At 43.2% G+C, this 72089-nt stretch overlaps 3 protein-coding genes and 1 pseudogene across 3 annotated transcripts in view; 2 read left to right on the top strand and 2 right to left on the bottom strand.

Moving 5' to 3' along the window:
* rrh (retinal pigment epithelium-derived rhodopsin homolog) overlaps window positions 1–6992 on the top strand; it is a 19560-nt gene extending 12568 nt beyond the window's left edge. The window contains exons 4-7 of the mRNA XM_085343262.1: window positions 133–286; window positions 5942–6110; window positions 6512–6690; window positions 6887–6992. Coding sequence (XP_085199388.1) covers window positions 133–286; window positions 5942–6110; window positions 6512–6690; window positions 6887–6992 — 608 coding nt within the window. The remainder of the gene's footprint in view (window positions 1–132; window positions 287–5941; window positions 6111–6511; window positions 6691–6886) is intronic.
* Window positions 6993–9810: 2818 nt separating this feature from the next.
* Window positions 9811–13458, top strand: LOC146611538 (uncharacterized). Its single transcript, XM_085343211.1, has 6 exons — window positions 9811–10265; window positions 10560–10739; window positions 11108–11248; window positions 11857–11911; window positions 12075–12228; window positions 13311–13458. Exons 1-6 carry the CDS (start codon window positions 9828–9830, stop codon window positions 13456–13458), a joined length of 1116 nt encoding a protein of 371 aa, XP_085199337.1. The 5' UTR covers window positions 9811–9827.
* Window positions 13459–36407: 22949 nt separating this feature from the next.
* On the bottom strand, window positions 36408–37101 carry LOC146611537 (oxygen-dependent coproporphyrinogen-III oxidase, mitochondrial pseudogene; annotated as a pseudogene).
* A 958-nt stretch (window positions 37102–38059) lies between these two features.
* On the bottom strand, window positions 38060–71396 carry enpep (glutamyl aminopeptidase). The gene is made up of 20 exons (XM_085342835.1): window positions 70759–71396; window positions 69440–69581; window positions 68399–68533; window positions 68168–68288; window positions 64073–64227; window positions 61810–61923; window positions 61580–61714; window positions 60658–60723; window positions 60469–60534; window positions 57483–57643; window positions 53657–53739; window positions 52376–52512; window positions 52133–52188; window positions 51882–52032; window positions 47465–47538; window positions 40473–40577; window positions 39720–39893; window positions 39293–39433; window positions 38636–38717; window positions 38060–38477 (listed from the first exon to the last, which is right to left on the bottom strand). The coding sequence occupies exons 1-20, from the start codon at window positions 71394–71396 to the stop codon at window positions 38331–38333; spliced, it is 2883 nt and encodes a 960-aa protein (XP_085198961.1). The 3' UTR covers window positions 38060–38330.
* Window positions 71397–72089: the final 693 nt, after the last annotated feature.

The raw sequence follows: 72089 nt of genomic DNA, 5'->3' as shown, positions 1-72089 counted from the left end.
CTAAAAAAGTGCTTACTTTCTTAGTTATGGAGCGATTGTAGCGCTAACTACAATCGCTCATTAAATTCAAAATGACTTTATTGTCGCACTTTCCTGACCTTCATTTTTTCTATACATCATTTCTCTCTCCAGGTGAGAAAATGACGGTACGATCATACAGTCTTCTTATTCTGGCAGCATGGCTGAATGCTGTGTTCTGGTGCTCCATGCCAATTGTTGGCTGGGCTGGCTATGCCCCTGACCCCACTGGAGCTACATGTACCATCAACTGGAGACAGAATGATGCGTGAGTCTTTAAGGGATAATGTACTTGATATTTTGGATAAAAAGCTACTAAAAAAGAGTTTGAACAGATATTTGCCTCTCCATTAGCTCAGGTTTTTTTTCAATAGCCCAAACAGTCCACCCAATTAAAGCCATTGGTGTTTCTACTATCACAAGATGCAAAGGTAATGTTTTGGTGATTTGACACTATATAGCGGTTTTGCACATAACATCATGCACACGTTGCTCAACAACTGTCTGCCATATTGGATAAGTGGTAGCGGTCACGTAAATTCACTGATACATAGTATACATAGAAATTATCACTATTTCCCCCCTCATAATGCCTATATTCTGCTGCATGATTGGGTGCAGCAATGATCAAGGACAGAAATCCCAGGTCAGGCTTGCAGGCAGGTGCATCATCTTTAGCCTCAAATTCTGGAGGCTTAAACTGCACTCTGTTGGGTCAAGCATTGTCATCTTGTAGACTACAGTTTTGTCCTAGACTGTGGAGATATGGGATTGTCACTGGTTGCAGAATCTTATTTTAAGATCTCACTCCACTGAAATGGCCTCCAGTAACGACAAAAGCTTTCAGCCTTTTGGTTAAGCAATTACCATAGCATTTTCTGTGTCCTCTCCACAATTTGACCCTACAGTCCAGACGCAGTAGGCCAAAACTGTACCACTGAACATGATGTTTCTCCACATGTTCAGCTTACAGTACACATGTTGTCAGCACCAGCATAAACAGGTCTGATTGTGAAGGGCCTCCTGGGCGTCACATGAGACTGGAGATTGACTGTATGCTGTCTTTTAAGTGGTGACAGGTTAAGGAAACTGTCTTTTTTGGTCTCATCTTCTTGGGATGCCCACTTTGTGGCCTGTCTGACATTTCCCTTTAAATGGAACTTGACCTTTAATTTGGAGATGGTGCTAGGGCTCACTCCTAAATAATGCTCCAGCTTGGTTTTCCGGCATTCCAACTTGGCCTGGCACATGGCCTATCCAGATCAGTCAAATATGGTTATGTTTGGAACAGACACTAACTATATGCTGACAGCGAAACAACTAGTAACTCAGTGTTCCAACATTCGGAAGAAGGGACTACTCTCACGAGGTACAACACACATGCTATGGCAAGGGGGAGCCAGGACGACAGGTCAGGGAGGAGATGTCATCATCATCACCCACACCAGAGATTGGGTACCAAGAGGAAGGATCTTTGAGTGCGAGAAGAACTGACCTGAAAGATAGGATCATGGTAAAGCTTGAAACCTGGATCCTCCGTAGCCGGTTACCAAGATTAAGTGAAGTACCCTCAGAAGAGCTACTAGATGATGCAAATGCAGCACTACGGAAGATACTTACCGCCACCATTACCAAGAGTAACCAGATGATCTATACTACGGCAGCAGTGCTCAGTGAGAAGCTTGGCTACAAGTTAAAAGTACCCTTCATGGGGAAGGAGACTAGAGGCCAAGATCAAAGCTGCAGAAAGGTGCAACAAAGAAGGTGCCGAAGAAGTACAGCAAGCTGTACATACCTGAGGCCTTGGAAAATGCCGGCGAAAAAACTCACAGCCTTGGCCAGCTACTTGAAGAGATACTCCAGGGAGATCGAAGGCAGGAGAATAAACCTGCTGTTCTCCACAGAACCAGCCAAGGTGTACTCACAGTGGCAGAGGAACAATATGAGAACATCACCACCAAGACTGGAGATGGAGCAATACTGCAAGAGCATATGGGAGAAGGACACAACCCATAACGGCAATGCTCAGTAGCTAGTGGATCTGAGGGCAGACTACAGCTACCTCCGGTGAACAGGGTCCAGTAACCATCACAGTAGCAGACATCCAAGACAGGGTCTCCAGTATGAAGAGTTGGACAGCACCAGGCCCCGACATGGTTCACGCCTACTGGCTGAAGAAACTGACTGCACTCCACAAGCGCCTGGCAGCACAAATGAACCAGCTGCTAGTTGACGAAAGACACCCAGAATGGCTAACAGAAGGCCTGACAGTCCTGATCCTCAAGGACCCCCGGAAGGGACCGGTTCCGTCCAACCACCGGCCAATAACCGCAAGACAGCTCGTGTCAGGTGTCATAGTGGCTAAGATGAATAAGTACATGGCTCAATACACGAGTGGGGCACAGAAAGGCGTTGGAAACAATACCAGAGGAGCGAAACCCCAGCCACTGGTAGACAGAGCAGTCGCCTGAGAGTGCAAGACTAGGCTGACCAACCTGGATTGATTACAAGAAGGCCTTTGACTGGATGCCCCACACCTGGATCCTTAAGTGCCCAGAATTGTACAAGATCACCAGGACCCTAAGAGCCTTGATCAGCAACTCAATGGGGATGTGACACACAACACTAGAGGCCAACTACAAGTCCATAGCACAGGTCGCCATCAAGTGCGGGATGTACCAAGGAGATGCTCTGTCCTGTTAAATATCGACACTTCACCAAGTTCTTGTGATTCCTCAAAGCCATCTGATGGAAGACAACACACTGCTCAATAGACCATTTTACACTTCCGGAAGGGAGATGCGTCCTGCATGACATGCTGCCGCGAATCTCGAAATGCCTAACAATTTTATTACAGGCTGTCCCACTCTAGTCTAAACAACAGTGTTACACAAGCATTAAGTAGTCACGTTGCATAGCGTACTCAGAGGTTTTTGTCCATTAGCTGCAAAACATCTTTTCTCAGCTCCGGCGAGGCTGTGACCTTGCCTTACTCCCTTCTAGTAAATTTCCACTAGCAGATGGTTCCATGTTATCAGCTTCTGCAGACAAACGTGGGTGAGAGTCTCCAACATTCTACCACTAAAGGACATGTAGTCTAATGCCTTTATTATCAGGGCCATGCCCATTCAATACTACACTATATAATTATATGACACTTATTAATATAAGCATTGAGACACTTCAGATATTTTCTTCTTAACAGTCCCCACTGCTGTTCTACCTAGGCCTGAATCTTCTCAGTGAAATCAGTGACAGGACTGACTATGGATACCAACTACAGAATGGAGCAATTGTCAGCCACCTCCTCTACATGCATGACATCAAGCTGTATGCCAAGAGTGAACTAGACATTGATTCACTGATCCACACCACCAGGATATACAGCAATGATATCGGAATGTCATTCGGACTGGAGAAGTATAGTCGGATGATAACAAAGAGAGGAAAGGTACCTGATCAAGTACCTTGCTGGGATAATAAGCCAGCCAAAGAAGGAGATAGTAGCCCCTGACATCAAGACCAGGAAGCCCTGACCATGAATGGTTCCAGTCCAGCACCCTGAGGCTGTACACTAAGCGGAAAGAAGGAAGCCAGAGACTGTGAGTGTCAGCACCACAGTCCAGGATGAGATAACAAACATCCATGAATCCAGTAAGATGGCCCCAACCAACCGCATGTTCAGTGAATACCTCAGGCAGCAGAAACCCAAGAAAGAGGAGGAAGAGGAGGAATGATCATGGAAGAATAGGCCCCTGCACGGTATGTACCGCCGGCAGATAGAGGAGACATTGAGAAGTTGACAAAGCTGGATTGAAAGACAGTGCAGTGGCACTAATCATGGAAGCACAGGAACAAGTTCTGAGCACAAGATCTATAGAGGCTGGGGTCTACCACACCAGGCAAGACTCCAGGTGCAGGCTGTGTAAAGATGCCCCTGAGACATAACAGCAGGGTACAAGATGCCAGCAGGCAGGGCATACATGGAACGCCATAACCAAGTGGCCAACATAGTGTACAGAAACATCTGTGTTGAGTATGGCCTGGAAGTCCCGAGGTCTAAATGGCAGATGCCCCCTAGAGTGGTTGAGAATGACCGAGCTAAAATCCTGTGGGACTTCTTGATACAGATGGGCAAAATGGTGATGGCTAACCAACCAGACATAGTAGTGGTGGACAAGCAGAGGAAGACGGCGTAGTGATAGAAGTAGCAATACCGAATGACACCAACATCAGGAAGAAGAAACACGAGAAGCTGGAGAAGCACCAAGGGCTCAGAGAAGAGCTCGTGAAGATGCGGAAGGTGAAGGGGACAGTGGTCCCAGTGGTAATCAGAGTGCTCGGTGCAGTGACCCCCAAGCTAGGCAAGTGGCTCCAGCAGATCCTAGAAACAACTACCAACATCTCCCTCCAGAAGAGCGCAGTTCTAGGAACAGCAACACTGCGCAAGACCCTCAAGCTCCAGGCCTCTGGTAGAGGACGTGAGCTTGAATGATAGACAGCCCAACACAGACAGAATTTAAATGCATTTCACAGCTCTGTTGAAGAAGCTGTCTCTCAGTCTGGTGGTGCATGTTTGTATGTTTCTGTACTGCTTTCCAGAGAAGAAAGCAGTATACATAGTCCTTTGCCAAGGTGGCAAGAAGGCCAGATGTATCGCTGCAGACACCACCGTCTGCAGCGATACATCTGGCCTTCTTCTGGATTCATCCAGCATATACCAAGTCCAGATGTGGGAGTGGACTTTCCACAATCCCCTGTGCTGTTTTCACCTCCCAGGCCAGTTTTTCTGTCTTGTGCTGTGCTACTGCCATACCATACAGTTATACTAAGATAGAAGGTGCTTTCTATTGTGGCTCTGTAGAAATTCACAAGCAGCCAAGAAGAGCGTGTGATCCATTTTAGCTCCCCGAGGAAGAAGTACCTTTGTTGGGCTTTCTTCACCAGGTGTGATGTGTTCAGCGACCAGCTCAGGTTAGATGTTATGTGGAGACCCAGGACCTTGATGCTGTTGTTATCTAAGAACCACTGTGTCAGGTGTTGGATCTCCTCTCTATAGTGAGTCTCATCATTGTCTGATATGAGACCCACCACAGTGGTATCATCCAAAAAGTTAATGACTATGTTAGTGAAATTAATGGCAGAACAATCGTGAGAGAACAGAATGAATAAGGCTGGACTGAGCACACAACCCTGTGGTGTGCCTCTGTTCAAGACCAGTGTGGAAGATGTCCAGCTCTCTATTCTCATCATCTGAGGCCTGTTCGAGAGGAAGTCCCTGATCCAGTGGCACAGCGATGTTGGCACACCCAGGTTATAAGACTTCAGAACCAACATCGTAGTATAAGAGCTGGAATGTTCGAAGTGGGTCAGGGCTCAGTACAGTGCTAATGCGACGGCATCCTCTGATGCATCCTTTTCAGGAAAATCCTGTCAGTTGGTCAGTGCATGCTTTCAAAGTCCTGCCTTCCTCCTTATCTGGTCCTGTAGCTCTGTTGGTGTTAATCCTCCTCAGGGTGGAACTCACTTGGTTTAGATGAGGGATGATGCTCGTTAGCTCCCTTATATAGCAAAAAGTTCTTTACACCGTGCATCATGATCATCATGCAGCCTGCTGTACCATTTGCTCTCGTCACCTGTAGGCTGCCCTACCTTTTTCACCTTTTGCATCAACAGGTGACCTTACTGAACTGAACCATGACACAAAAAATAATCAGGAAGGGGGCAAATAGTTTTTCTCTGAACTGTTTATTTTTTTCACTTACATTGTAAGCATGTTTGCATTCAATATAACGGAATTTGAATATTATGATTTAAAACCCTGTTTAAAATGTTAATATGTCATTGCTTAGCTGAGATAAAACAAATCTAGCATGTCTTGGTATGAGAATGCTTTATAACTATCTGTGTTTTTCTTTCCCAGGTCTTTTATTTCTTATACTATGGCAGTGATTGCTGTGAACTTTGTGGTTCCTCTGTGTGTCATGTTTTACTGCTACTACAGTGTGACAGTCACTGTCAGGAGATACAAAGCAAGCAACTGCCTGGACTGCATTAACATGGAGTGGTCTGATCAAATGGATGTCACCAAGGTGAAACTGGGCCACAGTTTTAGGCTTTGTTTGTTAATGCCACATGCATCTGTATTTATCAAATGCATGTTTAAACAGAGAAGAATACTTCTGGTCGAAATTAGTTTTTTTTTTTAAACAAATATCCAATCTATGTTGTTCAATATGACAACATTACCGTTGACACTTTTTCCGAGTTTGGTAGGCTAACCATTTTGTTTTACCATGGTTATTTATAGCTTTAGTTCAGACCACAGTGTTCTACAAAATTGGAAAGTAATTTAGTTCTATATAATAAACATGAAATTCAGGAAAAATATAGACTCCCGTGTGGTTTGTGGTCCACATGGGATACATAATTTATACTACATGGAGTAAATTTGCATGTTTTATATAATGTTGTTGTTGTTTGTTGCTGACAGATGTCAATTGTAATGATTGTCATGTTCCTGGTTGCCTGGTCTCCATACTCCATGGTGTGTCTGTGGGCATCGTTTAGTGACCCAAAGACTATCCCTGCCCCAATGGCTATTATTGCTCCACTCTTTGCCAAGTCCTCCACCTTTTATAATCCCTGTATTTACGTCATTGCCAACAAAAAGTGAGTGTTCTCTCTTAAGTATGCTATGACAATAGTTAATATTTCTGTGCCAATAAACTTTTGCATAAGAAACCAATATGTGGGATAAAGTGGGATATTTCTGTGTCACATTAACATTTTTATATACTGTGTACTTCTGTCTGTAGTGTGTAGTGATGGTGGTGTGTAGAAGGACTTAAATCGCCTTTTCTTGCAGGTTCAGAAGAGCCATTACAGGCATGATTCGGTGTCAAACAAGACAGCGAGTCACCATCAATACCCAAGTTCCCATGACAATTTCCCAACAACCTCTGACCCAGTGAGATGATATTGCATTCAGCATGATGTCACATTAATATTAAAATAACTTGGCATTAAAACGCTGTGTAGAAAAATGCAATAATGACACCAATGAGTGACGGTGCTTCCACTGTCACCTCAGCAAATATTTTGTCTCCCTTAGTTTCACAAAATGTAACCTACAAAGTCTTTAGAAGGGTGAGAGCCATAGATGAGCTGCTTAGGCTGGGCCCTTAAAAGCACATGGGTCTAATGGGCTAAGCCATTTTTTTAAAGATTGCAGCTTCCACTATCAAACACCCATGCTGATGTTTTTCTGATAGCTTGATTGAAAAGCAGCTGTAGTGTTTCCTTCTTCTCCTTTATTGGGACTGTTATAGGGCCATCGGTCTCTACTGTCCCTTCTATCAAAAGTCTTAAGAAACCTGTGAATAAACACTTAAAAAATAAAGAAAAAACAACGTTTGTATTGTATTCATGCCTTATTTTTTTGTCTGGTCTCTCATATGTTTGCAGGTACACTTTGCTTGACTACATGGCCCATATTATTTTTTATGCTACACTGTTAAAAAAATCCGTAAATTTAGGGGTCCCTTTACCGTGGATTTGCTACGGATTCGCTCCGTTTTGCGAAATACGGAAAGTTTGCTGTTGCGCGAGGCAGAATTTTCTCCCCCAGCCAGAATATTCCGACGCCATTACTTTCAGTGCGGTCAGTGCCTACCTAAACTTCTGCAAGTCACAAGGAAAGTTGGAAACAGGTTGGTTGTGTGGAATGAGAATGAGAATGGAGTGCCACCTTGTTCCCCCTCGTACATTAAATTGGTCTCGATAGGCAGTTGGTAGTGGTGTGTATGTGAGTGGACGTTTGCTGCTAGCTGCGTTAGCATTAGCCAGCCGCCTGCGCTTCGTAAGTACGTCAAAAACCATTTTTTCCCTCCCTCTTACATGAAATTTGGTCTCGATAGTCAGTTGGTAGCCGTGTGTGTTTCATGGTAACATTTGAATGTGTGGGTTTTGCGTTATTTTGAAGCGTGGTTTGCCCAACTAAAGTTAACGTTAGCCCATAAGTTGGATGCGCGCGCTTGTGTGTGTGTAAATTAGCCACATGTGTGTATTGTTATAGCTCACTGTGTTACGTTAGCATGCAACTGAACATGGTAATAATTAAAAGGGGTGATAGTTAAGTAGAATCAGATTTCATTGCAGAAAACATTGCAGCCCAAAGAGAGTGGCCCATGCAGCCCAACGCAGATTACTTATTTGAAGGTACCTGAAAAGTGAATGTGCTTCACTGTGCTGATATAAATTTATTGTTTTCATATTGATTCTGTTCTGATTCTGGCTATCCGTCAATTGGCAAATTCAATCTCTTAAAAATGTTGACTTGTAACATTTGTGGCTTTAACGCTCGGTCTTCGACTGTTACTTGAAACACTGCCGAACACACAGAAATAATAATAATGTATCTTTTTTATGTGGCCATAGGGATTGCAGAAGGAAGTTTAACACATACAGTAGCCTTGCTGTGCATATGTCACGAGCTCATGTAGACAGAAGGAGCACACAAACATGGAACCGTAATGTGTCTGTACAGTTAAGGTGCTTGTTTAATTTTTGCAGCAGTGAATATGATGATCTTAAAACTTTAAAGTGTCATTTGAGTGGTCACATAGATGAGGGTTTGACTGTAACGTGTCCCTTTGATGGATGTTCTAAGACATTCAATGTAAAGTCATCATTTTTAACGCATATTTCCAGATACCATAAAGGGTGGGATGTTACCAAGATAGCCCCAGTTCATATATGTGAACTAACAGAACGGTCTTTCCAAGGTGAAGGATCACATGTAGAACCTGAAGAACCTGAAAGTTTTAACATTGATGCAGAACAAAGTGATAATTTCTGCAGTGATCAAGTGAAAGACAACTTCACAGAGAGTCTTGCTCAGTTTTACTTGGGTTTACAGGCAAAATATTTGGTTCCAGCCTCCACAATAACAGAAATAGCAAATGAAATGAGAACTATAAGTGATATTCAACAGGAATATACTGTGGATGCACTAGCCTGTGAACTGGGGCAGTATGGTGTTCCAAGGGAGACTGTAACATCTCTTGGGAATAGTATATACGAGCCGAGCCCTATGCACAAGGCATTACATTCTTATTTTAAAAGGTGCATTAGGGCAAGTAAGAACTTCATAAATGTAACCAAGTCTCTGGCTGAACGGCACCAGTTGCTTCAGGCTTATCAGTCTTGTGGTACCTTGTTTCGTTCCCAGGTTCATGTCTCAGACTCAACACGGTTCTATCCAGAGCTCTATGACCAGAACATAAAGACAGTGGTTGGAGAATTTGATTTGAACTCAAGTAACTCAGTTGTCACAGAGAGTGTGCAGGTTAAAGGCACTACATATGCAAATTGAATGCTGGTCTTACTGAGCTACGCAAAAGGACTACTGCAGTTAGGACAAATAGCAAGCATTTTTGTAAAAAATGAAACTACTGTCCTACTTTTGCTTCGAGGGAAAAATAAAAGTTGCCATCAGCTGTACATGGCAATAATTACTCTATAATTGGTTTTCATAATTAGGTCCATTTGTATTCCTGGTTGACCCAAACTGGACATTGAGGACCAATGTATTAATTGATTTGCAACAATTGTGATGTGTTTAATTTATGGAGATGTTTGTCATGTCATCCATAGATTCACAAACTCCACCGCAGTTCACCCGGCCTGGCCCCTCATCAACACCTGAACCACAGAGGTTTCAGCTGCCCTCAACACCACCTGAGACAGCCGACTCCCCATCCCAAGACGCATATTCAGTACCATGGCACAAATTTCCCTCAAAAGTCATGGATGAGTTGCGTGAAAAAAAGTACATAATGGGGAAAGACAGACGAGAGATGGTTCGGATCGTCGCTGAAGATTACCTCCATAAACACCCAGGAAGACCTGGTAGACAAAAGCTGAGGGAACTCGCCAGTATGATTGTAGGACAATATCCTGCCTCCTTCAAGCTGACAGAGCCGTTTGGAAACAAACCTTTTGCAAAAGATGGTTCTGAAACTCTCTTTCGTCAGCTGGAACACAGAATTGAAAATATGAAGAGGCCACAAAGCTCACTGAAGAGGCAAGCAGGGGGTGAAAATTCAACAAAGAAAAGGCCCAGGAATTCAGATCTGTATGGATGTGTGGCGTGGGATCCAATCATTGAGGGGGCCGTGTGTAGAGAAGACCTGCTGTCTAAACGAGATGAGTTGAAACGTGCCTTTCAAACCCAGGATCTTCAGGTGGGTCTGCAATCATCCATTACAGATACAGAAAGCTTTATTAATCCTCGAAGGGCAATTCGGTTCCTACAGTCCACCATCTAGACATACAACCATTCACACAGCAATAGTATATAGCAGGAGTAATGCGATAAGGTCTGGGTCCAAGTACAATTTAGGACACATTGTGAAATTGTAGATCGTCTGTAGATCACTATGCCCATAGTCAATTGAAATTGATACCCTGTTTTATTATTTTAATTGGTTAGTTTGACTAACTGTTCGACTGTTTGTCTAACTGCCTCATATCTTTAGGAGTCATCTGTTCGAAAATTGATGACTGAAACATATCCCATTCAGCGTGAAATCCTCAACGATGATGATACCACTATTGCCGTTGTAAAGGACGAGTGGCCGTTCCTGTTTGAAGTTCCTCACCTGTTTGATCATGCATCTAAACTCCTTGGCTTCTCTGTACAAAACAAGCTGGCACAGGTGTGTTGTTATTGTTATTATTATGATTGTGCTGTGCTGCTCCATATGGAGAGAATTTTGTCTTTATTAATCAATCAGAAAAAGATTTGCAACCAAAAAGAGAGTTGAGACCAAAAAAGATAAACTGGCAACCAATCAAATAGAATAACTTGGATGAACAATCAAATGGAATAGATTTGAGACCAAAAATCAGGAAGTGACAACCAAAAAAGCAGGACATTTGAGATCAAAACAGAACAGGTTGCAAATGAAAATGAAATAATTCATTTTTATTTTTATTTTTTTCAAAATTCTCTCCATAGCTCCAAACGAAAATGAGTGTTAGTCTTATGTACTTGTACAAAATTAACACCTTGAACCTTGAACAGGAACTTTCCAAAAAAGAAAAGGGGATCAATGACTTCCTTGACTCCAAAGGGATGAAGATGGGCGAAGGTCCAATACAGCTCATCTGTGGCATTTCAAAATACTTCAAGGAAGACTCTTATAAACTCTTCCACAAAAAAGAGGTAGATGTTGTAGATTTTAAACTGTGTGCAAGATAATTATTTGCATCCAGTGGTGAACCAAGTAACCAACCACAGTAGGAAGTATAGATTCCCCTAATTGTGCTGCTGATATTCTCTATAAACTCTCTATCTATAAACTATTTACATTAATGTTTTTGCATAATGGCTACCTCTGTCTGATGAAGACACTAAATGGTAAATGGTAAATGGCCTGTATTTATATAGCGCTTTACTAGTCCCTAAGGACCCCAAAGCGCTTTACATATCCAGTCATCCACACATTCACACACACATTCACACACTGGTGATGGCAAGCTACATTGTAGCCACAGCCACCCTGGGGCGCACTGACAGAGGCGAGGCTGCCGGACACTGGCGCCACCGGGCCCTCTGACCACCACCAGTAGGCAACGGGTGAAGTGTCTTGCCCAAGGACACAACGACCGAGACTGTCCAAGCCGGGGCTCGAACCGGCAACCTTCCGATTACAAGGTGAACTCCTAACTCTTGAGCCACGATCGCCCCCACACTAGCAGATAGTCAATTTGCCAGCAGGTTTGTGTGCACTGGAAACATTAATTCATGTATCATGTCTGTCACCAAAACAGATCTCTGCAGATCCTGAAGTCGAACTCCCAGTGACCCCATGCATCCTAATCAGAGGTTTGTAGTTAAATCTTTTTTTGTATCCCAGCAAGCTGTTGTTAGCTGTTGTTATAAGCTGTTGTTGTGTCATATTTATTAAAGAAATGTTTTGCTTGCCTTAAAATATAGGATTTTTTTTTTTTTTTTTGTAAATGGTACATGGTTTTTATCTGTGTTTAAGGTGACCAGCAATTCAAGATTGCTGTTGATGGGTTACTTGTCAATGACCACATCACCTCTCCCATTGTGGCCTTGAGCTACGTCTTCTCCATGTTTTATGTCTGGAACGTCCAATACCCACCGGAGATGGCTTTTACTCTCGAATTCATGCAAAGGTAAGCACTCATTGTTTGGAAATACTTTGTAAATGTGACTTTGCCGTGCCTTTCTGCACCTGACCTGCTTTTTGTCAATCTACACTAAACCCGTTTGTCTGAGATGTACAAGCTCAAAATGTGTCGTCACATGCTGTGAGCTTTTAGATCAGCTGTTATTGGCTTATGATCCCCCTGAATATGGATTTGTTCAGAGATTTTGTAGCTCCCTGTTGAAGACTATTGTTGGAATAAATGTGTCATATCTTTTTAAAGGGCAGGTAACATGCTTTTTGCTTTAAATAGTGTCCTAAGTCAATCAATAACAAAACAAACATAACATGATTCCAGTTGGGAAATGGAGCAAAAACATATTTTTCTCAGAATGGTTTGTTGACACAAAATTCGTTTGAGCTATCTCTTTAAAACCATTAGCACCTGAGACCAGGTTATGTCAGTGGTGGTCAAACCTTTTCATGTCAAAGACACACAAACTGAAATTTATTTGGCTGCAGACCCCAAACTCAAAATATGTTGTTCCAGGGACCCCCCCCCGAAGGAAAGACTAAACATATTAATTTAAAAAATACTACATAGTGGATTCATGCCCAAATGTTAATACTTGTACTGATGTGTAACGTGCACTGAATGTCACAGTTTCTCCACTCCATGTTTGAATAACCCCCAGGACAGTCCGTGTTCAAATGTGCTGTTACACCTTTTGATAGGACAATGTCAACTGTGTTTTCTATCCCCTTCTGTGTTCTGTGCATTTATAATATCCCTGCATACACATTGAGGATGCATGCTGTCATGTGTTGGTGATAAGCAGACTTCTCACCCTTGCAAACATTTCTGTATATGCACAGTGTGAATGCATGTGTCTTGAAAAGACAAAGGAAGAGAGCTTAGCCACTGGCACCAGCACCACAACAACATTGGGTTCTAGACAGATGGTCAACTAGAATGATAGAGAGGTTCACACATAGGGGCATATTGAAGAAAACAAATGTAGGATTTTATTGAACTGCTCCACTCCTGTCAAGCCACACTACATGTGCAAACTTTGTCTGCATATCACTATTGTTTTTTTTTTCCCTCAGAGTTTTCTTTGGGGTCAATCCTGAGCGCGGCTCCAAGGCAGAGAAGAAGGGGAAGAAACGGCACTTCATTCCTCCACAGGTGTGCAAGCTGGTTTCTCAGCTGAAGGAATTTGAATGCAAGCAGAAGGAATCTGAATGGGCCATTTGAGCTGTTCTCAGAGCTCAGAAAATACCTTTTTGGACTGAATGTACACACACACACACACACACACACACACACACACACAAAGGCAAATCCAAAAACATGGGGCTTGGGAGTAGAAATACAGATTTTTACAGTATTAGGTGAGTTCAGATGTTTTAACTAGATGCCCACAACACACATGCTGCAGTTTCAAATCCCCCATGTTAAGGGGGAGGGAAGGTGGGCGATATTTGTCATTCCAGTTAAGCTTTTCCTGTCATTGTGGAGTTGGAGGTGTAAGTTTTAATTTTTTTTTAGTTTTAAGTTGTTTTAAGAGTTTTAAAAATCTCTTTATGGCATGTTGCACAGTCATCCTTCTAAGGTCATGGTTGTTATTGCTGCACTGATGTTTTATAGAAAAGTTGTATAATGTAATACTTCTAATGTTCTATTTGTTTTTTGTAGAAAGGTCAGCCACTGGTTGCAGAGCTCTGCCTGTCGGTGTGATATGTGGAGTTGGAGGTGTAGGTTTCTGCATCCTCCTGGAGGGGGCTCCTCATTTTGCACTGGCAATGCTGGCAGTTTTATTGTCTTATTTTGTCATTGTCTTTAACAAATCAATTTGTTATTAATGCCTGTCAGCCTGTGGATGCTAAAAAGTTGCTAGATTTGGCATCTCCCTGTTAAAGGACATGGCTGTACTTCTTTGAGAAAACAGCTGGTTTATGTATGTAAAATTTCTCTGAATGTGAAGGTGATGTTCTAAATGTTTTAATGGTTGTAGTGTAAATATTGCAAATCATTCACCACAAAAAGTGAAATCACTTTAAAGCACTGGCAGCTGTTAAAGGAAATAAATAATTGCTGTGATTCTACATTTGTGCTTTATTGATGGTAAACGGTATAGAGAATGGTACAGAATTAAACATTTTAGGATGACTGAAGTGTCCGTAAATGGTATGGATTGAGTACTTAAATAATACGAAATATTCCATTTTAGGTTTGATGGAACTGTCCGTAAATGGTAAAGAAAAAGTCAGGTAAATCTACGGAAATATCTGTTATAGGGTTTACGGAATTGTCTGTGCAATAACGCCGAAATTTATGGAAAATACGGAATTTTCCATTTTAGGTTTGACGGAAATGTCCGTCAATGGTACAGAAAAACTCGGGTAAATCTACAGAAATATCCGTTTTAAGGTTTACGGAAGTGCCCGTACAATAACGGAAAAAGTGCTGGTAATTAATTACCAGCACTTTTTCCGTTTTATAACGGAATTTTTTTTAACAGTGTATATATAAATTACATGAATATGAAAAAAAATCATGTTTTTCTTAACAATGTAGGTCTTTATTCTTATGATGAAGTACTTCTTGGGTGCATCTCTGGAGTACACCAAGTCTTTTCTACTCTTTCATATACATGACGATGCCCCCCTCCCCATTTCTCCCACATTCTTACTCTGTCCTGGTGTGAATATGTGTGATGGGGTACAACCTACCCTCCTGTGGATGGTGTGACTTAATGTAAACATAATGTGCACTTTATTAATCCCCATAGGAAAATTAAAATGGCCTTTACTAGTCCCTAAGGACCCCAAAGCGCTTTACACTACATCCAGTCATCCACACATTCACACACTGGTGATGGCAGCTACATTGTAGCCACAGCCACCCTGGGGCGCACTGACAGAGGCGAGGCCACCGGGCCCTCTGACCACCACCAGTAGGCAACGGGTGAAGTGTCTTGCCCAAGGATACAACAACCGAGACTGTCCAAGCCGGGGATCGAACCGGCAACCTTCCGATTACAAGGCAAACTCCCAACTCTTGAGCCACGATCACTTTGATTACTCCTCTGCATTTAACCCATTCACTCAGAGGGCAGGCAGGCAGCCACCAATCCAGTGCCCGGGGTGCAGGACCTTACTCAGGGTGGGCGTTCAGTGGATTCGAACCACAGACTTTCCAATCATGGTTTGGCCACTATACCTACTGAGCTTGGGGCAGGGATACCTTGTAATTAAACCCAGTGGTATTCCAGCAGATCCCTCAGGTCAGATTCAGGTCACCTGAAAAAGAGGATTGTTGTTCCTTCAGCGGTCGATTACCAAGACCATGTGAAGTACCCTCTGAAAGTGAATACAGCATTATTGTCCCTGCAACACCACAGCAACAGTTATCCTTGAGACGCTTGGCAACAAGTTAAAATGCCACAGGGAGATGTACCCTCCATGGGGAACGACGTTACAGGCCAAGATCAAGGCACCATGGAGTTTGCTCCTTATTGGAACTGCAGAAAGGTATGAAAATGGAGAAAGGGGTTCAAGTAACAAGTAACAAAAAGATTCCTTAGAAACTGCCACGCAAAGACTCACAGCCTTCGCTAACCGCTTGAGGAGGTATACCAGAGAGATAAAGCCCAGAGAACAAACCAGTTGTTTTTTCACTGAGCCATTCAAGATATACTCTCAGTAGTAGGTGAGCAATATGAGAAGAGGCCTAGAGGAACTGAAGAAGCTTCTCGGATGAGAGGTGAAACGTCTTCAAGCAACTTAAAGAAGTCCAGACGCTTTTCTTTGCAAGCTCCTTTGACTACGATGACCTGGATGACTGAGAACCTTCACAGACGTATTGTTCTACAGTAGTGTAAAGTCTACAGTGACTGTAGACAGTTACGTCTTTTCACGATGGCCTATGGGCCAATAGGAGCGCTGAATCCCACTGTAGACCAAGAGCACCTGGCTGCAGACACTGTGGAGCTCCACAGAAACCGGAAACACTCCACCTCCACACTAGGTGGAAACACATGACTTCAAATTTGAACAGAGTTACATTGCACCAGCTGTGCCTCAATACACAGTGTACACAGTGCATATAAAAAGTTTGAAATATAACTCTTTTGGGGTCACAAAATACACTTTTAAGATATTTTCAGGCGAGAATGTTGCTGCAGCCACTGTGGAGCTCCACAGTGGGCAGAAACACTTGACCTGCACAGTAACCAGAAACGTGTGACTTCAAACTGGAACACAGTTATGTTGCACGACCCATTTCTCAATATGCGTGCTTTTTGTTTTCAAACCCCCGCGGTCTTACACTACTCAGGTTAAACATGATATATAAGACATTTAGATAACTTAAAAATGTTTGTTTTATTTGTTCCTTAGCAAATCGGTTTGGCTGAGATCAGTGGCGGAGCGGGTGGCTTACTGGGCTTAAGCCTGGGTTGTTTTGTCAGAAGCCCGGGGTCTTTTGGAGTGTAATTTTTTCATAGTTAGATGCCTGGCTGACAACTGTATAAAACAAAAACTACACACAATATTCGAAGCACATAGTGCACACTGTGGGAATTTACGACTGTGCGTGAATCCCCCCTAATATTGGTATGATCCGAGCTCAGACACTAAGTGACTGAGCGAGGGGGCGGGGCAGCTGCTGCCTGCGAGTGCGCTGTTGGAGAAACGCAGCCAGGCAGACAGAGGAGAACTGAAGTTCGACCAGGTACCAAAGCAAATCATTCGTACTGTACAAATAATGTAAATATGACGGTGAATCACGAAAGATATCAAAGTGATCACTTGACCCATGTTACGTTACTTGCTCTTCAAGTGAATCAACAAATGAAAAGCCGAACAACAACAATGCTGTTTCTTTAGAGAGTCTTAGCTTACACGTGTGTTTATTTCATATTTTCAGTTGTTTCCCTCCACGGCTAAATAAATCGGTTTCAGTAATGCACTGATATACAAGAATGGACATAAGGAGCTTCTTTCAAAGAAAAAACTCTGGTAGATGTTATTTTATATATTATGCTTTGTATGTTGTTCAGTATATTTCTATGCAAAACAAGAGGAACTTCAATACACAGCAGTATATTCACAGCTGAAACCAGATATTTACACTTTATGGAAAACACAAGAACATTTTTTTACTGCACAACATCAATTTAGAGTAAACTTGTTTTGTTTTGGATAAATAAATATTGAAATATCTTTTGAATTAGTTAAATGTCAGAATACAGAGAGACAGTGTATATGTGCTCCTAAATTTGATGAAAGTGATAAAAATAGAAGCTCTAAGTTTATTGTTAATTAATAAGAAACTGCAGAAGATTCCATTCTGAGCTGAAGAAGCTTCTGATAGGTTAGTAGAGTCCATGTGAGTAAACTGGTGGCACAGCTGTGGATGCATATAAGGCAAAACACAGAGCCTGTTTCTGTGACATGGGAACATCAAGAGATGTCAACCAAAACACCAGGAAAAGAACTGTGGAGCTCCATAAGTGTGGCTCAAGTTTGAATACAATTTGGTGCCATTTGCAATTAAGAAATACAGACAGTTTCTCTCTTTACTCTTAAAGTTAACAAATATGTTTTTTATATTTATCTAAAAAATAAACATTTAGTCTGATTTGATGTTACAATTAAAAAAGTGTTTTTATCTGAAGAGTCTGTAAATATCTGGTTTCAACTGTATATTTGATGATTGTCAGCACAGAGAGAGAGATGAACAAGAGCAGGTGAGACACACATGTTAGTCAAATGGTTGTTTACCAAAAGTATCATCGTATCATAGGTCCTCATGTATCTCGTACCTAGTGTTTCTTTTTAGGTTTGTTATTTTTCAACTTCTATATTTATTAAGTTCTGCAGCTTGTTTGCACAACAAGGCTGAATAATTATATAAACTTTTCTCAATCTAAATATTGGACTTTGGTAGAATTAAAAAAATAAGTGTAGTGCAGGTCTATGATGATTTTTAGTGCTACTATCATCTAGTTCTGATTCTGGTTCTGTCTTGGTTAAGTCCTCAGTAGTCCTGGGCCCTGTTTCAGGAAGCCGGTTTGGAAAACTCAGAGTGAAAAACGACACTCACGGTTGAGTAACCCCGAACTGTCCAACTCGGAATATTCCGTTTCAGAAAGGCTGATAACAATTAGTTCAGTCAACGCGGAGTTGCTTTAACCCCAAGTGAAGCGCGCGGACGAGGATACATAAAGCCCTGATAAGCGGAGCACAGATTAAGCGAGTCACCATGGAGACGGAGGGAAAGAAGGCGCGGTCAATGTATTTCACAGCGCTTGAGGCCGAAATTCTGATGGCAGCATATGCCGATAACATGCAAATTCCGCGGAAAAAAGTAACACAGCCACAGCTGCAAAAGCATGCATGGCAAAACATAGCCGACAGAGTCAATGCGTGAGTGTTAATTTAAACATTGATCGAGGGATTTCCACCCATTTAACACGTTATTTTATCATATGTTATTTTATTTGTTATTTTATACATTTTATTTTGTGATGTGATGTGAGCGCAGGTGCAACCCAACAGGCCCCAAACGTGCCTGGCAGCAAGTAAAAATGAAATATAAAAATATAGTCCAAACAGGTAAGGTGTAATTGTATTATGAGCCATAGTGCTTGGTCTGTTTGTCCCATGTAAATCAATTGCAGTTAGAGGCTACATTAATTTTCTTTCTGTAAGCACTTATTGAAATTATCTGAGCACATTACAAGTACATATTTGCTTACTCTGTATGCTCAAATGTGGCCCGTTATAGCCAACAGAAAAAAAGCGGAGGCCCGAAAAACAGGTGGGGGTCCTCCACCACCACCACCCACAGAGGCTGAGCAGTTGGCCCTCAGCCAAAACAGTGGGCGCCCTGTGGCTGAAGGCATCTCTGCGGGGACATCCTCTGTGGCAACAACCCCACAAGACACAAGTGCCTACATAAGGGGTAAATTCAAAATAATACATGATGTGCATACATCCTTTCTTCACAGTCACCTTTGCAGTGCGACACATTCATTTGATAAACTCTTTACCATAATGGATTATTTTGTAGTGAAGTTATTTTCCTACTGATCTTGCCTTCCCTCAGTCTTGGTTGTCTTTGAGAGCATAATGACAATGAAGTGTAAGGTGCTTGGTATGTTTGTTAATTGCCATTTGGTCCCTTGTAAGTTATAAGTGACCTGTATAAACCTCATATTCTATCAGTTGATGGTGATGGTGTACTGCATCTGGTGCAGCCTCCTGTTGAGCCAGACCAACATGCAGTTGTGAGTAATACTCCACAGATTATATGAGTTTACAGTAGAACAGCAATGTTGTCTATTTCTTTACTACAGGAAAATAATGAAGAAACATTGACAGCTGTTACAGAGGAGGAAGCAACAGAGACACTTTATGAGGTTTACATCTTTTAATACTTTGTGTACAGGAAACACAGGCGACCAATAAAGCCAGTTGAACAAAAAATCTGTTTATTCTTCTTTCAACATGTTGAGGTGATGGGTCAAAAGAAATGATTGTGACATATGGTGTCTCTGACTGCGCTTCCATCTTGTATGTCCGTGGGAGGGTCAGGATGTTCATGGTTTGGATCACTGCTGATGTTTGGTTCAGAAGGACAGTGTTCTCCTCTAATTGTGGCAATGTTGTGAAGAATCACACATGCCACAATAATGTCACATGCCCTTTCTGGGGTGACCCTGAGTCTTTGCAGGCACTGGAACCGGGCCTTAAGCATTCCGATAGTCATTTCAATTCTGGCTCTTGTCCTGCAATTAGCCAGATTATATCGCTGCTGTGGGCCCGGTTCAGGGTCAGGGTAAGGGGTAAGCAAATAGGGTAAACATGGATACCCCCTATCACCAAGCAAGTAGCCAGTGAACTCTCCTAAGACAGAAGGATACACTTCAGTTCAAATGTCCCTGAAGCAATTGGTCTTTATATATTTTAAAGTATTCTCAACTCACCATGTCCAAATTTTGTGCTCAGTGTACATTCACGGAATATTTGTGAGTCATGGACAGAGCCTGGCCACTTGGCTTCCACATTTGTGATAATGTTGGCAGCATCACATATGATCTTCACAGTGCAGAGAACACAAATTAGCATCCATTACTATGATGAAATAATTTGTTAGTTTGAAATGCTACAGGGAGCTATGTACCTGCACATTAATGCTGTGGAAAGACTTCCTGTTCACATAGTCTCCTTCATTTACTGAAGGAGCAATGATTGGAATGTGAGTGCCATCTGTACAGCCAATCACGCCTGGGAACCCTGAAAATAAATGTGCAATTTAAGTAGTAGTTCAAGTATCACCACATCATAAATTAAGTTTTGGTCATCCTGATACCTGCAATTTTGTGGAATCCCTCTTTGATAAATCTTGTGGGTCTGTGACCGGGGAACACCACAAACGAGTGCAGGAGACGTTTCAGTGCAACTGTAACATTCCTGACTGCCCGACAGACGGTAGCCTTGGAAACGTGCTCAGCGTCACCAATATTATACAGAAAGCTCCCGTTTGCAAGAAACCGAAGTGCAATACAAATAATATGTACAGAACTGAGAGCATGTCCGCGATGTGTCACATGCGTAATATATGGCCTGAGGATGTTATCCAAATAAATTATAGATTGTGCTGAGAAACGGTAACGTTCGCACAGAAAATCATCAGGAAATGATAAAATGTCCAAACGCGCTCTGATCACTCTCTCCCGGCGGAGAGCTCTGCGGAGAATTTGGGCTTCACGATCTACTGGCTCTTCAAGGAAGTGGCACGCCATGTCTGACACTTCCTGCTGTCAGGTTTCCGACAAAGGGGCGGAGACAGTCAGGGTTAGTTGTAGTAAACCTGCTAGGGGGCAGGTTAGCTTCACGGAGTGTGTCGTCATAGTGACTCACTCAGGCTGCAGCTGAACTCGCTTTGTGAAACCGAAAACCCAGAGTTTTCGTTAACTCAGAGTATACTTACTCAGTTTTTCCACTAAACCGGCTTCCTGAAACAGGGCCCTGATTTTGAACTGTTGTAGTCCTGTTTTAATTCCGGATCAGTTCTGGGTCTGGTTGAATTGGGGTTTAGTCCTTGTGTCTTGATACAGCCAGACTTTGTTCTGCCTTGCTGCTTAATAAAATAACTAGTTTAAGGTGTCCTGCAGATGTGATATATATTTTTCCCTATATGAAGTCATTCTTTTTTGAACAAAACTCAAAACAGAGCCAATTAATCTTCAGTCATTTCTACCCTAACCCCCCACCCCCCCAAACATGATCCAATTATATTTTAAATATTTGTTCAATTCTCTTCCAAACCCAAGCAGCTGTCTATTGTAAGTTTTCAGTGTCTACTAAAATAAAAATAAAAGCATTCTAACATCTCACTTGTTTGTTATTATTCAGGCATACATATGTACATGTTTTCATACATGTAGTGATTGTGTTTAACTGTATGAAGCTTATTAGACATGGAACAGATCATACATAAAAGAGAATTTTGCCAGAGTGTTTAAGATACTTTTTTAAATTATCTTTTTTTTCTTTTTAAAGGAAACAAAAGAAAATCTACAACATGATGTGTAATTTCTATTGTAAATATTAATCACAGTTAAATTAAGAGGGGATAGCAGTAAAAACTCCGGATTGGTGATGTCATCAAGTGCGCTGCTGTTCCAATTGTAGAACGAAGTCCGGCCTCACATGTGTGCTTAAGAAGTCCGGACTCGCTTACTTGAGAATTGAGAAACAGCTTCTGTTTTTGTGTTGTATCCCATATTGCAATACATTGGACGTGGTTCTACCTACTGTGGAGGTCATGTGTTCCCTTTTAATGTGGCGCTCCACAGTGGCTGCAGCCAGACCCTTCTCCTGTAGACTATCGTCTGTCGACGGAAGTTGCATCACCAAAACAACAACACTTTTTTTTCTATTAACAATTTAACAATACAATCAAGAATAATATAACACAATACAATACAATACAAAGTAACTCTCGCAGAAGCTAAAAAATACAACAAAAATAACAGCAAGGATATAAGGGGGTGCTAGAGTACTAAAGGAACAGAATAACAAAGGAAGAGCAGAGGTTGACACACAATGGAGGTAATAATCAAAACAGTAGCAGACGGGAAATGTCATCATAGATCTTAACAAATCTGCTGGACTTCAGTTTTTTAAGTGACATGCATGAAGTAGTGTTTAAAATCACTGATGAACTATGGAAAGGATGGTTTACTATTACTCCATTTACAACAATGATTATGGTGTTTCCCTAACAGGATGATAATGTTAATCACAGTAGAGACAGGTAGATGTAGTTCAGCTATATAGAAAATAATATCAGAAATATTAAACTGCGGGATATCGTTGATCTTGAGGGATAACCAGCTGTGTAGTTCTAACCAAAAAGCATCTGATGCAGGACATGAGAAAAACAAATGGTGTAATGTTTCACAGTCTGAATCACAGGAAGAACACAGGTTAACCTCAAACTTAAACCTCCTCTTTAGAAATTCAGACACAGGGTATATATTATTAATTAAATTAAATAAGTTTCTTTAACTTTAGGGAAAACAGGCCACTTAATAAATTCAGAAAACACTTTTTCCATGAGTGACTGATCCCTGTGAAAAGCTTGCAGATGTCTACCCGAGTCAAACCCATGGAAAATAATTGATTTGAAGTTCATACTGATAAATGTGTTATTACATTTACTATCATTTAGATGGCAGTTTCCAATTTTTAAGCTTGGCAGCGTTGGATTGACGTCAGAATATAACATTGTGTTGCGTATTAGTTGCCTTAGAGCCAATGGGATAACACGACAAACCTTTCTGTATTCTTTTATTGGACGATCTGGGTTGTGTATCTTGGAGAAAGATACATAATCCAATAAAGCACCACTCGAATCAGCAGGTCAGTTACAAACAAGATACCACTCTCAAACCAGTTCCTGATAAACAATGACTTTTTGTTTGGTCCATAGGGTCGACATATGTAGGAGCCATAATTGAATGTATTGAATTCTGATGATCACTGGGTTTTTATTTGTTTGGTTGTTATGGGAGTCACGTGGGTGCTAGCGGTGACATAAATGGGTGTTGTCAGTCTGTCATTTACTGGTTTTGATTTTGACAGAGAGGAGGGCTGGGTAGCCGTAGTTTTTGTTGACCGCTGCACTACATGTTTGCTTCGTTATATTAGAGCCTGTGATGTTGTAAGAGTTTGAATCAGGAGCCGATGATACTACTCTGTAAAAATCGCAAAGCACTTTAATAAACAAGCAAACAATTCCACCTCTCGCATTATTGCGTAAAGTTGACAGCGCGTCAGGCAAATAGGCAGGCTTCATCCCCGGCCTCTAGCGACTGTGGAAGTCGCTACATCTTTAGTCAACAAAAAACGGCATTCTGGAGAAGCCAGCCGCAAGCAGGATCAAAAGAAATCAGATCAAGGAACCTGAAAGACGCCAAGTAAGTGCAGCGCATCTGAATGAGTGAGCCCAGCAGCACCGACACACCTGACGCAATTCTGAGGAGCGCAGGTAAGAATACCTGTGCATGTCTGGTTGTGGAAAAGGAAGCCACGTTGCATTAGCGCTGAGATGTTCAAGAGGAGACACTGAATGGAATGAATGTTGGTTAAATGTGCAACGTTTTTGGCTGCGCTCTTGGAATGATGTCTGCGCTGCGTCTTATTAATTATGCTGCTTGGATGACGTTCAAATGGACAATTAAAGTGCCGTTACGTTGAAAGGATTTTATGGTCAAAGTCTATTGTGGCTTCCAGTGGATATATGTTTTAATGGATGATCACTGAAGATTAAAATAAATAAATAAAAAAATCGAACAAACAAACGGGAAAATCATGAGTCAAACAGCTGGTGATGATTGTTCCTCTAATCATTTGAGGGGAAAGAGAGAAAGAAAATTGACTGGAAAGGCATTGTTGAATAAAATCGAAAAATTACAAAATGAATGCAAAATTTATGTCAATAAAATGAAAGGACTAATACAAAAAATGAAAGCGCTCATGCAACACAATGAAAATCTTTCTCAAATTAAGCAGTATTTGGTGGATTTAAAGGCACTGTGTGAAAAGGCTTCAAGTTCACATGTTGAGGTGTTGTCTTTGGTGCCAGAGGAAGAAGTAATAAAACAAGAGGAATGGTTTTCAAGTATCATGAAATACACCAATGTGTTTTTAAATGAAATTCAGAACTGGATAAATCAAAGAGAACAAAATCCTGCTGTTCGTCCAAAGCAAATCAATTTATTGGAAAACAATGTTGCATCAAATACTGAGACAGAAGTGGAGGATGATATTAAGCCAAGTGATAGTGTTTCAAATGTTGAAAGCGACAAAACTTCTTCATCAGGATCTTCAACTTCATCTGTTCGTATGAAAGCTGAGGCAGAGTTGGCAGCTTTAATGATAAAGCAGAAATCAATGGATGAGAAACATGTACTGGAAGAAGAGGAGGAACGTCTTTGTAAAAGAAAGGAAAGGCTAAAATTGGACACTGAAATTGCTGAAAAAATGGCTACAATAAATGTCCTTAAAGCTCAAAGTATAACAAGCAAAAAAGGCTCTTTAAAAGTTTCAGATGGAATGAATTCATACATTTCCCATGAAAGATCTAAACAAACCCTTAATGTTGATGCATTGGAATTTATACCTCACATTTCTGCAAAACAAAATTCATTGACTAATGCTGAAACTCAAAACAGGAGAAAAGATAAAACCCAGGAATGTGTCATGCAACAAGCTGTGCTGACTGAATCTTCTCAAAATAAGCATCCTCGACAATATTCAGTTATTCCTTCAAACCCATCTGATGCAAATGGACAAAATGACTGTCATACAAATGGTATGGTGGAACTGGAACCACAAAATGATGTTATTGGAGTAATGACTAAACAAAATGAAATAACAACACTCTTAATCCAACAACAAAGCCTCTTTTCTTTACCAAAGAGAGAAATACCTCATTTTGATGGAGATCCACTTCAATATTATTCATTTATTAAAGCATTTGAGAATGCAGTTGAGTGCAATACGAAGAATAACAGCGATCGTTTATATTTTTTGGAACAGTACACAAGAGGCCATGCAAAGGAATTGGTGAGAAGCGGTCAACAAATGAACTCAGATCATGGTTATCGCAAGGCAAAATCACTGTTAAAGGAGCACTATGGCGATGAACAGAAGGTCGCAGCTGCATATCTGGACAAGGCACTTTCATGGCCATCAATTAAAACGGAGGAAGTAAAAGCTCTTCAGAACTACAGTTTGTTCCTCAGGGGATGCTGTAATGCAATGGAGGAGGTGCAGCATCTGAGTGATTTGGACATGCCTTCTAATATGGTGAACATTATTTAAAAATTGCCGTATAAATTTAGGGACAAATGGAGAAGCCATGTTTGTGACCTGCAAGAAAGGCATAAAAGAAGAGCCAAATTTATGGATATTGCAGACTTTTTGGAGAAGCAAATAAGAATATTAACTGATCCTGTATTCGGTAATATTCAAGATTCTCCGCTTTCTTTACCAACAAAAGGAATGAGTAAAGCCAAGTATCAAGCCAGACCTGGAAATAAAGGAACAAGCTTTGCCACCACTATGCAAGTTGTGGAGAGTACACCTAAGCCTGCGGAAATGAAAAATAATCAGGTTGGAAGGAACGTCTGTATTTGTTGTGGAGGAAGACACATGTTGGACGTCTGTGCACAGTTGGGAAAAATGGCTCATGAGAAGAAGATAACCTTCTTAAAGGAAAATGGCATCTGTTTTGGCTGCTTGTGTATAGGACACATCAGTAAAGACTGCCGTAAGAGGATTTCCTGTTCAAAATGCAGCCGGAAACATCCCACCATCCTGCACAAAGAAAGTTCACCTTCTGAAAAGACCGACAGGAACATGCAGCCGCATGTGAGCACACTGGTGTCGAGTGGTCTTACAGGGGCTGGAGACCAGGACTGTAAACTGCCCATTGTGCCTGTCCAAGTAAAGTCAAAGAAAGGAAGCAACATTATTACAACATATGCTTTTTTGGACCAAGGGAGCACAGCAGTTTTCTGCACTGAGAGTCTGATGCGCAGACTTCACCTTGAGGGAAGGAAAGGAAACATCCTCCTCAGAACCATGGGCCAGGAAAGAGTTGTGAGCAGCAACACTTTATCTGGACTGGAGGTTGCCGCTCTTTGTGGTGACGAATTTCTGGAACTGCCAAAAGTGTACACACAGGAGTCCATGCCTGTACATAAAGGAAATATTACAACACCAGGAGATATTGAAGGATGGGCACATTTAAAACACATAACCCTGCCTCAAATCAATGCAGGAATCGAACTTCTGATTGGAACAAACATTCCCAAAGCCTTGGAACCTCTGGAAGTGGTGTGTAGTGTTGATAGAGGACCGTATGCCATAAGGACAAGGCTTGGCTGGACCATCAATGGACCACTTTCAGGAAACTGTGAAGCTACAAGTGATCAGAAGCATCCACAAGTTACAGTCAACAGAATTTCTGTTGTCACGCTGGAGGAGCTTTGGCAGCAACAGTTCAAGAATGACTTTCCTGAGAGCAAAGTTGATGAGCAGGTTGGATTGTCAAGAGAGGATCAGAGATTTCTGGAAATAGTGACTAACTCTGCCAAATATGTGGGTGGTCATATCCAGATAGCATTACCTTTTCGGAATGCCAGTATCAGTATGCCAAACAATAAGAAAGTTGTTCAACAACGTCTGCGCTTTCTACAAAAGAGATTTGAGAGAGACACAGTGTTTCATACTGAGTACAAAGTCTTCATGAATGAGCTTCTAGCTAAAGGTTATGCTGAAAAGGTCCCGGAAGAGGAGATCAATCGCAATGATGGCAAGCTGTGGTATATACCACACCATGGTGTTTACCATCCGACCAAGAAGAAACTCAGAGTTGTGTTTGACTGTGGAGTGAGTTATCATGGAACATCTTTAAACTCCCAACTCTTACAAGGACCTGATCTTACAAGCTCTTTAATAGGAGTGATCACAAGATTCAGGAAGGAGCCAGTTGTAATTATGGGAGATATTGAATCCATGTTCCATCAAGTCATGGTTCCAGCTGAAGATAAAGATCTATTGAGATTTCTCTGGTGGCCTAAAGGTGATCTGGAACAACCAACATCTGAATACAGGATGAATGTACATCTCTTCGGGGCAACTTCGTCACCAAGTTGTGCCAACTTTGCACTCAGAAAGTGTGCGGATGACTTTGGACATCTCTACAGTGAGGAAGCTGTGAAGAAGTTGTTGCACTGTTTTTATGTGGACGATTGTCTTGTGTCCGTTGAAACTGATGAGGAAGCAGTGTTAATGTACCACGAGTTGGTTTCTTTGTGTGCCAAAGGAGGATTTCTGCTCAAAAAGTGGATCACCAACAAGCCTGGAGTGCTGGAATCAATTCCTGAAAGTCACAGAGCCACAGGAATGAAAGAGTTGAACATGGAATTGGATTCCTCAATGATCAAGCGAGTTTTGGGCGTGGAGTGGTGCATAAAATCAGACTCTTTTAAGTTCAAGATTGTGCTCAAGGACAGACCGCTCACCAGAAGAGGAATCCTTTCAATTGTCAGTTCTATCTATGATCCTCTTGGAATGCTAAGTCCTGTGGTCTTAACTGCTAAGAAAATCCTAAGAGATCTATGCCAGGAAGGAATCGGCTGGGACGATAACGTACCAGAGCTGTTTTCCAAAAGATGGTTAACATGGCTCCAGCAGCTCCAGCTATTGAGCAAGTTTGAAGTGAGTCGTTGTCTGAAACCTGATGGATTTGGAGAAATCACGAGTGCTCAGTTGCACCATTTCTGTGATGCCAGTGAGGATGGGTATGGAACAGTGACCTACCTGCTGATTGAAAACATCTGTTCAGAACGACACTGTGCGTTTGTTATGGGAAAGGCTCGTGTTGCTCCTCTTAAATCCTTTACCATCCCGAGGATGGAGCTCATTGCAGCAACCATGGCCAGTCGATTGGATGTACTCTGGAGGAAAGAGCTGCAGATGGAACTTCTGGATTCTGTGTTTTGGACAGATAGTGCTTCTGTTCTTAAATACATCAGGAGTGAAACTTCAAGATTCAAGGTTTTTGTGGCCAACCGAGTTTCACAAATCTTAAGAGTTTCATCTTCCTCGCAATGGAGATATGTGGACACTGCCAGTAATCCAGCAGATATGGCCTCAAGAGGAGTGAAAGTCGATGTTTTTATGAAGAATACAAAATGGTTGTCTGGGCCTCAGTATCTTCTACAATCTAGGAGTGAATGGCCTGTCTACCCAGATGACATCAGTCTGCTTGCATCTGATGATCCTGAGGTAAAAACAGTTGCCATAGTGAGTGTTGAGCAAGCTGGAGAAAATTCTGTTACTCGCTTGTTTAAACATTTATCCACCTGGAGGTTCACATCACGGAGGAACCTGGGAGCGACTGATAAGACTGGTTCGCAAAGTACTTAATTCCATAATGAAAGTACAAAACCTGGATGAAGAAGGTCTTCATACTGTACTTTGTGAGGTTGAAGCCATCATTAACAGCCGCCCAATTACCAAAGCCTCAATGGATCCTAACGACCTGGAAGCTTTGACCCCTAATCATCTTCTTCTGTTAAAGACCTCACCGATATTACCACCAGGAGTATTCCATTCCACTGATATGTACACACACAGAAGATGGAAACAAGTCCAATACATGTCTGACTTGTTTTGGAAAAGATGGGTGAAGGAATACCTACTACAGCAACAGGAACGTCAGCGATGGATTGGAGTAAAAAGGAACCTCATCGTGGGAGATCTGGTTCTTATCATGGACAGTTCGGCACCTCGAAACTCTTGGCCAATGGGACGTGTGATAAAGACTTTTCCTGACCGAAGAGGATTCGTTCGTCAAGTTCGGATTAAAACTCAGACTAGTTGCCTGGATCGACCTATTACCAAACTGTGTCTACTGCTGGAGGCAGATCACAGTTAAAGACTTCTGGGTCCAATTATCAGACTTTGATTGTATTTGGACATAAAATGTCTCTCATTCTCTCATCAAGATAGACTTTAAGATTACCTATATGATTCCTGCGGGTAATATTGAAATACAGTAAATGCTTGACTTTTCTCTGCATGTTTTATGTCTCCTACTTGGTTAATTATGGGTAATTATTAGAAGGGATCCTAATAATTAGGGGCTGGTGTGTAGGAGCCATAATTGAATGTATTGAATTCTGATGATCACTGGGTTTTTATTTGTTTGGTTGTTATGGGAGTCACGTGGGTGCTAGCGGTGACATAAATGGGCGTTGTCAGTCTGTCATTTACTGGTTTTGATTTTGACAGAGAGGAGGGCTGGGTAGCCGTAGTTTTTGTTGACCGCTGCACTACATGTTTGCTTCGTTATATTAGAGCCTGTGATGTTGTAAGAGTTTGAATCAGGAGCCGATGATACTACTCTGTAAAAATCGCAAAGCACTTTAATAAACAAGCAAACAATTCCACCTCTCGCATTATTGCGTAAAGTTGACAGGCAAATAGGCAGGCTTCATCAGGCTTCATCCCCGGCCTCTAGCGACTGTGGAAGTCGCTACAACATAGGTTCCATAGGTGTGAGGAGAGAAGTTGTGTGTAAACATCATTTTCCAAAAAGAAAGTATCTGTTTGTGAAAACTAGATATTTTACTAATCTAAAAGTTACATCTTAATAAAAAAATAAATTCCTTCTAATTCCTTAAATAAGGATCTGGGTATATGAAACCACATGGAATCAGACTGAGATAGACAAGCTCTGAGCCAGTTAATCTTAAAAGTTCCCACCATTGACTCGAAGTCTAAGGCTCTAACACCACCCTTCTCATAATCTTTAACCAGAAATATGACAGAGAATGACATGGGTAAATTAATTTAGAAAGACCTTCAGCCAAATATAGTGATATCCCTGGTCAACCAACGACTAACGGATTTCTTCATGTCGACGATACGACTGCAGATGTTGGTGTCTTCTCTTCTGGTCATATTTTTAAAAATCACTATACCTAAATATTTAATTTCTGATTCTGCCCTTATAGAAGCTATATTAGAATCAGAACACGTGTGACTAGGTAATAATTCAAATTTGTTAATATTCAGACAGTCCTGAAGCCTGAGAGAGTAATGAGATAGTGTTGTGAGCTTTAGCTATCATGGACTTATCTCTTAAAAACATCTGCAAACTGGCTTATTTTGAATCCTTTGTCAAAAATGTTTACACCATGTAAATCGGGGTTCTTTTGGATGATGAATGCCAGCAACTGAGTGGTTAGTATGAACAATTTGGGGGAAATAGAGGATCCCTGATGGATACCTCGTTGCATTTCAAACCTAGGCGTCATTCCAGGGTTTAGTGAAACAGAGCTACAGATGTTACTGTAAAACATTTTGATTACTGTTATAGCAGACGCCCTGGACCACTATCTCTGAAACGTGATTTGGTACTGTTCCCTGGTAATAACGTCCGGTCAGAGACGGGGAATGATGTCAGAGTGGAAGAACTTTATTTACCACGAGCCCACATCTAACACACGCTCTCGTAAGGATGTGGTTCTGTAATTAATACAAATAAGAAATAACATAATACTTCATTATTACAGAGAACACCATACCAGATTATAAATGGACAGATCCAGATACCAGAAAAAGAGCTTAGAGTAATAACAAACACAGAATCATAATGAATTTAGGCCAATTCCCTCATTTGTGAGTCAACACCACCCTCTAGTGGACACAATTGCTCACTCAAAAGCCGCAATGCAGGCTTTATAGACAAGAACAGATTTGTATGCTAGCTTAGTAACTCCATCAGGTAAAATCTTTGTGAACATTAACTCTCCACAATAACTGAAACAACTTAGAAATGAGGAATATCCTGTGGAGCCAGGCTACTACTTACTTTATTCCTACAGCATAGCTGCTAACACACAAGGCAATAGCAACAGATGTCTACATTGGTACATTAACAGCAACAGAAATAAAATACGTTCCCAATGTGACTTACTGGGTCTACGAACGCACACTTGCCCGCCTTAGTCCGATTCAATCCAAGTCTATAACTTGCCTGCAGCAGCGTTACTCTCCACCTTCACTGTTAATTGCCACAGCAATGAGAGGACGGCACTCTGAGTGGCTATTGGCCCCTGGGGGAATCATGCTCTGCCCTGGCAGGAGGACTTTTTAACAGCTGCCCCCAGATTTCCTGTGGAAATCTGTTGAGCTCCGGTGGCCATCAGGCAGTAATCATCCATTAGTCTGGTAACGCTCTCGAATTGCCACTTCTGTCTGGTCTGCAGGCTTGGAAGATAATATTTAATGAAATGCTTCCAGAAGTGATCGGCTAAGACCTGGCTGTGGCACCATCTCCATTTATTCAATATCTACGATTCAGGGTAGACAACCTGGTGGAGAGATGCAACTGGCCGCCCCATCAACAGGGTATTTGGAGTAACAGGATCTACATCAGCCACATCTGAGGAAACATAGCCCAGGGGCTTTGAATTCAGAATACCCTCAACTTCTGCAGGGAGGGTCTGCAGAACCTCCTCAGTTACAGTCTGTGCCCCTGAAGTTGTCTGTAGAGCCTGCTTCAAGGAGCGAATCTCTCTCTCCCAGCAACCACCAAAGTGGGGGGAATTTGGTGGGTTGAAGTAGAATCTCACCTGCTGAGCAGCTAGGTTTGTCTGCAGTTCAGGCTGTAGAGCATCAAAACCCTGCTTCAGCTCTCTCTCCCCACCTCTAAAGTTCGTTCCTTGGTCAGAAAGCAGTTCAAACGGCTTCCCCTTGCGTGCTACGAATCGCCGGAATGCCATTAGGAATGAATCTGTGCCAGTGGTGGGCAGGAGGTCAAGGTGGACAGCTCTAGTGGTGAAGCATTTAAAGGTGGTGCCCCATTGTTTCTCATGTCTTCAGCCCACTTGAATAGAATATGGGCCAAAACAGTCCACACCTGTTGAATAGAAGGGGGGCTGATGAAGCTAAAGCCTTGAAGGGGGCAAGTCCGCCATCTTAGTTGCTTCTGGCTTGCCTCTCCATTTCCTGCAATCAAGACAGCCTTGCTGGTGCCGCTTTACTGCTTCTGTCCCTCGTAGTGTCCAGTAGCGCCTCCTAGTTTCCGCAAAAACTCTCTCTGCTCCAGGATGGCATAAGGCTTCATCCGTATCTTCGATAATTAACTGGGTGATCCTATGTTTAGGATCAAGCACGATAGGGTGGGTGATGAATTGGTCCTGGTAGGGACTGTGGCGAAGACGTCCCCCTATGCAAATGAGTCCTTTATTTGTATCCAACTCGGGAGCCAGAGCGACGGCTGGATCTTGGGAGTTGCTTGCCCTCTTGTAAGTGGACCGACTCAGAGAGGAAACACTCTTGCTGCACTTGTTGCAGCAGCTTGGTTTCTGCTCTTTGGTAGTCCTACGCTGTCAGAGGGGCATCTGCTGGCTCACGCAAAACTTGTGCTGTAGCCTTAAGGAGGTCCTTGAATGTCTGAAATTGATCGGCTTCGGGTAAAGGTGGGCTGCATGGCGTGATGACGTGTAGACAGGTGAATGGCTTCCGTAGTTCCTCATCATTCAGGGGTAGGAGGTGTGGTGTCTCGGTCCACTGATCTGGAGGCTCATGGGGGAATGGAGGACCTCGGCACCAGTGGCTCCACTCGCCTAAGTGAGAAAGATGCCTTCCCCGTGTAATGTCATCTGCCAGGTTGTTGGCTGAGTCAACATATCTCCAGGCTGCCCAGTCTGTCAGCTCCTGTATCTCCGCCACCCGAGTCCCGACGAAGACTTTAAATCGACGGGTGTCTGACTGTAGCCAGGTTAGTACCGTGGTAGAGTCGGTCCATAAAGCGACATAGCGAAGCGAGGCTGTTAGTTCAGTAGTAAGCACTTGTGCCATCTGTTAATGCTGCACTTAATTCCAAGCGGGGTATGGTCTGTTGCTTCCGGGGTGCTACTCTGGAACGTGCTGTCCGGAAGGCAACTTCCACGGTGCCACTTGCATCCTCACTCCTCAGGTAAGCCACTGATCCATAGGCCCGTTCAGAGGCATCGCAGAATATGTGGATGTCACATTGGCAGGTGCTTGAATCAATGCTGGAGCTGGTGTAGCAATGAGCTAATGAAATGGTTTGCAGCTGGGACAGTTCCTGCTCCCATTCATTCCAGGCCTGGAGAAGGTCATGAGGAAGGTTGGTATCATCTCAGTCAGTCCGTGAAGCCCACATCTGCTGAACAATGATCTTAGCTCTTGTGGTGTATGGCACAATGTAGCCAAGTGGGTCGTACTGACTCGCTAAAACCTTGTAGACTGTGCGCAGGGTCACTTGAGTATGATCAACAGGGCGGAGCTAGTAGTACAGCCTGTCTAAAGAGCAGTGCCAATGGAGTCCCAGTACAGCTTCTTTCTGATCAGGTTTGCCATGTGTGATCCAGAGCTCAGCGCTGTCTGATTGAAGCTCTGGGGGGAGCTGGCTGATGATTGAGGGCTGGTTACTGGCCCATTGTCTTAACTCAAAACCTCCCTCATCCAGAAGCTTCTGCAGTTTGTCCACAAGTACTTTAGCTTCGACCACTGTCCGGAGGCAGTTGTCGACATAGAATGACTGCATCACAGTCTCACAGACGTCCTCCCCTGGGTTGCTGTGATCTAGCACATGTTTTTGTAGGGCAAAGATAGCACAGCATGGGCTACATGTGGTGCCGAAAGGGAGTACTCTCCACTCGTAGACAGAAGGGGGGTTGTCATGTTTACAGTCTCGCCAGAGGAATCGGAGGAGTGGCTGGTCTTCTTTTAGTAGTCTGACCTGATGGAACATGGAACTGGAATGAGCAATTGAACACAACTCGATTCTTGCCGTTATGCTGCACCATGTGGTGTGGGATATACAAGCTAGCAGGAGTGTTGTCAGCTCCAGGCTCAAGCTTGACAACAAAACCTTCCTGTTGTAGTCTCTGAATCTCAGTTGTGTAGGAAAGGACCTTCTCTGGTGACTTCAACAACCTCCGCTCTGTACTGTAGAGCAGAGGGAGCACCTCCTCCTTAGGCGCAGACAGGGTAGGCATGTTAGGAACTCATAGGAGTGGTGTTGCATGCCGTTGAACTCCCCTGATCTCTACTCTCTCCGTTTTAGTCTCAAGAAGCTTAATAGCTTCTTGGTCTTTTCGTGACCTGGTGCCGACTTTGGTACTGCGCCAGGGTAGCACATCCATTTGCCAAAGTCTTACAACATCTCGCAGCAGGTCTACACCTGGGGACTGACAGGTGGTGAAGTAGCACTGTTGCTCTCTCAACTGCTGCATTACATCTTGAGTCGGCCCTTGTAGGGTCCAGCCAAGGCGTGTCTTGACAGCTGCAGTCCCACCTGGGTGGGAGGCCGAGTCGGATTGGCTCCACTGGGGTGACCAAATGCGGGTGGTCTGATCCTATTAGCAACACTGGTTTAGCGTTGTCAATTTCTTGAAGCACCAGACCCCTGAGATGATGATATTTCTACTTACGGCATTCACTGGGTGAGTGTGCTCTGCTAGCCCAAGCGTCTCGGCTGTGAAAACTTGGTTGATTTTGAAAATCTGTCTCGGCTGGGAAGTAGGAGAAATGCTGAAGGAGTCAGCCTCCCCTTGGAGAACATGGAGGTCTTGTCTCACGGTTCTCAGTGGTAATTCTTTGGGTTGCCCCTTTAACCCTAACTGCTGCGCAGCGGTGCTAAGAAGGATGGTCTGCTCAGACCCATCATCCAAGACAGCGTAAGACTCTAGGACTAGATCGCCATTCCTCAGTAAAACTTTGCTGATTTTCAATAGGACTTTACATCCTCCTAGTGGTGTGTCAATGTACAACACTTTCTCACCCACTCGCGCAGTACCTGAGTCTGTTGTTGCAGAAGAGGCCTCGGAGGCTTGCACATTTTTAGCGGACCTGTCAGTGAGTTTGTGGAGGACAAGGAGATGTCGTTGGTTGCATGTCTTACAGCGCATCTTTAGACCGCATTCTGCAGCCTGGTGGGGCCTCCCACAGCACCAGCACCGGTTGTTACTCTTGATCCAGTGCTGTCTTTGTGCTTTGTGTAGCTGTCTGAAATTTGAGCAGCTGTTTAAAGAGTGGTCAACGCTGTTGCAATTAGGACAATACTTCTTCCCATTGTGTTTGGCTGCTGCCACTGTTGGAGGGGCACCAGATTCTTGGGACTCAGTGTTCAACAGTATTGTGGTTGTCTTACCAGTGAACTTCCTCTTCTCCTCTCAGAAATACTGCTTTCTTTGAGCTGGACCGTGCCGTGTCGACTTGCACCTGCAGCTTATTATATATAAGCCGGTGTGAGAAGTCAGTCAGTGTAGGAATGGGAATGGTTTGAGGATGAATATATCGACGGAAGCTGGACCTCAAATCATCATCATAGCGCAAACATTCTGAAGGTCTTGGTATCTCCTGACATAACAGGTAGCGCTTGAGTGCCAGTTGATGCGGCTGTCCATACTGGTGGTTGAGGGCATGCCAGCGTGTTGCTGTATGTTCTAAAGGGTGCACCTTAGTCCGATTCAATCCAAGTCCATAACTTGCCTGCAGCAGCGTTACTCTCCGACTACACTGTTAATTGCCACAGCAATGAGAGGACGGGTGCGCACTCTGAGTGGCTATTGATTCCCCCAGGGAACCTGCATCGCCCCGTGCGCAGGGAACCTGCATCCTCCCATGCAGGTAGCGCATGGGAGGACTTTTTAACAATCACATTAAATGGCAATGGATTGGTTCTTATATAGCGCTTTTCTACTCTTCTGAGCGCTCAAAGCGCTTTACACAACTTGTGCATTCACCCATTCAGACCAACATTTTCTTAGTACACACACATTCATACTCCGATGGATGCATCGGAGAGCAATTTGGGGTTAGTATCTTGCCCAAGGATGTATGCAGACTAGGGGAAGCCAGGAATCGAACCACCAATGTTCCGATCATTAGATGACCTGCTCTACTGCCTGAGCTACAGCCTGCCCTAAAATAGAAAAAGGTCTTCAGACACTACAGTGCAGCTCCATGTTATAAAAGCAGTATTAAATGTTACCGAGCTGGTCGATCAGGCCAGCTTTATAAAATAGACGTTTTTGCCCATACTGACGTCCAAACCTGGGGGTGCTCTGGTCACACCCAGTCTTTGGGGTTTCATAATGCGTCCAGCATCTCAACCTTCCGGGTGCCTTTGGCAGGCTCGTGCATGTACTCCCACTTTGCAGGGAGTGGGAGGTACATGAGGATGCTCTCAATTCTTGAGCCGGACGTGGCCAGGCCAAACTTCACTCCCCTGTCGTACACCAGGTTAAACTCCACATACCGGCCTTGTCGAACCTGCTGCCAGTCCCTCTCCTCATCAGTAAAAGAGTCATTGAGATGTTTGTACACAAAGGGCAGATAGCAGGGCACCACAGTGAGGGTGCAGCGCTTGACGAAGCTGAACACCTCCTCCTGATTTGGGGAGTCCAGGTCGTCAGAGAAGATTCCTCCTATACCACGGCTCTCTCCTCTGTGGCGGATGTAGAAGTACCTATCAAACCATTTATTAAAGTCGGGCTAGTACTGTGGGTGGTGCTTGTCACAGGCCTTCAGGGTTTTGTGGAATTGAAAGACATTACAAAAGTTTACCCCCAAACCCAGGTGACATAAGGCTTTAAGCAAAAAAAGGATGTTTAACCATGTCAGACGCCTTTAAAAAGTCCAAAAACAACACTAAGCTTTCTGTCTTTATTAGTTGATGATAATCAAGCATATCAAGGTTGTGTACATTTCTTCCTTTTATAAAAGCCGACTGACAATCGTCCACTAAAAAGCATTTATTCATCTCAATCAATGTGACAGTTTACACAGTTTTGCTTCCTCTATGATGCTAACTTGTTTACTCTTTCATAAAGAGTCAAAAGGGGAATGTCTTCAATTTAGACTTTTGAATGCAGGGCTTTTTTTTTTTTAGCAATTTTGCAAGGGTAAGGCAACGCTTTATCAAATGGTAATAATCAGTTATGAATTTCATCCTAATCTAACTAACCTATTCTAAACTAGAGCTGATTTCTGATACCAATCTTGAGCTGAATGAGAGAAAAGAGAACAGATACACCCAGGACACAGATGCACTGATTTCCATCCCATGCCTGATAAAGTCCAAAAGGGGAAGCACTGTCTCGGTACAAAGTCCTCCAACTTCTTTGATCCTATAATCTAACACAGCAAAAATGAGCAAAAAAATAGCCAAAAATTATCATTCCAATTTGTACGTCCACAAAAATTGGGCAGTGGTTAATCCTCTGGTGCTTTTCACTGAAATTTCTACCTGTGAACTCCAAAGTGATGATGCTGCTCTTTAGTCATTTGTGTGAAACTAGAGAAAGAACCCCAAATCTTCTTAACAGCTGCTGTTATACTCATTTATGTTCGATGAGAATTATACACGATTAACTATTTACAGATATACACATAAAGAAATACTCTGATATAGCACTCTGTATTACTTTCACCATATAAACTCTTTATGTTAAGTCCTTTATTCTCCTCTTGGATGGAGATAAGCCAGTGGATTTTAATCTTCTTGGCAATGGTAATACATGTGTGTGAAACATTGCATATGTTTATTAAAAGGCCACCATCAAAGTTAAAGGTGGTTCAACGAAATTTTAGAATGTGTGTGGGTTTATTAGGAAAGAATAATGCATATTCACAGTGATAGAAGCCAGTTTCATATGGGAGCATGTTCATTTACATATTGAAATATCATATTTGTCAATTGCTGAAAGCAAATTGATCCCAATTTCTTTTCCAAGTTAATTTAGTGTGTATACAATACGCTGGTATATCCTGGTAGCAAGTGCCAGAACCTCAGAATTTGGGTGTTTTTTTAGACCGTCATGTTGTTTTTACTGATGAAAATCAGAAGAACCCTCGGATTAGTAGGTCCCTGCTAAAAACAAAGACAAATCACCGAATTGTGTCATTACAAAGTGCCAGTTTCAACAAAGTGTTGTGGGTGCTCTAGTTCTTTACAGCAACAGTATGAATGTACGCCTGTGATGTTTTCCATCAGGCAATGTTACTGTCCAGCCACTCCTTGATCTCATTTTCATTCCTCCTAATCCATTCGATATTGTTCCTCACTGTCTCAAGTGCCTGCTTCCTGGGCATCTCACCAGCACCAGCATTTGGAGTTAGGTTGAAGAAATGCTCCATCTAAAAAACCATAAAAAGGCATAAAAATGTACAATAACTCTAAACACAAGGTGTCAACCTGAAATTGTCAGTAAATAAAATCTATTAGCTACAATTAAAAAATCACAGCCTTGTTTGTATAAGGGCAAAGAGAAAGTTACATAAAAGCTCAGGCTAACCTTCCATAACTGGAGCTCTGTGTTGAATCTGGTGGTAATTCTATTGAGTAGGCGACCAAGGTTCCTGTCATCGATGGTGTACCTGGTAAAACAGTGTAATATATAATTTCCAGGAGTGAGTTTAAAGAAATTCTCTTGTCTTTCCAGTTGTGCCTGTGTGACTGGTGCTTTCATTTTTGGAAGTGGACAAGTCCTGATAAAATGAATTAAGTCTGCATTAGATGACCTGCTAGAACACAACAAAATTCAGATTATTTCTACCAAGCATTCTCCCTCAGATACCTTAGGACTTTACAGAGGAACTCTGCACTGACAGTTTAAACCTTTGGGATGAATCCCTGTGATTAAAAAGAAAGACATGCAGTTTCCCTCATCTGGTGGAACATATACTCAAAGTGGTGACATGGTGGTGTAGTGATTAACACTGTTGCTTCACAGCAAGAAGGTTCCTGTTTTAACCCCTACTAATTAGTATTTAATTCAAAACACACTTAACTCTCTTAATGTTATAACAGAACAATAGAACTAGACCAGTCTGACCATTTACCAGCCCTACTGTTTCAACGTGGTCAAACATAAATAAACAAATGAATCTACCATCCAAAGTTATGATCATGGTATGCGTGCCTACTTTGTGTGCTGGCTTATTGTACTGACCTGTTTACCAGATAGTCCCAGTTGAGTGTACTCCACTCCCAGGCCATGCTTTGGCCAAGTGGGTTATAGGATACGTATTGGACCAAAGTAAACAAATCCTGACTCCTCACTACGCTCTCATCTTTTGTAGCCTCCAGGAGCCTGTTAGACAAGAAAATGTATTCTTCCTCAAAAAGGGGAACGTTTATCTTAGTTGCTTAAGCCTAAGTTTAAAGGCAAAAAAGCCTGTGCCAAAACCAGAAAATTACTTGCACTGTTATTAATTCTTATAGTTCACTTAGGACAGCAGTCTACAGAAACATATTTTCAGTGAGTCTGAATTACAGGCACAGACCTAATGAAATATGGGTTAGCTAAATATCACGTAATGAAACTGTAGAAGACATGATAAGTGAACCGGTCAAAATAAATTAGACAGTGTTATTACCTATAAAGAAGCTCCACATTTTCCACAGATGCCAGTCCATACAACAGCTTGTCCTTCTCTTGGGCCAAAGACGTCTCTTTATACCTCTGGAACATTATGTTCCACTTTTCTTCACTGCCTGAATTCTTCATACCGTATTGATATACCAGCAATCTCAGGTTGACTGCTACGCTGCTGTAGATCAAAAGATAATTACATGGTGCAGTGAAATAAGTTAAATTATTGTTGTTTGGGTTTCTTTTTCAATTTAACCTTTATTTATACAAGTAGTCGCATTGAGAGCCAAGAGAGACCTGTTCCAGACAAACATATTAAAATTACAACAATAAAAAAAAAAAAAAAAGCTACAGTTGTCTTATGTACACAGTCATATTAAAAACAAGAACAAGTTCCCAGAGATGATTTCACAAAAACATTTGTACGTCTTTTGAGGTCTGCAAGTGAAATCAAGTGAGAAAGCTTCAAATTTTTCTGCAATGTATTGCATGAAGACGGGGCAGAAAAGCAGAGTGCCTTCTTCCCACGCTCTCTACAAACTGATGGAACGGTGAATGTCCTGAGACTGCAGTCTGTAACTAAACTGTTTGCATAAACAGTAAACCAGAAATAGAATTGAAGTTAAATTGACACCAACCATCCTGTTCATTGGTGTCAACCAATAATTGCTGTGTTAAAATAATAATGAGAATAGAAAATATATAACTTTTGAATAATATATTTTCTGTCTGTTAGTTAGAACACTGGAGAACTTGCCTAAGACTTCCACTGATCCACTGGTCAAAAATCCGAGAAGCTTCGTTCAGAGCATCCTGATCTCCCATCTGACAAGCGATGCCAAGCACTGTCTCCCTTAGTAACCTGCAAAATATAACATCATTGAATAGCCTCAGAACCCTGACCCTGTTCCAACATGAGATAAGACTCATCTGTGCCTGAACACTTCTGTAAATGTCTGAACACAACTCGCCAAGGACTTAGTTACTTATTTGCACTGTCAATTTTCAAAACCAATACAGCACCACTTGTGCAATACCTCACTTTTCATTACTTTTATGGACAGCATTATGCATATGTTATTAGCATAGGTGGGAAGTAACAAAGTAACAATACTTTGTTACTGTACTTAAGTAGAATTTTCAGATATCTGTACTTGAGTATTTCTTTTTCTGACACATTTTTACTTTTTACTCCTAATATTTTCAAAACAGACTCTTTAGGGTCAACCGTATCGTTTATAGGGTTTATACTCAAGGCTTAAAGAGGGCGTGTCCGTAAGTTGTGTTCGCAGTACTTCAGAATCTATCTACCACTACAGAAGAGGAGTGAGCATGAAGGGAGTTATGTTTTTTAAGTGGCAGGTAATTTCAATATCGATGTCTTTTTGACTGTCAGAGAAGTGTTTATGTTGAGGTTTTTAAAGCAGTTATGACGCTAAACACTGGAGCTGATGAAGTCACATTAGAGATTTTTAATTTTCCACAAAATACATGTTCTAGGTCCAGCCAAGGCCCCTCTAATAAGCTTGGTTTAATTCATTCTGAAACATATAGCAACCTATTGGAGAAGAAGCAGTGATAGAAACCTGGCAGTTCTTAGACCACCATTGTGTTTTGATTTTTACAATGTCATGGTCCTGGGCCGGGTTGGCCCAGTATTCTTAGTTCTCTTGTGTTTTTGTATTCAGTTCCCTGTTTAGGTTCTGTTTCCGGAGTTTCCCTGTTATGTTGTTCCCTGTGTGCTTTCCCTTTGTGACTCTCACCCCCTGTGTGCCCCTCTATATATTCATGAGCCCTTGTCCCCTTTCGTGTTTTATTCCATGTTTTCCCCAGCCTGTTATGTCTGTGTTCTCCCCGTGCTCTCTCCTCCTGTCTGAACCTCTGTGTACTTCCTGTTTGACTCTGCCCGTCTCCCGTCAGTGTTATGTTCACCCCGCCCTGTCTCGTTATGGTTATCTGTGTCAGCTGTGTTCCCCGTGTGTTCCCACTTTCCTCGTTAACCCTCTGTGTATTTCTGTCTGCGTCTCCCTCTGTTCGGCGTCGCGTTCTCCCTCATGTTGTGTGTTATTCTCCCCGTGGTTCCTGGTACATCTCATGTTTAGTTTTTCCAGTTTAGTTCAGTACTGTTTTGTGTTTCACCTTTAAGCCAGCATGAAAACTGTGATCTTTAAGTTTATCCCCGTGTCTGTGAGTCTGCATCTTGGGTCCTTCTCCTGCCTGCCACACAACGAATCATGACAGAAGAACGCGACCCCGAACTGGACCCAGCAGCTCACAACCCCTCCGCGGACCTCCAGGAAGACTTGGTCTACACGGTGGAATACCACTGTGAGGAATGGGCGACGCTGCCTAGAGGCGAATACCGGGAGACCGTAGCCGTCCGTCTTCAGCGGATGGTGTCCGGGCTCCCGTGGCTATTCGGCGCGCTGCGCCCCCACATCCGGGCCTTTCTTGTGTCCGCCGGGGGCATCCGCCCGGGGCAGCTGTCCCAGAAAGAACCGGAAACGGTCAGGATCGGGACCATGGGGCTCACCACCGTTACGCTGCCTGTTCGCTTCTCTTCGGCTTCTACATCTTCGCCACCGCCTGTCTACACTACGTGGCGCACGGAGATGCCAGAGGCCAGCGACTTCGGTGAAGAGGAGCGGCAGCAGGTGTTACGGGCATATCGGGAGGACGAGCTCCGTTGGAAGCCCTGGCTTATCACCGAGGAGGAGCTCTCGTCAGCTGTCCCACCACAGATCGACCACCCACCCTCGCCGCCGCGATCGGGCTACTCGTCTCCTGCTTCCTGCCTGGCACGGATGTGGTCTGAGGGCGAGGAGCTGGTCGCCACGGAAGGCCGGGCTGAGCCCACGGCCGCCCCTAAGAGGAAACGGCGTTCCCGCCGCTGTCGCGCACCGCCACGGCCCGTTCTGCCCTCCACTGAACAACACGAGGTGGCTGTGGGGGGCGCGGATTCCGACCTCGAGGAGCGGCAGCGCGCCATATGCGCGCAACTGGAGGAAGAGCTACGAGAGGAGCCATGGCTCGCTCCCCCCTACGATGAGGTTTTCCGCGGGACACGGCTAGCCCTTGGGGGCCCCCGGAGTTGCCTGGGACTCCCGCCTGCCACTCCGCTTACTACCGCCTCCTCAGCCGCTGCGACGCCTCAGGAGCCTCCATCTCCCACGTCTACGGGGCCCACGGCCAAAAGAAAACGGCGTTCGCGTTGCCACCGCATCGCCCGATGCTCGGAGGTGAGTGAAACTGTCCAGTCGCTCCAAGTTACCTCTGAGCGGAAGGCATGTGAGGAGGCTACGGACTTAGCCGGTGAGGTGGCTAGCAATGAGCCATTCACCGAGCCGCAGGCCAGAGACAGTTCCGCTCCCGCTTCACTCAACCCGGCAGGGACCACAGACTCGATTCACAGACTGACAAGGTTTCCCACTGCCTTTGGTTTTAATAGCGGTAGGGAGGTGTTTCCTTTGTTGTCTCTTTCCGTGTCTGCAGTTCCAACTAAACCTGAGTTGCCTGTGGTTTCTCTCTTCCCTCCTGAGCCGGCCCTGCTCCTCCATCAGTCACTGAATGAAGGCAACGAAAGCATAGCTAGTGCTCTGGTGTGCCCAGCTACACTTGCTTTTCACGAACCAGAGACTGTGAACACTGGTCATGAACCCCTAGCATGTTACCAAGATGCACACATAACAGCAGATCATGGTGACCAGGACACTGTAATGTCACAACACGTCTCCTGTCTCCCCATAGGTAATAAACCAGGTGGTTCTGAACTGTTTTGCTCCAGCACCATAACCACCACTCAGGAGATGGAAGCTGGGGTCAGGATTTATGTGACACGATTTTCTCCTGCCTCTATGAACTCGTCACTAGATAGGGTTTTGGCCCCGAACAATGTCGTAACCACCCTCTCTCAGCCTGAAGCGTCACCTGCTTCAGTTAATGGTTCACGTACCGTTTCACCTATATCTGTCTCTCCACTCAATAGGGTTAGCACTCTGAAACCACAGATCACTGCGGGTACGGGTTCCAACAAACACATCCATCCAACACACCACAGTCATGCTACCACGGTGCCATTGGTTAGGTCCATATCTGTGTATTTACTGTTTTTCCAGGAGTCAGCTCCTGATGATCTAAGCTTTGTTTTTGTGGATCGAGTGGCGGTTCTTGTTTTCCGTATGGTCGAACCAGCTCCTCTGAGCTGCACACTACCACCGGTTGAGTCCAACCAGCTTATGTTGACCTCTCCTAGGACTACACAGACTGGGCTAGTAACCTCTGAGCCACTTTGGACTGATGCAGACTTTGGGAACCTAATGATTGCTGGCTCAGAACTGGTGGTCCCTACCACTGTCCACTTCATGGTTTCTTGTGTTAAGATGTTAAGCCCTATAGACTGTTTTTTACCTGCTCTCTCTCTCTCTGGGTTTGTGCCTCAGCAGCCTGTGTTTCCTCAGCTCCTAGTCCAGCCAGGGGCCTTCATAACAGTTTGTCCTGCGTCTGCTGTTGGACTCCCAGGTGTGCCTATCCGGCACCCTGCGGCGACGCCACTGCTTCGCGTCACGTCAGCTGGAGGGCCCGAGGGGCCCGTTCAGCCACCCGTCTCCGCTGGAGGGCCCGAGGGGCCCGTTCAGCCTCCTGTCTCCGCTGGAGGGCCCGAGGGGCCCGTTCAGCCTCCTGTCTCCGCTGGAGGGTCCGAGGGGCCCGTTCAGCCTCCTGTCTCCGCTGGAGGGTCCGAGGGGCCCGTTCAGCCTCCATCAGCCTCTGCAGCTCCGCCTGGTCCAGCCTCAGCCTCAGAGTCTTCGTCCTCGTCTGGCCCAGCCTCAGAGTCTCCCGCCTCGACCGGTCCCGCCTCGACTGGTCCTGTGCCCACCGGGCCTCGGCCAGTACGCCTGACACTGGAGAGCCGCCGCTGCCTTCCGCGCGGCCGGCCTCCTGAACTGCTCCGTCTCCTTCGCCGCCGCCGCTGCCTTCCGTGCGGCCGGCCTCCTGAACTGCTGAGTCGTCTCCTTCGCCGCCGCCGCTGCCTTCCGCGCGGCCGGCCCCCTGAACTGCTCCGTCGTCTCCTTCGTCGCCGCCGTTGCCCTCCGCGCGGCCGGCCTCCGGACCAGTTCTGTCACCTGTGCCACCCGCCCGGTCGGCCCCCCGACCGTGTGACCCTGAACTTTTGTGCCGGTGGGCTCTGGGTCGGCCCCCTGAACTTTATTTGAACTATGGTCTTGTGCTCCTGTGTTTTCTGTTGTTCGTTTTTGTTTTTTGTTCCGAGCCCTCCGTCCTAGGCCCCCGCCACCCGCCCTGGGTCGTTTTCTGTTTGGTTTTTGTTTTCCTGTGTTTGGGCTGTCTGGAGCCAGCCCTTGTGGGGGGGGGGTGATGTCATGGTCCTGGGCCGGGTTGGCCCAGTATTCTTAGTTCTCTTGTGTTTTTGTATTCAGTTCCCTGTTTAGGTTCTGTTTCCGGAGTTTCCCTGTTATGTGGTTCCCTGTGTGCTTTCCCTTTGTGACTCTCACCCCCTGTGTGCCCCTCTATATATTCATGAGCCCTTGTCCCCTTTCGTGTTTTATTCCATGTTTTCCCCAGCCTGTTATGTCTGTGTTCTCCCCGTGCTCTCTCCTCCTGTCTGAACCTCTGTGTACTTCCTGTTTGACTCTGCCCGTCTCCCGTCAGTGTTATGTTCACCCCGCCCTGTCTCGTTATGGTTATCTGTGTCAGCTGTGTTCCCCGTGTGTTCCCACTTTCCTCGTTAACCCTCTGTGTATTTCTGTCTGCGTCTCCCTCTGTTCGGCGTCGCGTTCTCCCTCATGTTGTGTGTTATTCTCCCCGTGGTTCCTGGTACATCTCATGTTTAGTTTTTCCAGTTTAGTTCAGTACTGTTTTGTGTTTCACCTTTAAGCCAGCATTAAAACTGTGATCTTTAAGTTTATCCCCGTGTCTGTGAGTCTGCATCTTGGGTCCTTCTCCTGCCTGCCACACAACGAATCATGACAGAAGAACGCGACCCCGAACTGGACCCAGCAGCTCACAACCCCTCCGTGGACCTCCAGGAAGACTTGGTCTACACGGTGGAATACCACTGTGAGGAATGGGCGACGCTGCCTAGAGACGAATACCGGGAGACCGTAGCCGTCCGTCTTCAGCGGATGGTGTCCGGGCTCCCGTGGCTATTCGGCGCGCTGCGCCCCCACATCCGGGCCTTTCTTGTGTCCGCCGGGGGCATCCGCCCGGGGCAGCTGTCCCAGAAAGAACCGGAAACGGTCAGGATCGGGACCATGGGGCTCACAACCGCAGACCTCGTGTAACCACCCAGCCCAGGACCTCCACATCCAGCAGGTTCACCTCCAAGATCGTCTGAGACCAGCCACCCAGACAGCTGCTGGAACAATTGGTTTGCACAACCAAACAATTTCTGCACAAACTGTCAGAAACCGTCTCAGGGACGCTCAACTGCATGCCCGTCGTCCTCATCGGGGTCTTGACCTGACTCCAGCTCGTCGCCGTAACAGACTTGTGTGGGCAAATGCTCACATTCGATGGCGTCTGGCACGTTGGAGAGGTGTGCGCTTCACGGATGAATCATGGTTCACATTGTTCAGGGCAGATGGCAGCTGAGAATGTCCCAGTTCTTGCATGGCCAGCATACTCACCGGACATGTCACCCATTGAGCATGTTCGGGATGTGCTTGACCGGCGTATACGACAGCGTGTACCAGTTCCCACGAATATCCAACAACCTCGCACAGCCATTGAAGTGGAGTGGACCAACATTCCACAGGCCACAATTGACAATCTGATAGACTCCATGCGACGATGTGTTGCACTGCATGAGGCAAATGGTGGTCACACCAGATACTGACCGGTTCTGGGTCCCCAGACCCCCAATAGCGCAAAAAACTGCACATTCCAGGGTGGCCTTTTGTTGTGGGCAGTCTGAGGTACACCTGTGCACTACTCATGATGTCAGATCAGCATCCTGATGTGGCACACCTGTGAGGTGGGATGGATTATCTCAATATAGCAGATGTGCCCACTACCACACATTTGGACTGATTTGTGACCACTGTTTGGGAGGGATGGTTATATTGTGTATCTGGAATGAATTTTAGGTCTCTACGTCCATCCCGTGGGGAATGGGAGCAGTAACAAAGGTGTTGCGTTTATATTTTTGTTCAGTGTAATTTGGTGATAGAGCAATAATCTATTAGTTTACATTTATTATTTGCTGAGTGTCTACCCTTGATTAAACCTGTCTGGTCAGAATTAATTATGAATGAGTGATTTTTTTTCTAATCTTCTGGCAAGGACATTGCAAAGTATTTTAAGGTCTACATTTATAGTAATAAATCACACAGCAATAGTTACGTTACAAAATACATTTTGGGGCATTTACTCTGTAATCTGTAGTGGAATACATTTTAAAAGTAACCTTCCCAAAACTGTGCAAGACACAGGTGACCTGCATTAGCTGACGATCCTCCCATGCCAGTCAAACAGCAGACCGTGAGTGTGGGAGGGTCGTAACACTGGTTATTAGGTTTTGGGGGCTTACTTTTTCACACAGGGCCTGGTGGGTTTGTATAGCCTTTTCACATTCATCATGTTGTATTTACCTGGTATTCAGTGCATATTTACCTACATTGTTAAACATTAAAGTTTAATTAACGATCTAAAATATTTAAGTGTAAGAAAAATGCAAAAAAAGAAAAAGATTGAGGAAGGGGCTAATACTGTTTGACAGAACTATTAATGTTGTACCTCTCTGTCTGTGTTCCTTCATCCTCCCATCCAAGCTGTGTCGCGATTGCTTTAACATGGTCACGAAACAGTTGCTGGAGAAAAGAACCAAACATTTTTGTTAACTGTCACAGGAAAACCATATGTGTGTAGCAGTGCAGAAATGTCACATTGCAATATAGAAATGTAGTTTCTTCTGAATCAGTGATTACTGAATTTTTACATATTTGGACTCTAGTCTAGAGCCACCCCTCATTTCTTCATATTTTGCTGAGAAAACTGGAACATTTTAAACATTAATGAAAATACAGTATTTAAGACAAGAACAGAGTTTCTGCATTTGTTACAGACATGAAAGTCAATAATTCTTGTACACATCAACAACTCGTTTAGACAAGACTTGTTATGGGGGATTGGCTTGTATATTATGTATTGCCAATGCTTTCAGCTTCAGGTACATGAGCTAGTGCAGTGGTTCCCAAACTTTTTTTGCTAGGCCCCCTTTGTTTTACAACAAAAATGTTCGACAGAATGGCAGATAGACAAAATACTGTTAATCTGACTATCTGCAAGTTTTACACGCTTACATACACACAGGCAGTTACTGTCCCTCCATTTACAAAGGCAGAGGCGTCACGGTGCGATTATTTTACGTGTAGTTGTTTTTTCCTGTGTAATAATGTTCAACATTGCTGTCAATACATTTTTCAAAAAATGCCTCTCTGTACAAAATGGGTTCAAAAACATAAACAGCTGTGGGATCCTGTTTGTCTGTGATTTAGACAGGGGGAACAAATCGTGGCAGGATCAGCCTGATGTTATTTGTATCCCGCTGTAACTTTACTGTATAAAGAGCAAACATCTCCAAAATGTCAGGAGTAGTTAGTCATTACAACAAGTGTTTGTGAACTAAAAATCAAGAATGTGGGATCCTGTTTGTCCGTGATTTGAAGAGCCCAGCGCTGCTCCCGACGCAGGGAAAAGCAATTCTGCAGGGAGACCTTCCTCAGCACTAGCTGGACTGGCCATCGGGCATACCGGGCATTTGCTCGGTGGGCTGATGGTGATTTTCCGTTTTTATGGGCCGATGATTTTTTTTTTTTGTAACAGCATGAACAATGAAAGGTGGTGGATTGGCCAGATGCTGGCTGGTGTGTAAAATAACTCAATTGTTTGGTGGTGGCTATGGCTGAGCTTCCACAGATTCAGTAACATTAGCAAGTGGTGGAGGCCAGCAGGTGGATGAGGGAAAGGGGAGGCAGGAAGAGGAGAGACCCGAGGCGGCTGCAGGTCCGAGTGTGAACTGAACTTCAGGTAAGAAGTTATGACCTGCAGTCTCTCTGGGTCAGATATAAACCAACTTTAGGTGGAGTTTATTTTCGTTGTGCTGACTTTTTACCGTCAGTTACAATAACTCGTACTGCTACTAGCTAGCATGACGGAGTTTCTATACAGCTGGGTGGTGCTATGATGTTGCTGATAGTGAACTTTATTTTATTCATAAGGTTAGTTAGTAGACTTGCCAACCGTCCTGTAAAAAGACGGAATCGTCCCTCATTCAGAGAAAATATTACGCGTTTCGTGTTGAGCTGAGAAGAGACGCAGTTTGTCTAGGATGGAAAAAGACACAAAGCTGGATTTATTCTGTCTTTATGCTGCACAGCTGCCTCTTCTTCTCTCATCCTCTCCCCTCCCTCTCCTGTTTCTACTTCAATCATGAAACTGATCAGTGATCAGCTGATCGGCTTTTCTCTCTTGTTTGTTTATCGCCCACTTTGCACCAGAAAGAGGAAACCAGCGGATGTCGCGTTAAACAACAGCAGCACGTTTAAGCTTGATCAGCTGTTGTTAGAATTGATTTAATCTTAATTTCTAGTATCAGCTGATGTTTGCTGGAGCTACAGCTGTAAAGCTGCTGGTCATGATGTTGGTTTGGATATGTGGTGAGAGGGAAACATGAGGATGAAACCAGGAGATGTCCTTACTGGATCATCAGAGCTGAACAGGTGATGGAGAAACAGGTTTACCTTTTAGGTGACATGAATGAGTTGAAGGGCAGTTATAAGGGAAGGAAGAAATACACGGATACACCCATAGACTCGAGACAGAATTCACAATGCATTTTTGGGACTTTCAGGTGTTTGGACCAATGTTTTATTTTCTGATCAAACCAGAAAGCTTTAATGAGCAGCTAGACTTCTCTTGCATTAACTGGCTGAGTTAATGCAAGGCGAACTCCCAACTCTTGAGCCACGATCGCCCCACGAAAGTAACTTAACTAGTATTATAACAAATGTCTTTCTTCTGGGTGCCATTAAGTAACGTACTGCATTACTTTTAAGAAAAGTGTTCCATGTGATATGTGTAAGAACTTTTTTACTTTACTTTCAATTGAGTAATGACCCGAACACTGATCACATCATCTGACATTTACAAACATTTGAGCACTCAGCATGCAATGTCTTTGATATGCTACTTAGAGATGGTGCTGACAAACCCAATTAGAATTGATAAGGGAATCAACAGGGAACCCAATCGATAAGTGTCATTTCTAATGGAATCGGAATCACTAAATTCTTATCAATTCCTAACCTTAGTGATATGTCCCTGTAAAAGAGAAAATACAGTGTAATCAGATATTAGGGTTGCTATCCACTTTTATCATATCGATTCTCTAGAAAACGAAACATAAGAAAAACCAAAAACGAATACATTTCTGTTTAACTTAAGTAGTGTGTTGATAAATGCAACATGAAAAGCTTAAAAAAGAGAGACATTTCTTCATGACCTCATACCACTGAGCCATACAGCAATACTGGTAAGATGACTTGATCTGAACAACTATAACTGGGTTCCACAGTTCATACCGTCTGATTTGTTGGTATAAACCTTTTCATCACTACCAAGTTAAATAATTTGGTAACCAATGAAATCAGCTCTGCAGGACTTGCACTCATATTATACTATTTATTTATGAGTGACTTATGTATGTATGTATGTATATATATGTATATATTGTACTATTCTTAGTTAGTGTATTGTCTGTCTTGTCTTAATGTTGGTTTAAAATGGAGCACTGTAACAAAAAATAATTTCCCCCAGGGATCAATAAAGTATTCTGATTCTGATTCTGATTATTATTCTTCAGATACTTGATCTGGGTTTTAACTTCTTCCTCAGAAAAAGTCTTGAAATTAAATATTTAAGTAAATTTGTATTAAAATCAAACAAATCTGTACCATACGGCTTTAGATGTTTATAACCATGAAACTCCTCTACCGTTATTCCATCACAGGCAATCAGTTGTGAAGATGTTCCTATTCATTATCATCCAACACCCTTTAGCATCCTTACTTTTATAGTTAAGCGCATATTAGTTTCTTTTCTATACTTGAGTTTAAACTTAAGTAGACTTTTACCCTGATGGGGGTAAGGCACAGGATATCCTGCCTTAATCTTTTCTTCTTACACTCATGATACTATTAACATTAACAGTTTTCACCATACCATATCTAATATTGCAGATTTATCACCTTCAACTTTGTTACTAATGTATCCAATTTTTAAATGTTTTTTTTTTTTTTTTGGGGGGGGGTCAGAATTTATATCCTTAGACACATGTAACCCACTAAATACATACCTAATTGGATGATCTACATTATTAACAAAACCTTTTCCTTCCTTCCAACTTCTTTTTATTCCTTCCAAGCCCAGTGAGAAGCTCGTCAGAGCTTGTTAACTAAATTCTTCTCCCACCTCCACCTTTTCAATGCAAAACAAATTTTCCTGCCCAAATTAGGAGGTATCTGCTTTAGGCCGTGACAGATGTGGCAATCCCAGCTAACACCAGTATCAGAAAGAAGCATTTGAACACTGACAAATGCCAAGAGCTTCCAAGTGCTGTAGCAACCACTGGAGAAGATGTGGAAGGTAAAGTCCAACACAGAACACCCAAGGAGACACACACTTTGTATATATGGCATATATAAGTTAATAAGTATTTCTACCTATCTCACTGTTATGAGCATTATTTCCTGGGGACATTTTTCTAAATGCTACAGGTTGATATTATAATGTAGAAGAGAGATTAAAACTATCTCACCTGGTGTATATAATGGTAATAATATCAACGAAGCATGTGAAACTTGCACATTTCATTGCAGATGGAAACTCAATGTCTTACCCAAAGCACAAGAATATCATCTAAATTGCAGCTATAAAAACTATGCAGATAGTGGGATTAAAAGTTGGAAATGAGTTGAGACGTATTAATATTATTTATTAATAACAGCAATAATAAACTGACAGGTTTATATACTGTGGCCTTGTTTTGTTTGTGATTTGTGTTTCTGCTTACAATGATTATTTGCTTTTAAATAACTGAGCGCTTAAATGTGAATCATACATAGAAAGACAGAAGCGTTAACATTGTGATTACCTGAAACTTTGGATAGAGTAGAGCATTGCTAGACAACATGTTCCGGACATAGGCAATGGAGGCATCCACACGGTCCCAGGCTATATACTCCGTCTCACTTGTCAGGTACTTAGTGAGGTTGAAGGCGTGACCGTAATCTATAATGTCCGCTCTAAACAGTTAAAAGAAAAAAGATTAGTATTCTGTATTTCCAATTAGACATCAATGATTTGTTTATGCAGATTTCTTTGAGTGTTTTGATGATATCCAACCTTGCAAGAGCAAAAACATCATCAATATAGCTTGTGCGATCAGCTGCATCAAACTCCTGGGGGACAAGAGATTCAGAAAGAGTAACAGTGAGGCCTATGAATGCTGTGGTATGGTTTGGCTCTGCCTCTTCATTTTCTAACTCCTCCATAATAAGAGTTTAGCAACCCAGATAAAATCTACAATATGATTGGTTGAGTGTAGAATAGATATTATTATGTTCAAGTGGGGTCTGAAAGGTATACCAAATGGTTGGTTTGAAGCTGTTGACTAATAGCAGTCCACATGCGGTCATCATGGTTGACTCTGTAGAATCCAATATGATCATCGTTAACCTTTAGCAGCCCATCCGCTAATGGTGAGTAACCGGTGATGGTTTGCTCTGAAAGTAGTCATTATAAGAACAGTGAAGGAAATATTATGAGCAGTACTGTTTGAAAGTTTGATGTTTAAAGTTAATTGTTACTTGTCACTTCTCTGGTGGGGATAAATCCCCTGGTTGAGCGATACTAACTAGATATATTTGGGCTCGCCTCAAAGCACAGCTCAAGCTCTGGAACCTCAGTGGGAGGTGGCAGACTGGGATGAATTTACTTGTATCCTCTTGGTTCAATAACTGCATGTTCAGTGTTTTACCCAGTGGATAAAAGGGTTGCCTCCCTGTGCCATCAGATCAGGGAATGGGTCCCTACTGTCGTAACTGTGCACCAAATAACAGTTCAGAGTACTCAGCATTATTGGAATCACTGGGTAGAATGGTGAACAGTGTTCCACCTGTGGACTCCACTGTTGTGCTGGGCACTTCAACACTCACCTGGAGGCTTGTGACCGGGAGGAATGGCCTGCCTGATTTTTCAGTACTGATCCTGGATTGCCCAATTAATTCTCTTAATGCATGAGTCATGAACTCTGGGTATATATACTGAGCTCTCCATTAGGAATATAATGAGCAGCTCAGCTATTTAAGAGGGGTTGGGAGTACAGTTTCTTCTTCTCCATATTAAAAGGCGCCAGTTGAGGTTGTTCGGGTATCTGACAAGGATGCCTCGTAGACAGGTGGAGGCATCCTTGTAGGACAAGCCCAAAATACCTCATCTTGGAGGTCCAAGATGAGGTATTTTGGGCTTGTTCTACTGGCAGGAGGCCCCAGGGCAGACGCAGGACTCGTTGGAGAGATTATTTGTTGGCAAGCTTGGTAATGACCCGTGTCCTCTTGGATGAACTAGAGGAGGTGGTTTCCCTGCTTTGACTGCTCTCCCTACAACCCAAACCTGGATAAGTGGTAGAGGATGGATGGATGGATGGATGGACAGTTATTACCATCCAACTGGTTGCACTTAACATAGATGTTTCTCTATGTAAGAAGATACCAGATAAAAACTAAACTATGTACTATCAATTGCAGCATCTCAACTTTGCTTTTAGTGCAAAACATTTATATCACTGTCCTGCCTGCTGGTTGTGGATTTGCTTTTCATTATAATAAATGTTTTGTAGATGACCACAAAAAATTTAAGCTGAAATACCTGCTGTGTTTTTGTTAAACATAAGCGACATGTTTTTGTCACTTTGAAGAGAATGCCATTGGACTGGAATTGTCCACTTGTACCTGGAACAAAAACACATTTATAGTGATCAATTCACATACATTTTTTTTACTTTTTATCTATTCTGTGACTTAACTAACATGTCCTTATTTAGTCTTTTTCATCAAGAACAACAAATACTCTCCTTTACTGCTAAATGCTCCAATAAGTCACAAGAAAGTCTCTAATTTTGTCTCTCCAAGATCTCCAAGCTTCCTTTTATCTCAAACATTCTTGAAGCAGTTGTAAAACAATAAACAGATCGTCTGCAGCAGAATGGTTGATCTTAAAAGTTTCAGAGCTCAGCACAGCACAGAAACAGCTTCAGTGAAGGTTACAAATGATCTTCTTATGGCCTCTGACAGTGGACTCATCTCTGTGCTTGTCCTGCTAGACCTCAGTGCAGCGTTCGATACTGTCGACCATAATATCCTATTAGAGAGATTATGCTGTAGCATGCGGTCATTAATGTCGACAAATCAAAAGGGGTTTTCTTGAATTGTACAGGTCAACGGGTCTTTCACTTTTCACCCAGGTATAAACCACATCAACTCATTTCTTCAATATTTGGTAAAACTTTGGGGGGGGAACTTTGGTAAAAGATGTCAGGGAATATTTGTCCACCTGTCAAGTTTGTGCCCAAAACAAGGCAGTCGCCTCCCTTTCTTCGGGACTTCTCTGACTTCTTCTAACAGACTCTGGACTTCATCGCCTGCCTTCGTCCCTCAGCAGACAACACAGTTATACTAATGCCTTCAAACAATTCCTGTGGATAATTGTTTTGGATCAAAGACTCCAATTCCATTCTGGTATCCATCCTTAGACCAAAAGCCAGGCAGAGTGGTATCACTGTTCTGGGTCTATAACCCTTTTTTTTTAAACTTTGTTATCCCTTTAATGTTTTAAACTTTATGTTTCCTAGTCTCTATTGGTATAGTTTAGTTACTGTGTGATTATGACTTGTATTTATTTTATGTATCTCTAGGGTAATTCAGACAACTTTAGATATTTTAGCTTTCTTTAATACGCTTCTCTTGAGCTTTAGCTTTCTCTTTGTTTTAGTATTTTTCTTACTTAGTCTTGTTGTTATCTGTCAGAGTTTTGTCTCTATGTTCTGTGTACAGCGTCCCCATGTTTGGTTCCCTTCGCGCTCTGTGTCTCTCATGCTGTCTGTCTCTGGGTCGTGGTATTCGCTTCCAGTGTCAGCTTTGTGTTTTGAGTCTGGGTATCTTTCTGTGTTTATTGTGTTTCCTGTCTTATTTTGATAGTCTTTGTCTCATGTGCTTTGTGTTTAGTTTTGCTTCTCCTGTCTCGTTGTATCTAATTCGTTCCAGCTGTGTTCCCCTGCTGTCTCCAGTCTGCTCATCACCTGTCTGTGTAGTTAATGGTCGTGTCCAAGTTCATGGGCTGCATCCTCCTGAGGCCGCATTTGTAGACCGAAGGCTGTCCAAATTCGTAGACTCCTCCGAATACAGCCGACAAATGCGTCCTCCTTTTCCCTTTGAAGGATGGGTCGGGTGGGTCCTTCATGGCCTACCATATCCCAGAATTCATAGCGCAGACCAGCCAAACTCCAGTTTCCAACAATGGCGGTAGCTACTAAGTTTTAAAATTACTCTTACTAATCTTTCTGGGTCACAAAATAAACTTTTAACATATTTTCAGGTGAGAAAGTAGCTGTGTAAACATCAAATATCTGCTCGGTTTATCAAGATATCGCATATTTGCAAAAGTGCTTCGATGTTTTCGGAGACGTCTGCTACCCACCAGCTCGACAGCTAGCCGGGAGCTCGAGGGTCACTGAAGCCGCCGAGAACGGCACAACTCCCGGCACATCATTTTCAGATCACCGCGGAGTTTCGCTACTCAGGTTAAACGTAATATATAAGTCAGTTAGACAACCTAAACCTTTTTTCAGTGTTTTATTTGTTCATGAGTAAATCGGTTTGGGTGAGATTAAAGTTATTAGATTAGATTAGATAAAACAAAACTTTATTAATCCCCCGGGTGGGTTCCTCCGGGATTTTCACACAGCTGAATAAACGTCAAGCAGAAAACTGATTAAACAGAAGTGTGAGACGGTCGAGGATTTACGCCAGTGTCCTGTTATATTTTAGATAGCACGGAGCAGACGGCCGAGTTTATTAAACTCCACCGAGACAGCGGCGACGCTAATCTGAAGGCTAGACCGTCCAATTTCCCCAGTCATTTACTTCCAGCCTACCCGACCTTCTGAGGACCCGGCCCACATAGACCGCGAAGGCCGGGTCCTCAGGAGGATGCAGCCTATGAATTTGGACATGACCATTGTGTGAGTTCCTTTTTGTCTCTCACCGGAACGTCAGCTGACCTCCCTTCGTGTCTTTCCCAGGTTCTATTGTTCTAGTTCCTATAGTGTTTTCCTACTCTTGTTTTTTGCAAATGTCAGTCTTACAGTAATTCCCTTTTGCTTTTTGTTTGTATTTTGAATAGTTATTAATCAGCATTAATAAACAATTCGCCTTTTGTTAAGATCCCATCTCTACATGTGCATTTGGGTCCTGTTTTGCTAAACACAATCTGCGCCCCACAGATCCTGACAACTGGACCTAACTAAGAGTGAGCTGGCCCTCCGGTGTGATGTCTATTCCAACCTGTCCACCTGGAGCACCAACTGGCCTTGATATAGTTCCCGCACATATCCCTGACATCCTCTGACACTGGCCTCTCATCTCTTGAGTCGTCACTGGGGTATCAGTTGCCTTTGTTACCTTCTGTTAAGGGTGAGTGCACTGTCCCATCTGTTCAGCACCACTTATGCTGGTGTCGCGAGCTCTGGAAATCTGCTCAGGCCACCTTGCTGGGCACCGTGGAGCAGAATAAGCAGCTAGCTGGTCAATGCTGAACCAAGGAACCTCACTACCAGCCAGGTCAGAAAGTTTGGAAGAGGGCTGTGATATTTAGTGCAGCAGTCCCCAACCTTTTTTGCACCACAGACGGTTTAATGTCAGACAATATTTTCATGGACCGGCCTTTCAGGTGTGGCGGATAAATACAGCAAAATAAAATGATACGATCAAATGCGCCAACAACATTGAGAGTAAGATCCTCCTCTCTGCCACTTTATGCTCTCTAGTCGCTATGGTAACGTGTAAATATTTCTTTCAAAATAAGACACACAACTACAACACGGGAAAAGACCCAGGGAAACCGAGTTAACGATAAAAATCCTGAAAACCCTAAATATCACACCCGAGCCTCAACTCTTGCGGCCTGGTACCAAACGACTCACGGACTGGTACCGGTCCGTGGGCCAGGGGTTGAGGACCACTGATTTGGTGGACTGCTTATCAAAATATCAGAAGATTGTTAAAGCTGCAAATTCTGCATTTCTGTCCAGTGTAATTTCTGCCCCAGAAACACAAAATACAAATAATGACAGAGCTGGAGCCGGTAACAAAGTCAGTCGGATGACTGGAAAAGAACATGGCACAGTAGAGCACACAGCACTGAGGGCAAGAGGAAACCTGAGGTACAAATACACATAAGCTAATGACTACCTTAGTAGCCTTCACGAGAAACTAAAAATAAAAACTAAAACTCTCAAGAATAAAATCCACAAAGAACCACAAAACAAATAAGACTTATAAATGCAGAGAAAATTCAACTAAAACCACTAAACAAACTGCAACTAAATACTAACTAGAACGAGGACAAATACTGAGACACAAATGCTGGGTCAATGACCCGAGGACGCTGTCATGGTTATTTTTTTTCTTTCTCATACCCAAAATCTGAAGGAGGCTGGCTAGTATCAGCTTTGGGGTCCAAGAGGAAACGCTTTTGGCTCAGTCTGGCATCCGTATCAGAGACAGACAGGTCCAGCACAGGATAACCCATCTGTTTGGTCCATGTATCCATGACTTCTGCAATCGGCAACCCACTCACCTGGATGCAGAGAGGGTAAATTAGCTATGTGCTAAGGAAAATGTAAATACTTTTCAAATACACTTTAATGCTCTTAGATTAAGATATTTGTAATAAATCAATATTAATGTCTTTGTATTAAGTAAATATCCGAGGTTGGGATGCTGGTAGTTTGGCTCAGGTTAAAACTACTCTCAGCCGCCAGTGGTAATCCTCAGCCTTCTGGTAGATGCAGCTGGTAGAAGGTATGGCATAATTTTGAAATCCTACGTCACGTCATTCTCAAGTTATTGCATTCACGAGACATTCAGAAAACCTGACCTTTGATCTTGACCTTGAGGTTGAGGTCTATGAGAATTGAGCTCGTTTGTGATCTTTAGTAGATGCACCTAACATTATCAGTTTCAAAATCATGTGTCTCTTACTTCTTGAATTATCACGTTAACAAGAGATTCAGAAAACTTGACACAGCGTTGCTCCTCCCGAGGAAAGCGGCGCCCACGCCACCGTCATATGGACAATTCTGAGCAACTTGTGGTGGTGAGTCGAAATGACAACATTTCCCACACTCCTGAGCCAATAAACAGAAAGGACTATAATCTCACCTCAGACACCTTCGGGATCTCTTTTCTCGATGATGATTTGGATTGGGAGGCCAGTTTTGGTTTAGCTCCTCACGGTAATGACAATATACATTCCTCTGAGATTTTTAGTCCTAATACTGTTCATCGTGGTGGAAATAAGCTAAAACCCACTTTTGCCAAGTCTGTTTTTTCTAAACCTGGCCACGTAAAGTCTGAGACTGTGAAAACTGTTAAATCAAAGACTGTTGAGACTGTTGAGACTGTTAGACGTGGTGGTGGTAGGATGCTAACAAACATTTTAGATGAGTCTGTGTGCCCCTCTGTTGGTCTTCCTTGGTCTCTTGTGTTCTGGGGGCCTCTGGATGTCTGGATCTCCTCCATACCTGCTTCATGCCCTGGAGGACGGGGCTGTGGCCCCCCCCCACACCCTCTAGCAGATCATTACATGAAGGAACCTTTTAAAAACAAGCGCGTCCATGCTCAGGTGATTGATATATGTATTTTTTTGTCTGCTTATTTTGTTGGTTTTTGTTTTTTTGCCCTTTATCCTCGTCCCTCTTCTCCACTGTTTTTCCCCCTCTTCCTTTCTCCCTTTTCTTTTCCTCATTCAAGTCTGTCCCGCATCTAGCAAGTGAAAATAAAAAATAAATAAAATAAACAATAAAAGGTGAATCAAACAGACCATTACGGCAAGGCTGGGATGGTCCATTTGGTAAAGTAAATCCGTTGGGCATCTTTCTTCGCCTCTATACAATAATTCTTATGGCAAAAGAACCAAACGGGACAGGCAGAAAAAAAAAAAAAAGACTGTGTTTGCTGAGCCTGCTCCTTCGCCCTGTTGTGTTCCTGCTCGGGCCCAGCATTCCCCTGCACCTGTTTCAGTGCTTCAGGTGAGGGAGGCTGAGGTCCAGCTGGTCTCTGCTCCGGTGTCCAGGCCGGCTGAGGCTCTGCCTGTCGCTGCACTCGTACTAGCTCCTCGGGTGGGGACAGCAGCGGCCCAGCCGTTGACGGTGCCTGTCCCGGCTCCCAAGGTGAGGATGACCGGGAACCAGTTAGCTCCACCACCCGTACCTGCACCTGTTTCTGACCTCGCACCACCCTCTGCGGCGCCACCCTCTACGGCGCCACCCTCTGCAGCTCCCACGCCGTCGCCAGCAGCACCACCCTTTATGGCTCCCACGCCATCACCGGCAGCGCCACCCTCGTCTGGTCCAGCCTCCGAGTCTTCACCCTCATCTGGTCCAGCCTCCGTGTCTTCAGCTTCTGCGTCGCCTGGTCCTGCCTCACTCCGTCTAGCTTCGTCTGTGCCTGAGGTCTCCATGCCGTCTGGTCCTGCGCGTCCTGTCCAGCCTGCTCATCGTGCACGTCCTGTCCGGCCACTTTCCAGGCCGATGACTGGACGTCATTGCCGTCATGGATGGCCCCCTGAACTAAGTCGCCGCCAGTGCCCCCCGCCCGGCCAGCCTCCTGACCTGCTCCGTCGCCGCCGGTGCCTCCCGCCTGCCCGGCCCCTGAACTGTTTTCTGGGCTCTTGGGCCATCAGCCTCCGGGTCGCCCCCCTGAACTGCCCGGGTTTGGACTATTGTGCCGTCAGCCTCCGGGCCGGCCCCCTGAACTTTGGGTGAACTGTTTTTCCTGGCCGCCTGCGCCTGTCGTGAGCCTGTTTTTGTTCTGTTGCTTTCCAGGCTCCAGTGTTTGCAACTTTTTTTGTTTCTGGCTCCTTGTGTTTGGTTTGTTTCGAGCCCTCCATCCTGTTTTATTTTGAAGGTCCTTGCCTGAGGTTAATGTATCTGGTTTCGCTTCCCCTTGTCTCATTGGGCCTGATTTGCTGCAGCTGTGTTTCCCTCCTGTTACCCATTCCCTGATTGCTCCCTCTGTGTATTTAAGCCCTGTGTTTCTCTGTGTCCGTGTCGTGATCTACTGTTTATCTAGCTGTGTGTTCTGTCAGTCTTCCGGTGTAAGTTTATTTTGATATGTCCAGTTATTTTACATTTGAGTTTAGCATTAAAGCTGTTTTGAGTTCAAGTTTTGCCTCAGAGTGTCTGCACCTTGGGTCCTATTCCTGCCTGCACACAGCCGGTCATAACAGTTTTAACAGTCTAGCAGCTCGATGTTTTTAGGGATTTCAGTTGCTTGAAGAAATTTCCTGAAGTGTTGATATGATTAAGAAAATAACCCTAAATATTTCCTTTTTCTTTTAGCAATTGTGTATTTTTCTTAGTCTTAACACTAGCACAGACTGAAGGGCAAGTCCAAACATACACTGGCAAGAGATGCCCAGAAGTCGCTCGTTTTGGCATTCTTGAAATAGAAGTCTTTCAAATATTTCTGTTGAATGAGAAAAAGACTTGATTACTCAGCTGCTGGGAGATTTGAAATTATAATTAATGTTAATCAAAAGAGCAACATCAATTTTTTAAATACTAAAAGAGCTGTGAGTCTATGACTTACTCGACAACCATCTCTGAACTCGTCTCTGCCCATCCAGTCCTCCAGCATCCTGAGAATAGATGCTCCCTGGAAAAAAGTTGAACAATTTTCATTACAAGGTAAATGGGCCGTGTTAAATCCTCCCAATTCTTTTGATCTTTGGGCTGAAGGAAGAACAATACTCAGTGTATAAATGCTCACTCAACAATCCTTTATTCCATACAATTCAACACTTTAAGAGCACAAACCATCCGGATGGGGAGACAGCAAATCTCAAAAGGGTGGAGCGTTACTCAAACCTTTATAGCCTCTGTTGACCCCCACCTAGTCGTAAAAGCCTAAAGATACATACCCTCTAACTCTCAGTGAGCCTGAGTTATGACCTTGGCTCCCTGTTTATCTGCTTCCAACGAGGGGGTGAAGCTCCTGTGGAATGTGCTCTCTGCACACAGTATTCTCTTCTTAACTCAGCAGTATGAAATGTCATGGAACAGTAACTCATTCACAGTAAAGCAATATAGGTTAATTAAAACCTATCTAATGAGTCTAATGATTTTCACATTCTTTTGTCATTCAGAAGCATAATGCAAACTAGAACTACGGCTACATACTAATTATACTCTCTATAATAAGAAGTATGGTGTGGCTTACAGCAGTATAATAATTCACGCATTTCGATTATAGGCATAGGATAACATGATAAAATAATCTCACAATTGATATCCATAGAGCAATTTTAATGTATTGTTGACAACTCACAGGACTTTTATAGTGCAATCTACATCCACCCATTCAAATATAATATCCAGTATTTATTCTGTTCATCTTAAGTGCTTAATCTGTCACACACAGTCACGAGTGATACATGTTGGATCTTGTTTGCATGTAGTGTAACAGTATGGTTAACTTTTATTGTCTGAGTGCTTACAGAGAGATCTCATACCTTGCTGTATGAGATGGCATCAAACACAGAGGTGATTTCAGCTGGGGTTGATACATCTACAATGATCGGATGAGAGGACAGCAGAGCGTCATCCACCATGACAGGAAGCACATCACTGATGATCATGATGTCTCGCTGTAAGACCACAGCAACACAGGTACTGAGAACTTCCAGGTGACTGGCAGTAATAGCTCGGTGGATCTTTAATGTGCCTTTAAAGGAGAACTCACCATGCCCCAGGTTGGTTCTGCTAATTCCACTCCGATGTACTCAAAGAAGCTGGCAAAGCCCTCATTGAGCCACAGGTCATCCCACCAATCCATAGTTACAATATTTCCAAACCACTGAAAAAAATACAACTGACATGAGTTTCAAGAGTCCACACAAAATAAGAAATTACAAAAGCACACAAAACAAATACGGAAATAGGAAAAACGAATTTCCATTTTCTTTTTTCCTATTTCTGCTGTGTTTTGTGTGCTTTTGCAGCGTTTTTCTTATTGCTGGTGTTTTCTTAAGTCGCAGTTTGTTTGGCCTCTCGGGGCCACCGTAAACTCTCTCTACATTGTTATAAGTGTGCCACAAAACCAACCAATCACAGACTAGGATGCAAAAATTCTGATTGGCTGTTACGGCTACAGCTGTAGCTAAATCCAGTGGAGTGGTTTGGTTTAAACTGTGGTGGACCACTGGAGGGCTCCACTTCCCCAGTGGACAGGAAATGGTTGCTGTGTTTTGGAGCGCAAAGTATTCAGTTGTGTGGTGATAGTGAATAAACCAGGAGTGATAATTGAGAGATCTCGTGTCGTCTGTGTTTATCTCCACAAAACTCGATTAAAACCAACAATGGTCTTAAAAAATAATATATTTCAAAATAAAATAATTAAACATACTAACTGCAGTAGCAGTAGGAATGCAGTAGCTAGCGAGTTGATTGGAGACCGTAACAGCCAATCAGAATTTTTGCATCCAAGTCTGTGATTGGTTGTTTTTGTGGCACACTTATAACGGTGTACAGAGAGTTGAGCGCGCAGGGAGCAGAGATGCTGAGAGCAGGTCTGCAGATGTCTGTGAGCACACAGAGCAAATGCCAACAACTGAGCGAGAGGGGCTGTTACTGTGTGTGTATATGGATGATAGCAAACACTGAAATACATTTCTTGTTCGCAGAAATGAATTTTGTTCGCTCAAATTAAATTTTTCTTCACTCAAAATAATTTTCTCCTCAAAATGCAACATTTGCCCTTGCATTTTTTTAACGTGTGCTCAGAATAGAGGCACAAAAATAACACCATATAAACCTAATGCAGACCGGTGAATAAAAAGTAGTGCACAGTTGTCTTCAGTATTCCAACACAGCAGTGCACTACCCTGTAAAAGCTTTATTGCTCAAAACATGTAAGAAGAGGGTTTTGTAAACATCAACTTAACTGCAATTTTAAATGAAAAACTCATCCATTCCTGTCAAATATCTGATATGTTGCAATGAATCATGTACATCATGCAAAAGGTTGAAGAACATATAAAGAATTTTTCAATTATACCTCTGGATTCTCAAATGAGTCTTTGCGCTTGCAACTGCTGAATTGTGACATACTGTAGAGGCCTGAACTAACCAAAGACCAAGTCACAATCAATGTAAACAAGTACAAATGGTCAACAGACTGGCACTTTTGTACTTTACTTAAGTTCTTTATACTACATGCCTCATTCAGCCATTCATAAAAACACTTTTTTCTATCCTTTATATTTAACATTTCCGTTCTGATGAATGCATCGGAAAGCAACTTAGGGTTCCTTATCTTGCCCAAGGATCAGATTGAAGCAGCCAGTCTGAACAACCTTTCAATTAGCAGATGAGCTGCTCTACCTCTACCCCGACGCTTACAGAAACTGGTATTCCCAGTTTTCTCTCATCCAAGAAAACTTGGTTCAAACAAGAGTGGCTCCATGATGGAGCTACTGTTTTATGCTTGTTCCTCTTAGCTGCATAAAATTTAAATTAGGATGAATGACTAGTGATGTTTAATACTGATGTTATAGAACTCGACCAAAAACACCCAAACTCTATCAAAACAGTCTAAAAATTCAAACAATGTTTGCCATAGAAGAAGAAAAAGACACATGATCCGCTCTGTTATTAACCATAAGATGAAATCCCCGCTGAGCGGGCTGAGCTTGCCCTACAGAGCTTCACTATGTTAGTTTATGACCCAAATTAATGTTGGACTCTGTCGTTTTCTCTGGTCCCCTTCATTCTTTTCTAAGAGTGAGATTCTAGTCACACATTCTCCTTAATTTCTTGCTCAGTAAAACTGACTTGAATTAAACTGAATTGTATCATACAGTTGGCATTTCAGTGGTACGTAATTCATTCTAAAATGTTTCTTTTAGTCACTACATTCAAGCACAAAATATAAAGTATGCAATTTAGCAAAGTGGAAGAAAACATTTTCAGGAAAAATGTTTAATCAAAATATATCAAAACATTACCTGGTGAACCAGTTCATGTGCGATGACACTGGCAACTCGCTGCTTGTTGTAAGAGGATGACTGGTTTTCATCATAAAGCAAGTTGGTTTCCCTGTAGGTGATAAGACCCCAGTTCTCCATGGCACCAGTACCAAAGTCAGGAATGGCTATCTTATCTGGATCCAAACAGCAGAGAGGTACAAATCACCACACACACACATACATGATTACCTCCGATGACCACTGGGACCACTGTTACCTTCACCTTCCATATCTTCTCCAGCTTCTCGTGTTCCTCTTTCCTGATGTTTCTGTCATCACTACATCTATCTAGGGGCAGGGATAGCTCAGTAGGTAGAGTGGTGGCCCTGTGATCGGAAGGTTGGGGGTTTGAATCCACTGAACGGCTACCCTGCGGTACCCAATGGCTGCCCACTGCTTCACTGAGTGCATGGGTTAAATGCAGAGAGGAATTTCCCCACAGGGATCAATAAAGTATAAAGTAAGTATATCACTACGGCCGTCTTCTTCTGTTTGTCTACCACCACTATGTCCGGTTGGTTAGCCACCACCATTTTGTCCGTCTGTATCCGGAAGTCCCACAGGATCTTAGCTCGGTCATTCTCCACCACCCTTGGGGGCATCTCCCATTTTTGACCTCGGGACTTCCAGGTTATACTCGGCACAGATGTTCCTGTACACTATGTCAGCCACTTGGTTATGGCGTTCCATGTATGCCCTGCCTGCTAGCATCTTGCACCCTGCTGTGATGTGCTGGATTGTCTCTGGGGCATCGTTACACAGCCTGCACCTGGGGTCTTGCCTGCTGTGATAAACCCCAGCCTATCACAGCAGGATCTGTGCTCAGAGCTTGTTCCTGTGCTGCCATGATTAGTGCCTCTGTGCTGTCTTTCAGTCCAGCTTTGTCCAGCCACTGGTAGGCTTTCTGGATGTCAGCCACTTCCTCTATCTGCCTTCCATGATGGTTCCTCCTCTTCCTCCTCTTATTTGGGTTTCTGCTGCCTGAGTACAGCCTCGGGTGCTGGACTTGGGGTGAAACCCTCCATGCATGGTCAGGAGCTTCCGTCTCCTTCTTTGGCCAGCTTATTATCCCAGCAGGGAATCCGATCATGGGCGTGATAGCTTACTGAACGGTAGATCTGGGCTATCAATACCTACGCCCTGCCTGTGTTCAGGTACCCTGCGGGATAATAACGAGTACATAAGAAAGATGGCCACAAATGACCACATGCCCAGTGGATATCTCAGGCAGCAGAAACCCAAGAAAAAGGAGCAAGAAGAGGAACCATCATGGAAGGACAGGCCCCTGCACGGTATGTACCACTGGCGAATAGAGGAAGTGGCTGACATCGAGAAATCCTACCAGTGGCTGGACAAAGCTGGACTGAAAGACAGCACAGAAGCACTAATCATGGCAGCACAGGAACAAGCTCTGAGCACAAGATCCATAGAAGCTGAGGTCCATCACACTAGGAAAGACATAGTAGTATACGTAGTATACAGAAACATCTGTGCCGAGTATGGACTGGAAGTCCTGAGGTCAAAATGCTAGACGCCCCCAAGGGTGGTGGAGAATGACTGTGGTATGATCCTGTGGGACTTCCAGATACAGATGGACAAAATGGTGGTGGCTAACCAACCGGACATTGTGGTGTTAGACAAACAGAAGAAGACGGTCGTAGTGATCGACGTAGCAATACCAAATGACAGCAACATCAGAAAGAAGGAACACAAGAAGCTGGAGAAATACCAACGGCTCAGAGAAGAACTCGAGAAGATGTGGAGCGTGAAGGTAACAGCGGTCCCAGTGGTACACAGAGCGCTCGGTGCAGTGACCCCCAAGCTAGGCGAGTGGCCCCAGCAGATCCCAGGAGCAACATCCGAGATGTTATAAAAAACCCAGCAGGGGCGAGAGGGGGATTTGTATTAAAAAAAAAAAAAAACACAGAGAGACAGAGTTAAAACAAATTTAAAAAAATCTCCCTCTCTCCCACTGGAGGCTGGTATGTGTGTGTTTTTCCTCAAACTCTGACCTCTGTATGCCCCATATTTCATCCTGGATTGTGGCTTGCATGCTCACTAATTCTCACCCTTCCTCTTTCCACATGGAGCCTTAGGGTGTTAAGCTTCAAGTGGGACCCTCTGTGCACTGTAGGGCGTTTTCATGTCTTGCCATCAGTGGCATCTGTCTCCTCCTGTTGCCATATTATTATTCCAGCTGAGTTTCTGATAAAAGTCTCACAGCTCTGGCCAGTAGGCTAAAGAGATACAGCAAGGAAACATTGGCCAACAGAATAAATTGCCTGTTCTCCAAAGATCCATCCGAGGTATACTCTCAACTACAAGGGAAGAATGTTATGAGGGCTGACTCACACAGAGCTCAAACAGAACAATTCTGTAAGAATATCCCCGAAAACAGACGGCAACACACGACACCAACACCAAGTGGCTAGTGGACAGCAGACCACAACAACCTCCCAGAACAAGAACCAGTCAACATCACAAAGACAGACATCTAACAACGCCTTAAAGTCTGTGCTCTCTCTGCTGTTGTGTTGGTGTGTGTCGGGCTGTGAGCTGAAAAGCTACAGCCGGCGGTATGTGTACAACAACCGTGTGTGAAAAGTGGCCTATAAAGAAACATTGTCATGCAAACATCATCGGGTCTGCCGTGATATGTTTACAATGGGACTTCTGCTCCTGAACCTCTGAGCGGTGTTTGTTTTTAACATAGTTCACAGTGAAGAACAGCCGCTGACATAATGTGGATCCGAAGATCCATAACTGGCCTACCTGGGGTTGAAAGTCTCGATAAATGCACGGCGTTTCGGCGGGTACACCGGCTTGTGTGACGCTTATTTTGAGCGATGAAGAAATAATAGAATATAATTGTATTTTTTATATTTCAATATCACAATAATCTAACAATTTAGAACTACAAGTTAAAAAAGAACTAACATAAATAAAATACACTTCAGCTAAATACTTCTAATTTATTTTCCCAAACCACGCAGAGCCGCAGTATAAGGACTAAAGAGCCGCAGGTTGCCGACCCCTGTGTTAGTTGGTTTCAGAGAAAGAAAAGAAAGCTGCTAGCATGACCCAGCTAATGACCTGACCTGAATCCAAGTAAAAATCTATGATATGAACTAAATCTCAGAGTACATAGACGGTGGAACCTTCAGGATTTGAAAACTGTTTGTGTGAATGAATAGGACAAAATTACATCTGAGCAATGCATGCAGCTAGTTTCTCCATATACGAGGTGTTTTGAAGCCATCATCATCAACAAAAGTTATTAAATTAAGTAATAAATACATCTCAATGCTTTTTCCTTGTGTCGTTTCTCTTTATCATACTTTATTTGTGAACATCTATGGCTTGATTTCTTTGTCTAGATTGGATGGGTTTTTACGGACTGGTGAGAATTTCATATTAATAGCACCTTTAGAAATATATTTTCTTATAACACTAGTGACATGTTCAATCCTCATTTTACCCACTGTATACAAGTACCTAGGTATTCCACAGGTCAACAGGAACCATGATAAAAAGGCACGAAGGTCAATAACAGCCAAATAACGCAAGAAGGGAGCTGAGAAGCCAGAACAGTATTGATAAGATCCAAACCATCAATACATACACCCTATCAGTCATTAGATACCCAGATGGAATAATAAGCATCTGCCAATCATGTCAAGACATCATGGGTTTACACTATCGAGGGACAGAGGAAGAGGATGGCATCATAAGGACAGCACTCAGCCTCTGGTCATGGCAGCATAAGAACAGGCCCCAAGCACCAAATCTATGTGGAAGGATATATCCAAAGTGGTCCCGGGATTATTAGGAGCTGTAACCCTTGCACTGGAAGAGTTATTGCAGCAGATTCTAAGCACATATCACAGGTCTCTGCCCAGAAGAGTGCAGTCCAAGAAATACCTAAGTGATATGCAGAACCCTCAAACTCCCCAGCCCGTCAGAGGTCCCGAGCTTTAGGCTAACACACATACCACCCGCCTTGGGCTCAGAGGCAGATTTTTTTGTTGTTGTTTTTTGTTTCATATCACAGAAGTTGGTTAGTGTTCCATTTACCCAATTTTGAGATGGAGTATGTCATGTTGAAATATTCCTCAAAATAGTCAAAAATGAGCTTGGTTACATTTACTGCATACAAAGCTGTGCTGATCTGACTTGGCTGGGCCCAGATTTTCAACTGCAAAAGAATGAAAAATACAAAAAAGTGTGTGACAGTATAAATCCAACAGTGTGAATTAATGAATCTTATCAATACTCTGCAATAGTGGCATATAAATGTAAACTCACGGGAATTCCTCTGGCTGAAGTTCTCTCTACATAGGCAAACTGGTGCACAGCAAAACATACCAAATAGGTGCTCATTGGAACAGACTTCTGAAAGGTGGTTTTGATTTTATTGCCTAGTAGTTGCTGAGGGGAGCCCTGGAGATAGACAGCAAAAATTTATTTGGATTTTCTGCCCTATTATCACAAGAAGAGCACCATCTCAACTGTTGTGCTTTGAGATGAGATCGTCCTGTTGCAGGAACTGATAAACCTGACCTTGACTGTGTAACTGTCATCTGTGACAGGTGTACATACAAGGTTTACACTACACTCAGTTAGATGGTAAAAAATGTCACTCACCACCACACCAACTGAATTTTTTTATCACATGCTAAGATAGACGATGTTATGCTAATGGGTGCAAAGGATGATAATGCATGAAGACACAGCTAGCTTAAGTGAGAGGATTTTCTTGCTTCCTCCCTATTAAACAACTGGCATGTAAAGTGCCTAACACCAAAACAGTTGTTGACCTTGAAAATACTAAAATGCATAGAAATCTACTGGAAAATTGGTAAATATCGTTAAAAATGTATCAAATTACAGTAAATCATTGCGACTTTTTAAAAAAATCAGTTTTCCTCTGTTCATGCTCGACTACTAATGAACTCTACAGTTAGGGCCAGAGCTGTCTCTATTTCACAAGGCAGCTGAGGTCTTTCAACATCTGTTGGACAATGCTTAGGATTTTCTATGAGTCATTTGTGGCGAGTGTGGATGCTGTTGCATGCTGGGACAACATCCATCAGGCTGATATTGTCCAAGATAAATGTAACGCTGGACAACAACCCCCAACATTTCCATGATGTGCCAGCCAATCACAGGAGCGCGTTCAGTGAAACTGAGATTACCTAAATTCACCACTGACTGTTTTGCATTTTCAGGCATGTATACTTTTTCTACGACTTTTACTCACTGTACTTTTACACAAATACCAATTGTTTCCAATTTAAATACAGCACATAAAGTCTATTGTGATGGTAAACACACATGCTGACTTACCTCTACTGGCATGTTGGACAGCACGTTGTAATTAACATCATGAGTTATTGAGATGGTGTAGGTGGCTTTCTTGTTAGGTTCATCAAAACAGGGAAAAGACTTGCGGGCATCCGTTGGCTCGTGATCCGTAGCTGCAATCTTTCTGGTGTTCAAATCGAGGACAGATTATTGGAAAATGTAACTTTATTATTGGAGATTGTTTGAAACCAAATGTTCTACAATCTTTTTCAGCAAATTTTACTTTGAAAACTAATAATATGTGACAATTTAAACTAAAGAGTTAAGTTTAGAACAGTCATATTTGATTAATAACATCTTTCAGTTATTTTGTTCAGTTAGTTCTATACAAGCTAATGAAAACAAAAGTACCAGATGCCAATCCCAGCAGTACTAGGAGACTACAGGGGTTTTCCATTTAAAGTAGGACGCATAACCAAAACGTACATCTGTTTAAATCCCACATAATGTAGTGACTCTGAAGAAGTAAAGACCAAATAGCTGGTGAATTATAAAAAGTCTTCTATTGATAGTTTTTACCTTTTTTTAAAATATTTAAGCCACGTTACAGTCTACAATCTACCTCAATAAAATATGTCATAGAACAAAATGACCTGGACCTCTTTAGTGTAGAAATTCCATCAAAGAAGGAGCTCAGCTACATAAGAAATACAAGTAAAGTCATCAGTAAATATGTATGTAAAGTGAAATATGATAGGATGACTAGACTAAGTCTAAAATGATGTTTTGGTATACAGTGGTAAAGATATTCTGTATCTGTTCTTGTGATAGCAAATCTGAAACAGATGTCAGAGAAAGTTTTCAGCTCCATGTCCAATGAGTGATGCAGAGGGCAGGATCCATTAATTATCCACATCCACTGACCACAGCCGCAGTCATGTGGACGATATCTGTGTTGCTTAAGGATCCAGGAAAGAAACAGTTAGTAGAAGACTTGCTGTTCCTCCTGAGCCACAACCAACGACTCTGGTTTTTATCCAAGATAAAACCAGATAACACCAATTTTTACAACCATCATAAACCTGCTCTTGGTTGCTTCTCAGAAGACAAGTTTTACACAAAATATTACTTGTTTTATTCCAACATTTCAACATTTGCAACTTATGAACTATTGCATAGAATGTCCACAGTTATTTAACACCTATTAATACCTCCAGAAAAGACTGTAAGGCGACTCTGAATTTTCTTGAAAGATGCAACTATTTCATATGTTTTATGCCTTCTTGCTCTGTTCTTTTCTAATTCTTGATTAATAAAGATGTTTGTGTATGTTTGTGACAGAACTGAATCACATGACTTACTTGGTGATTCCATTCTCCATGTAGGTAACTCTGTAGAATCCCACCAAAGAGCCATTGAGCCAACCCTGGAAGTCTAGACTGAGGGTGTATACCTCCCCTGTGTCCAGGACAGGCAGCTCCTCTGTGGCCTCCACCACCACATACTGCTGAGCTTTGTATTCAAAGCAGCTTTTCACTGCCACTTCCCTCTGTCCTCCTTGGCTACTCAGCACCTTCAACCTTGGCAAGGTACTGACAAATGTCTCCCTGATGTGGAGCCAGAGATGACGGGTGGGCTTGGTTACTTCAAGCTGGATATCAACAGTGCCTGTGTAGGTGTCATCCTCTAAGTTCGGCTCCAGGTGCAGATTGTAGTGGACGGGATTCACATAGTCAGGTAAGCGGAAATTCCTCCAGTCCCCACTGGAGTCAGTGGAAGGCAGGCAGGGCCCTCTGCCAGGTGAAGGGGGCTGGGTAGGCCCCGCTGTGGGGGCTGGTGTGGTGGTGGCAGCAGGAGTGGTGTTGTTTGATCGAGAGAGACCCACCCCGAGGCCCACTGCCAAACAGCACGACACCACTGTTATGCAGATGATGACTGCATGCTTGCGTCGAATAAAGTAACGCTTCTCTGGCTTCTCCATGTTCAAGCTGTCAACCATGGTAACTCCCAAAATGAAAAGTCCACCTGACAAAAAAAATCCCAAAAAACAAAACACAGCTTTTGTTTAGCTGACCAGAGGTCAGAGCTGCAGGCTTTGGCTGCTGAATTAGCTGTGTGAACTGAATCAAGGCTTGCCTCTGTGGTGCTGAGGGGTGGAGAGAAAAATGAGAAGTGAAGAGTATCAATCTTTCAGACGGCCAGAAATCGGAAGGATTTAATCTGTCCTTTGAGCTTTCAGCACACCTCCTGTTAAATATCTACAATCTTCCTGTAAATCAGCAGCTAAAGTTCTTTTTTTTATCAACTATGCTAAGCTGCAAAACTGAACGTGTTGTTCTCACGTGAAACTAAACAATACACATGACGCCTACATCTAACATGTGAACCACTGTGCATGTCAAAGTGTTGTCTGGTTTGAATTTGAAGCATCAGAGTCAAATTTCAAAGCGGCTTCAGCGCAGCACAGTCTGTCTTCTTACAGTGCACACACTGCAGAAACACTCTATGATCTGGACATGAGTCAGCATGTGGTCTTTGGTCAAAACAGTGATTGCAACAGAGACGTATGTGAAGCCAAAACAATGGTTTTATTGAACTGAGCCACGGTAGAATTTCCACAGATATTCTTCCCCTGCTCAGTTCTGTGAACTCTGGAAAAGACATTACTGAAATATCAATTTCTATCATTTCT

The sequence above is a fragment of the Diplotaxodon limnothrissa genome, linkage group LG19 (genome assembly GCF_057381915.1).
Source record: "Diplotaxodon limnothrissa isolate DT_005_m linkage group LG19, D_limnothrissa_male_GT1.1, whole genome shotgun sequence".
Lineage (NCBI taxonomy): Eukaryota > Metazoa > Chordata > Actinopteri > Cichliformes > Cichlidae > Diplotaxodon > Diplotaxodon limnothrissa.
The sequence above is the reverse complement of the archived record's forward strand: the minus strand, read 5'-3'. Positions and strand labels throughout refer to the sequence as shown.

Bases quoted from the DNA above. Each gene is read 5' to 3' on its own strand.
- LOC146611538 (XM_085343211.1), top strand. From the start codon at position 9,828: ATGGATGAGTTGCGTGAAAAAAAGTACATAATGGGGAAAGACAGACGA. The intron at 10,740-11,107 runs GTGTGTTGTTAT...AACCTTGAACAG, and splicing joins TACAAAACAAGCTGGCACAG to GAACTTTCCAAAAAAGAAAA. The intron at 12,229-13,310 runs GTAAGCACTCAT...TTTTTCCCTCAG, and splicing joins ACTCTCGAATTCATGCAAAG to AGTTTTCTTTGGGGTCAATC.
- enpep (XM_085342835.1), bottom strand. From the start codon at position 71,396: ATGGTTGACAGCTTGAACATGGAGAAGCCAGAGAAGCGTTACTTTATT. The intron at 61,715-61,809 runs GTGAGTTCTCCT...GTGGTCTTACAG, and splicing joins CAGAACCAACCTGGGGCATG to CGAGACATCATGATCATCAG. The intron at 47,539-51,881 runs GTAATCACAATG...TCTTTTCTCCAG, and splicing joins TACTCTATCCAAAGTTTCAG to CAACTGTTTCGTGACCATGT.